Consider the following 72,089-nt stretch of genomic DNA (forward strand, 5'->3'; position numbering starts at 1 on the left):
GTTGGGGCCTCCCCTCTACCCAACTGCACCTTCTTTTAGATCACGGACTGAACTGGATTCAGTGTGTGTAATGTGTCATACAGTGCTATTAGCAGTACCCATTAGCAGCGTTAGCCTCGTAGCTCCAGTGTGCTTTAATAAATACTCTCTGAGTAAATGGCCACCCAGCCCGACCTGCTGGAAGACTGCCCGCTGAGGTCCCCTCCACCTGCGTCAGACCAGCTGCCACCTACCAGTCCGACCATCAGGCCCCCCACCCACCACCACCCATACCAGACCAGCGGCTCACCCTCCTACCACTGCTACCTGTTTAATGATCATGTTCAAACCTAAATGGACTCTTAACTATCTGCACTATTAATATCACCACTATTAACTATCTGCTGTATCTGGTTCGGTCACTTTTATCAATAATTAATAAATAGTTCTGATCAGAGGAGGACGGGTCGGGTCCCCCTTGTGAGTCTTGGTTCCTCCCAAGGTTTCTTCCTCCAGATCTGAGGGAGGTTCTCCTTGCCACTGTCGCTATTGGCTGCTCACTGGGGGTCTTTGATCTTTCATGTCTTCTTTTATTATGTATTATGTATTTATTAGGTACCCAAACTGCTTTTGGTATTTGTCAGTTCTTAAAGCAACAGTTTAACGAAAAAGGACATGTTTAGTGTCTGACACACTGGAGCTACGAGGCTAACGCTGCTAATGGGTACTGCTAATAGCACTGAATGACACATTATTATCTATAAACATAAAGTTTCTTTATCTAGAACCGTGGTGCTGGATACACTGACACACATTCATCTTAGTTTGGAGTTTTTTTTCGCGTTCCCATACCTAGCATGGCCCTGGTTTCCCATTGAGAGAGTGTGTGTGTGTGTGGTTTAAATGGGCCCCCAGAGTAGTGGGTGGGCTGCATGTCCACATCGGTCAGTAAAATGGATCAGTGTTTGGACCTAGAGCTGTGACAGTTTTTGGACATTGCGGTGGAAATGCTTATTGCTGATTTGTGGATTTTGTGATGTCACAAAATCAACAAATTTACCGTGCACATAAAAGCCCATTCAGCCTAGCGCACTTTAGCCCAGTCCATTCGTCTGGAGGTGATGAATCGACACATTTACCGTTTCATGAGCTTTGACTCAGGCTTTTTCCAGTGGGCGGGGGTTATGTAAATGTTGGGTACTTATATGATAGATATATATATATATATATGTATATGTGTGTATATATGTATATGTATGTATGTACATGTATAAATATGTGTATAAATATATGTAAATGGGGTACTTACTTATGTACCCTAATATATACCCCAATATATAAGTTGAGACTGTGATGTAACAGTTTCAGGGTTTTGGAATTGGCCCGTTTGCTGCTCTGTTCTGGTTCTGCTGGATGTTCTTCTGAAGGAGGAACAGCAGGATTTGAGCTTCACGGTTCGTCCCTTCCATCTACCGAACTCTTGTTTTTCAACTTAGGGAATATGACATATTTTCAAGGAACATGACAATATACACTATGTGTCCAAATGTTTGTGGACACCCCTTCTAATGAATGCATTCAGCTACTTTAGGTGGCACTTATTGCTGACACAGATGTGCAAATGAATGCATTTACACACACACACAGCTTGTCTAGTCTCTGTAGAGAAGTACTGCCAATAGAATAGGACTCTCTGGGGCAGATTAACATTGATGAACCTACTGGAACCGTGCTGCCTAATGCCATCCAAATGCTTTGAGCATGCATTGAGGAGCTGTGGAGCAGTGGAGAACTGTGTTCTCTGGAGTGATGGTGGTGGTGGAGCTCCATCCAGTACTTTTGGGATGAGTTGGGGAGTAAGGGACGGTGAGGTGGGGTGGTGATCATCATTATCCAACATCTTGACCTCACATATGCTTTTGTGGCTGAATGCTGTCAAATCTTCACAGCAATGCTCTAGTAGCAATCTGGCAATACCTGGACAAAAGCAGGATGTACTTTTTTTAAATACCCTTAATTTTAGAAGAAACAATGAATGAACAAGTGTCCCAATACTTTTGTCAATTTAGTGATTAAAAGCGTTTTGCTCTCTTCTCTCTTCAGGCTTCACCGGAAGGATCCAGAAACAGGCCCCGTCCAACAAGCGACGCGATGACCGACGTGATGAGCATGCGGGGTGCGACGACCCATGACGAGACAGAGACCATCAGTGACACAGAACAAAACGACACCACAGACCTCAACGACACAGACAAGCTGGATGACACAGCAGAGATGGACGACACGGGCTGCGAGGAGGCCGAAATGAACGGCGTCGCAAATTTACCTGAGGAGACCAAATCAACAGCGTCCAAGGAGCAGACGAGCGCGACGGCCAAAACCAGAAAGCGCGAGAGGCCTCAGAAGAGCACAGACGCTAGCATCACCACGGTGGAGAACATGTTCGACGTGGGCAACCTGGCTGATGACTTAGAAGAAAAGGATGTGGCCAATATGACAGATGTTGCACTGAAGCAAGAGGTATCAGCACCATCCCTCTGTATACAGTCAGTCATAGACGTCCCAGAAACTGACCCTGGATTTGATTGCATTCAGCAACAAAAGTGTTAGTGAAGTCCAGATAGCAGATACCAGGTTGGATGATGATCACTACCCCACCCTCATCCATAACTCCCCAACTCCAGCTCCACTGCTCCATACATGCTTTATACCCCTCTAGCCCACGCCTGGCATTAGGCAGCATGGTGCTGATAGCCTATTCTATTGGCAGCACTTCTCTACAGGGGGTAGACAAGCTGAATGTGTGCATTTGCACATCTGTGTCAGTAAAGGGTGCAACTTAACCCACTGAACCCCAGCTTTAATATTCAGTTATGAATCCTCATGCAGAAATGGTATTAATTTTTTGGTGACTGTTTAGCATATGTTGCCACATGGTGTGCCACAGGGTTCAATTTTGGGGCCTTTGAAATTGATGTCAATTATGATAAGTATTATAATAATGAGTGTAATAATGTTGTTATGAGAGTGACAGAAGTGTGAGGTAATATCCAGGGTCGTGGGGGTTAAAGTAGCTGAATGCATTCATTAGGATCATTAGGATCCAATCAGCCATAACATTAAAATCATTCATGTGAAGTAAGTAGCACTGATCGTCTGGTGCTAATGGCACCTGTCAAGGGGTTAATATATATATTAGACAGGGCCAACTTATGATGTTTAGACGACTAGACGTCAGAGCATCTCCAAACATCTCGCAGGTCTTGGTCCTTGGTCCTTAGTCCTCAACCAGTGAGCTATTGTTGGAAGCCCAAGGCTGACCGATAACGCGAAGGCCTGACGCGAAGGCAGGAGTTACTGAAGCACAAACTGCTGAAAACGTTCATTCTGGATGTACCTTGTGGAGTCCATGCCTCGATGGGTCCAACCTGTTTAGGTGGCTTGGGACGGACGGACCAGCACAATATTGGGAGGTGTTTTTAATACAGGTGGTATATATATATATATATAAATAGTCAGAAAGTTACCATCAAAAGGTCATGTTTAGGTCAGGTCATGAGTCCCAAAGGGTCAGAAAGGTCAAAAATAGTCATTTACATAATGTCATGGTGTCATTTCTAGTAAAAGAGGTGTTTATGAGTGTGTGTAAAGGTTCTAGGAGGAACCCTTACAATTCTATCGGGCCTTTACATTACACAAACCTTTAAAAGCTCACGAGCCTGGGCTCTGATTGGTCCAGTGGACTTAGGCGTTGCCACTGTGATTTGAGAATCGCTGAATGCTGTTTGCCATCAGCAGCCAGAGCCTGGGAGAGCACAACTGGCCTTGCTCTCTTGTAGGGGTGGTCACTTGATGGCCCTTCCTCCACACTGGTCTGATGCTGGTCAGCACAGGCGTCTGTTAGCTGTTGTATCACCTCCCCCCTTGGCTTCACACGTGTGGGAGGAGACATATGCCTCATAGTCTTCACCCTTCTAGTGTGGGGGGGGGGGATTCTTAGTGATAGGGGAAGTTCACAGTATTCACAAGCCTCTTTTTAGGAGATGGCTCTTCTCTCATTCGGTGGTCATTCATTCTCTCAGTCTGATGGACTCTCTCTGTGTCTTCTTGGTTGTTTTATTCCTATAGAAACTTCTCAAGTCCAGTAAACCTGTGCAGAGGAGCTATGTTCCTAAGACGGACAAAGGGGACGTCAAGAGCAAGTTCGAGGCCATGCAGAAGGTCAGAGAGGAGAGGAACCGGATGAGAAGCAATGAAGAGCAGAAGAAACGCAAGGAGCAGTACGTCAAAGAGAGAGAGCGGCTGCGCAAAAAAGAAATTGTCAGTACCTACACTCTTGACCTGACCACACATAGTAATGTCCAGCAACTCTGTCTGCTAAAAGATGGTCATGTGTTTAGACCAGGCGTATACTAACATGTGGCCAGCCAAGGGCCCACGTCCCTCATTTGTCTGGCATGCATGATACTGTTTCTACACTCTAACACTTCTGCCTTTTAAGGCCGACACATACACCGATCAGCCATAACATTAAAACCACTCGCAGCTGAAGTGAAGAGCATTGACAATGTGGTTCCAGTGGCTCCTAGTGGTCGAGGGGTGGATCTACATATTAGGCAGCGAGTGAACGGTCAGTTCTTGAAGGTGATGAAGGTGCAGAAGTAGGAGAAATGGACAAGTGTAGGAATCTGAGACACTCTAGATGTTCTAGATAATGACTGGACTGTCAGAACATCTCCAGAACATCATGTTCAGTCTTGTGGGCTTTTCCTAGCAAGCAGTGGTCAGTATCTACTGTACCACATGCCTTGGGGAAAGGGGCATAGCCACGGTGACCTAGCACTCAGCCCAATGCACCAACACCAACGAGACACACGTCTTAGCCCTATAAGGTTCTAAAGACAGCACTGAGAAGTGCACAATAAGTCCAGTGAGGTTCTCAATCGTGGCGCTCGTGTGAACCACGCCGAAGCCTGGGAGGGGTTGAACCCCTGTCCCTGCTTACTCACCACAACAGAACCCAACAGTGCTCCAAGGAACCAGTGAACCTCATGGGAACCCAAGGTCCCACCTCACAACTTACAGTAGTTAAAGGATCTGCTGCTAACGTTAACATCAGATACCACAGCAGGACACTTTTAGAGGTCTTGTGGAGCTCATGCCTCAACAGAGGCAGCAGGAGGGGGACCTACCTAATGCTAGACAGGTGGTTTTAATGTTTTGGCAGATCAGTGTACATGTAGATGAGCTCTGTTCTGTATTATGCTCCTTCTGTATTATGCAATCCAGCCTGAAACATGAATGGTCTGGGCTGAAGTGCGCTAGGCTGAAAGGGCTTATATATGCACGGTAAATTTGTTGATTTTATGACATCACAAAAAGTGGACGTTTCCACAAATCAGAAATAAGCATTTCCACAGCAATGTCCGAAAACTATCACAGCGCGTACAACAATAAGGGCAGCAGGAGCTAGGGCACACTCTAGGTTCAAACACTGATCCATTTTACTGACCAATGTGGACATGCAGCCCACCCACTACTCTGGGGGCCCATTTGAACCAATGACAGGTGACAAACACACACACACACACTCACACACACTCACACACTCTTTCAATGGGTCAGCAGGGCCATGCTAGTTAAGACAGTGTTAAAAAAAAAAAAAGTGAAACGCCCTGCAGACAAAGGCCCTGTCTTTTATGCCGGTCAGCCACGCCAGAGCCCTAATGATCCCTGGCCATGTCACAGAGGGATGGTCCAATCAGTATCCCCGCCGTGGGTCATATGTGCTGCTCTTACTGGGATTAAAAGCTGAAGGGCTGGCTGGGAGCAGCGTGCTTTCAGTGGTGGTGTCCGTGCAAAGCAGATGATCCCAGATAAAACCCTTCTAACCTCACAACGACTTGGTGTCTGATCCTCCGCAGATAAAAGAACTCCTCGCCTCCAGCGATGAGGAGGACGTGAAGCCGGCCAAGCCCGAGAAATCGTACGTCCCCAAGATTACAGGTGGGTCAGAGAGAGAGAGAGAGAGAGAGAGAGAGAGAGAGAGAGAGAGAGAGAGAGAGAATAAGGCCAGACTTTGGCACTTTGGACCAGGCGACCAGCTCAGCTGCAAAGCAACATCACCACTGCCCCCTTAATCCTGTTACCGGCACCAACTGTCCTGTTTTCTGTGGCGCATGCAGGAAGCGTGAAGGGGAAGTTTGCTGAGATGGAGAAGCAGAGGCAGGAGGAGCAGAGGAAAAGGACAGAAGAAGAGAGGAAGAAGCGTGTTGCACAGGAGGCCCTGGAGAAGGCCAAGATTCAGAAGGAGCTGGCCAAGAAGGCTGAGGAGGTGAGTGGGTATATATACTGTATATATATATAGTAGGAAAGCTCTGAACGGCTGAGCAATCTGGAGTAATGTAAGTGTAGTCATTCAGCTAATCCTCGGATACTACAGAGGGGAGTTATTTAAAGTTCTGCTCCAGAGCTTCGCCATATGTGCTGGGCGGCTTTAAAAACCTGGGACGGAGTGGAATGGAAGGGCAGTTCCAGTGCCCAACAGGGTCAAGCCAATGGCTGATTTGCAAAGCTCATTTGTGTTGTGATCCTTTTTTGACCAATGAGAAACAGGTTCCTTTCTAGTTTGCAGGCCTAGTTTTACTGGTTGATATACAGGTCCAAGAACCTGAAAGGTTCATTCCCAGCTGGAACCAAATAATAGTGTTATAATTCATAGTGGATACTGAATAATTCATAGTGGATACTGAATAATTCATAGTGGATACTGAATAATTCATAGTGGATACTAAATAATTCATAGTAGATACTGAATATTTCATAGCGGATACAGAATAATTCATAGGGAATACTGAATAATTCATAGTGGATACTGAATAATTCATAGTGGATACTAAATAATTCATAGTAGATACTGAATAATTCATAGTGGATACTGAATAATTCATAGGGAATACTGAATAATTCATAGTAGATACTAAATAATTCATAGTGGATACTGAATAATTCATAGTAGATACTGAATAATTCATAGTAAATACTGAATAATTCATAGTAGATACTGAATAATTCATAGTGGATACTGAATAATTCATAGTAGATACTGAATAATTCATAGTGAATACTGAATAATTCATAGTAGATACTGAATACTTCATAGTAGATACTGAATAATTCATAGTGGATACTGAATAATTCATAGTAGATACTGAATAATTCATAGTGGATACTGAATAATTCATAGTGGATACTGAATAATTCATAGTAGATACTGAATAATTCACAGTGGATACTGAATAACTCAGTGAATACTGAATAATTCACAGTGGATACTGAATAATTCATAGTGGATACTGAATAACTCATAGTAGATACTGAATAACTCATAGTGGATACTGAATAATTCATAAGGTTCATCCTGTCAACTGTGACAACATCTGTGGGCGTGTCTGGAGAAACTCACAATTGCGCAATGTCCTCTGTCGATGGCCCATGTTCAAACATGGGCTGGTTGGCTGGATAGACTCCTGAGCAGAACCACGTCAAGATCCAGAGCTGATTTGGTCAAAAAGAGCTATGTGAGAACTTCCTATATAAGCCTATAAGGCTTGTAATGCTTTTAAATGAATGGCAGGCTACTACTGAGCATCAGCCATCTGTGCTATCCTGTTAACACTGAATCATCCCCTGCAGAGGAGAAAGATTAACCCCTTCAGCGAAGGCCTGACATTGTTCCGTAATTGAGAGTTCAGGGGTATTTGGCACACAACAGCATTCTGTCAGCTGAGTGTTTACACATGTTTATAGCTGTGGTCAGCTACTCAACCATCACTACACCTCTTGTCAGGGTACGAAAGCTCAGGTCACTTTACTTAGGGAATGTTACTCTACAATATGCTGATGCAGGCGTTGTACTGAGTCCATCCAGCTCGTCTTAAAGCAGCATTATGTCGTTTTTTATCTTAAAATAACAGCATTAAAATCATTGCGATGCTCCACTGACCTGCTCAGCACGTCAGAAACCACACTATGCAACTTTGTGTTAGTGACCAGGACAACGCTGTCAGTACTGAAAATCACTCTACCGCCTCAGACCACATGCTTCTTCACCTTTCAGTGACGGTTCTGTATCTCTCAGTGTATCCAGAAATGCAAAAAAGCATGTTCTTCAGTGGCGGCTCAAAATGCAAATTACAGTGCATTTACATAGTGTCTATATTGGGAGACCAAATAATTCATAGCAAATACTGCATAATTCATTAGGGATACTGACATATTTAGAATAGATATGAAATACTAATAATTCATAATGGATACTGACTCATTTAGAATAGATATGGAATCACTTATAGTAGTTGCTGAATAATTCATGGTGGATACTGAATCATTTATAGTATTTACTAAATAACTCATTGTAGATACTGAATAATTCATAGTGGATACTGAATAATTCATAGTAGATACTAAATAATCCATGGTGGATACTGAATAACTCAAAGTGAATACTGAATAATTCATAGTGGATACTGAATAATTCATAGTAGATACTAAATAATCCATGGTGGATACTGAATAACTCAAAGTGAATACTGAATAATTCATAGAGGATACTGAATAATAGATAGTAGTTACTGAATAATTCATAGTGGATACTGAATAACTCATAGTGGATACTAAATAATTCATAGTAGATACTGAATAATTCATAGTGGATACTGAATAATATATAATAGTAGTTACTGAATAACTCATAGTGGATACTGAATAATTCATAGTGGATACTGAATAATAGATAGTTACTGAATAATTCATAGTGGATACTGAATAACTCATAGTGGATACTAAATAATTCATAGTAGATACTGAATAATTCATAGTGGATACTGAATAATATATAATAGTAGTTACTGAATAACTCATAGTGGATACTGAATAATTCATAGTGGATACTGAATAATAGATAGTAGTTCCTGAATAACTCATAGTGGATACTGAATAATTCATAGTGGATACTGAATAATTCATAGTGGATACTGAATAATAGATAGTTACTGAATCACTCATAGTGGATACTGAATCACTCATAGTGGATACTGACTCATTTAGAATAGATACTGAATCTATTCAAATCCAGTGCTATTTGCTAGCTAAGCTAACATTACATTTAGCTAACAGAAATCTGAGGTGATAGAGCTTGCTAGCATTCTTGATAGCCCTTAGCTATTTTCAAAAAGGCCAATGGTGTTGCATTGCAGGGTTACTAGATCATCTTTTCACATGTAATGCTGCCTTCAAATGTGGCCAAAAACCAAGTAACGAAGTGGTCAGTGTATAAGAAACAGTGCTGGAGCTGGGATGTGTGTTTGATATAGGCTATATACAGCAGCTCACAAGTCAGCTCGCATTCTTGTCTTAATAACTCCGCTATGCTGACATTTGTCTCCAAGAATCCTTAAACGTCTGCAAATACACCAGCTGGGGTTCTGGCACGACTCTGGAATCGTATTCCTGTGCAATGCTTGAAATAACTGTGATGCCACTCAAAGGCTGCTCATCCTGTGCTCTCCAGTGGGGGTCTAGGCTCACTGCATTGTTGGCCAAAGCCATGTTTGGTTGACAGCCAACATTAACACATTAGATTAGAATGTGGAAACGTCACTAAACCGTAAGAATGAGCCGTGATCAATTAAAAGATACTGAATCACTTGCAGTAGTTACTAAATAATTCATAGTGGATACTGAATCACTTAGAATAGACACTGAATCATTTATAGTAGTTACTGAATAATTCAAAGTGAATACTAAATCATTTAGAATAGATACTGAATCATTTATAGTAGTTACTGAATAATTCAAAGTGAATACTGAATCATTTAGAAAAGACACTGAATCATTTATAGTAGTTACTGAATAATTCATAGTGGATACTGAATCACTTAGAATAGATACTGAATCATTTATAGTAGTTACTGAATAATTCAAAGTGAATACTGAATCATTTAGAAACGACACTGAATCATTTATAGTAGTTACTGAATAATTCATAGTGGAAACAGAATCACTTAGAATAGACACTGAATCACTTATAGTAGTTACTGAATAATTCATAGTCAATACTGAATCACTTAGAATAGACACTGAATCATTTATAGTAGTTACTGAATAATTCAAAGTGAACACTAAATCATTTAGAATAGATACTGAATCATTTATAGTAGTTACTGAATAATTCAAAGTGAATACTGAATCATTTAGAAAAGACACTGAATCATTTATAGTAGTTACTGAATAATTCATAGTGGAAACAGAATCACTTAGAATAGACACTGAATCATTTATAGTAGTTACTGAATAATTCATAGTGGATACCAAATCATTTATAATAGCCACTGAATCATTTATTGTACTTACTGAATAATTCATAGTGGAAACTGAATCATTTAGAATTAATTCTGAATCATTTGTAGTAGTTACTAAATAATTGAAAGTGCATACTGAATCATTTGGAATAGACACTGAATCATTTATAGTACTTACTGAATAATTCATAGTAGAAACAGAATCATTTAGAATTGATACTGAATCATTTGTAGTAGTTATTGAATAATTCATAGTGGAAACTGAATAATTTAGAATTGAAACTGAATCATTTGTAGTAGTTCGTAAATAATTAATAGTGCATACTGAATCATTTAGAATAGACACTGAATCATTTATAGTACTTACTGAATAATTCATAGTGGAAACTGAATCATTTAGAATTGATACTGAATCATTTATAGTAGTTACTGAATAATTCATAGTGGAAACAGGATCATTCAGAATAGACACTGAATCATTTATAGTAGTTACTAAAATGAATCACTTAGAACACACATTTAAAATAGACACTGAATCTGGTTCAGTTATAATGTTCTAAACGCTCCCTCTTATAAAGCAGCTCTCTGCAGTGTCTGCCTCTGACAGAGCAGTAAAGCAGCAGCGGGTTGTAGAGCCCTGAATCGACAGGCAATAAAACTGCAAAGTGTCGAAAACATGTGACTGGCAACTGTTTCCCCACACTGTCTAAAATGGGCTGTGGCCCCTGAGCCACTTTTCCGACTGAATTAGTCGCTGCTATCTCGGACCAGCCCAGTGTGAAATGAGGCAGCTGAGCCAACGGAATGAGCCTTTCCTGTCAGACCTTATCTGCAGCCTGTCTGGGCCTGTCTTTGTCTATCAGAGTGAGAGAGTGTCCCAGTCACACAGTTAAACGACATCCAACATGGGTCAGTCCTGTGTATTTAAACAAGGTGTGTAAAAGTGTGGGTTTGGTATTTTTGAAATATGGAATAAATAATATTAGTAATATTTGATAGTAATTAATATTACTAATAACTGATATGAATTACTGAACAATCAGTGTAATCAATGTCAATGTGGTCATTTGTGCTTTTTGACCCTTTAAACAATACACTCTCAGAACGCACTGAACAGATTCACAGGTGGATACTAAATACCCCCAATACCCCCCAATTCATAGTTGTTATTTAATAATTCATTTTGAAAGTTCCATTGTTATTATTGAGTAGTAGATACTGAAGAATGCATAGTACATACTGAATAATTAGAATAGAATAGAATACTGAATAATTAGAATAGACACTGAATCATTTATAATAGACACTGAATCATTTATAATAGTTACTATAAAAAAATCATAGTGGATACTAAGTCATTTGGAATAGATACTGAATCATTTATAGTAGTTACTGAATAATTCATAGTGGATATTGGAGGGTTAATAGTACATATTCTGTATAATTCATGGTGGAATAGACATTTAATTATTTGTACTGGTTACTGGATAATTCATAATAAATCTGGTATAATTCATAAAGGGTACTGAAACATTTTTGATAAATTCTGAATCATTTAAAATAGTTACTGAATTTTAGTTTACTTTTTTTTTTACTAATTTTAGTAATAGTTACTAATTCAGAGTGGAGACTGAATAATTCATAGCAGATACTGTATAAAGGTAAATAATTTAAGATAATTCATAATAAATACTGAATCATTTACAATAGATACTGAATCACATATAGTAGTTACTGAAAAAAAGCATAGTAGATAATGAATAATTTTTTAGAAGTTACCAAATAATTCATAGTAGATACTGAATTAGTTAGAATAGATACTGAATCATTTACAGTAGTTACTAAATAATTCATAGTGAATAACTGATGGTTAATAGTAGATATTCTGTATCCAAATTATGATTTGTACTAGTTACTGGATTCAATAGAATTCATAGTCGATACTGCAGAATTCATATTGGATACTGAATCATTTATAATTGATTCTGAATAATTTAAGATGAATTCAGAGTGGATATTAAATAATCCATAGTAAACACTGAATAAATATAGTAGATACAGTATACGTCATGATACTGAATCATTTCTAATAGTTACTAAATCAATTATAATAGGTACTGAATCATTTAGAAGAGATACTGAATCAGTCATGATTACGTAGTTACTGAAACTTTCATAGTGGATACTGAATCATTTCTAGAAGTTACCAAATATTCATAGTGGATACTGAATCATTTGGAATAGATACTGATCCATTTATTGCAGCTACTAAATAATCCATTGTGAATCCTGAATAATAGATAATAGAGACTGGATAATTCATAGTGGCTACTGATTCATTTGGAATAGACAATTAATTATTTATAGTAGTTACCGAATAATTCATAGTGGCTACTTATTCATTTATAGTAGTTACAGAATATGACTAGTGTACTGTAATAACACATCACTGGTGCTTTGTTACTGAAATGACCTCAGGAAGGGGACGACAGCCTTCTGGTCAGAGTAGTGCCAGCCAAAGCACAGAAGCAACCCGGCAAGATCAAGATGAACTTTGAGGATTTGGAGAAGAGTCGAGAGGAGGAGCTCAAGAAAAGGACTGAGGAGGAGAAAAAGAAGAGATATGATGAGAACCGTCGCTCCTTCAGAGAGGCCAAGCGTCGCTCTGTCACCGTGAACCAGGTCAGCTTTAAACTCAGAGAAGGTCATGATAGCAGCACAGATATGGATTCAGACGCTGGTTATTAATATCATACTGGACATCTACTGGATCTAAACGCTACGGCTGTTCTGTATGATACAGCTCTGGACAAAAATAAAGAGACACTTCATTTGTTTTTCTTAAATTTGCATAGCCACGTGTCTGACAGCCGTTTTATTCCAGGGTTAGGGTTGGGGTTAGCTGAATTAGCTGAATCTACAGACTATGAATGCCATAAAGTCCCAACAGCAATGTGAAAGACTAGTGGAGAGCCGGCTGAGACATGAGAGCTGTGATTGGCCGTCGAGGTTATTTCACCATAGTGATTTCTGAATGCTCTCAGAGTTCAGATATTAGTACTGTGATTAAATCTGAATAATAACTTCTTTACATTATAATTATTATAATCATTTCTTTGCATTATTTGAGCCGCTGTTTTTGAGAAGTTGTCATTTCTACAAATAAATAAATAAATAAACAAATAAATAAATTGTAAATGTTTTTAGTTGGAATTGAGGGGAAATCTTGTCCATGGTTTATGAAATATAACGCTAATGTTAATTTCCCTTAAACACAATGACTATAAACAGTAAAACCAGAGAAACTGATCATGTAGGTGGTCTCTTAATTTTTTCCGGAGATGTACATCTTAACTTCTGAAACCCTGGATATCTGCCCACACTTCAGTTCTTCAAATGAACAAGTTTCATAGACCCTATGATAGAACCCTGTGGGACTCAATATAACAAAATATGCTAAACTGTTACCTGACATGATGTGCAAAGGACAAATAAATTAATTTGATTAATTTGAAATCTGAATAATCCCATTTAACCTTCGGTTGAAAAGACTGAAATGAGGTTGGCACACTCCAAAATACTCACCTGAAGTTATGGCCTGAACCGAGCGTTTAAGGAGTGCCCAGAAATGTCCAGAAACAGTGTGGTTGCTTCTGGTCATTCCATTATTTCAAATCCCTTAATACACAAACAGACTGCCTAGATGTTTTATCTGCATTGTTTTTATTTATATAACTAAAATTATATTTATATAATTTGGGTTGTGTAGGATGAGGATAGCCCGCAAAGAGAGAAGGAGCAGGTGACCCCGGGAAAGCTGCGGCTGACGTTTGAGGAGCAGGAGAAGGAGAGGCAGGAGCAGCAGAGGAAGCAGGCCGAGGAGGAGGCCAAGAGGAGGCTCCAGGAGGAGAAGAAAGCTTTTGAGGAGGCCAAGCTGGGGATGGTATTAATACCTAACATAAATGAATACATAATTAATACATAACTACAAAGACGTGCTTTAGTAATGTTAGTAACGCGCCTGTCACCTACCAGAGTGTTCTTCTCCAAAAGAGCGGATGAGGGTTGGAACCCAGCCTCCAGGAAGTGTAGGGAATAATGACTGCAGTGCAAGTTACAACATCTTAATTAGTGAGTAATTATCTCACTAATTATGGATTCTGCAACTTCTCCAGCTGCAGTGGAGCTTCCTAGTACTCCAGAACTGAAGTGTATTACTGTGCAGGGCGGAATATGCAAATTGGCTAATTGCACAGCAGTGAACTGTGTTTTGGTTGTACTGGGAGGGAGTTCAGTTGTAGTGGGAGGGGTTTCAGTGGCACTGGGAGGAGTTTTGGTTGTGGAGACCACCTGCTGAAGTGGTTCGAGTGATCGGATTGGTCTCTAAGATAAGATAAGATAAGATCCTTTATTAGTCCCAAAAGGGGAAACTCACAGTGTCACAGCAGCGAAGGGATAGCAAGACATTCAGATGCTAAAAGTAGATCAATTAGCAATATACACACAATATAAATAATAAACCTCTGAGAAAAACTAGATTATTGACAGATTATTGACAGATAATTACACATTGACCCTTAATTTCACATGAGGGAGGAGGCCGGAAATGGAAGAATAGTGCACATTGTATTTTTACATTGAGGGATCTCTATTCCCTGAATGTGTGTGTAGTTTAAGTGTGTGTGTATGTGGTCCCCTGGGAGCAGTGCTGGTCGTAGAGTCTCATGCATGGGGTGGGAGATGTTCTCCAGTATGGATGCCAGCTTGGCTGTCATCCTCCTGTCTCCCACCACCTGCACTGGGTCTAAGAGGCGTCCCAGGACAGAGCCGACCGGGGGGGGGGTTGGGTCATCACTTGCATTTATAAGTGGCTTGGCCTGATCCAGATACTTTTACCAGACGCTCGTCTCCAAGTACTTTACTGTTTACTCAGAAAATACCCTTAGGTAGCTTCCAAAAGATCCCTCTTAGATACCAGCTGAGTCTTGATGGGAAGTCTGGACCTCTTAACACTGAGGTGTATTACTCAGTAGCTACAGGGCCTTCTGTACAAACTGGAGGTTGGGCTATTCTCTGGTAATAGAAGTGTGTAATAACACTTTTGGCCCGCCGGCGGGACATTAAGGGCTTTTTAAGGGGTTAAAGGATGGCGGGTCACGCCGAGTCGTACTTGAAGCTCAATGGGCTTTTGGTACAGAACAGGTTTTAATCCTGATACACTGGAGAAGTAATTACAAGGTCTTAGACTCTATACTTCTCTGCTTGGATCTTCTCCTCTGGTGTGAAAGAAGAGTGAGAGGAGTGGTGTACAGTAAAGCAGCCCAGGAGCTGAACCAACACAACACCATCAGCCTAAACCCACCCAAGAGAGAAGAGAATCAGAAGATTAGTGTTGGGAAAGTAGATTCAGGGTCGGCCCAAGCCTTTATGGGGCCCTTTTTTTAGTCTTTTTTTTATTTGGGGGCCCTCCCCATACCACCACCTCAGCACCAGATGCTTCATCATTCCATGGGCTGTGTAAAACCATTTAATTTTGGCATTATTTAAAATATATATTTTTTATCATGATCTCTTGGAGCTCTTGGAGCCCCCCTGGTGGCACTGGGGCCCTAAGCGGCCACGTAATTCGAAGATGCCTTGGGCCGGCTCTGAGTAGATTTATACTCACTGATAAACTGTAGTAGAAGTGAAGTATTGTCAATAGCAAATACTCTTAACACACAAATCCATCAGGTCGCATCACGAGAAAGCTTTAAATCCAGGTCATCTTCATTCATCTCATCCATTAAAGTCCTACATGTGACAAATTAGCAGAGCAGTATGTTAAGGTGTAGCGGTCTGACTGTCTGTGGTTCAGTCATGGTCCATGGAATGTGATGGTGTCGTGGTTCTCCAGGCTCAGGACGATGAGGACGGGGACGGGGCGGCAGAAGACGAGAAGGAGGAGATCCGGCCTGGGAAACTGAAGCTCAGCTTTGAGGAACTTGAGCGACAGAGACTGGAGGAGGAGCACAAACGAGTGGAAGAAGAGAGGAAGAGACGCATCCTGGAGGAGAGGAAGGCCTTCGCAGAGGCTAGAAAGAGCATGGTCAGTTTAGACGCTGTGACTTCAAAATGTGCCATAACATTAAAACCACTGATGGGGCAGTGGCGGCTCAGCGGTTAGAGCTCTGGGATATTGATCACAGGGTTGTGGGTTTGAAACCCGGGCTCGGCAAGCTGCCCCTGTTGGGCCTTGAGCAAGGCCCTACACCCTTTCTGCTCCCAGGGCGCTGGAGTTGGCTGCCCACCGCTCCAGGTGTGTGTGTGTGTGTGCTCACTGCCCCTAGTTCACTAGTGTGTGTGTGTGTGTGTTCACCACCACGGATGGGTCAAATGTGGAGGACACATTTTGCTGTGGTGTACACCTTACCTTACCTTGGTGAAGTGAATCCCACTGATGATCTGGTTCTTGTGGATCTACATATTAGGCAGCAGGTAAACAGTGAGCTCTTAAAGGTGATGGAGGTGCTGAGGCAGGAAAACTGGACAAGCAGGTGCTCTTAATGTTATGGCTGGTTTGTGTACATGATCAATGGCTAAAGTGCATTAATAAGAACTGTACAGAACTGTAAAACCTCATGAACCCCTGTATTTGGATCTCATTTGGAAAGGCGGGCCTGGTCGCCTATCTGAGAGGCCATGGCCCTCGACGTGCCTGGGAGGGGTGCAGCTAATGCGTGGCTGGGCTGATAAATTTTGTTAAAGGTTTAGAATCGCAAAATCAGCCAGTAAACCAAATAAAAGTGTGTGTGTGTTGGAAATGACTAGAGCACTTTAGACCTTCTAGGCCTCCCAATCAAAAATCACACTGAATCGTTGCACCCCTATTAATATAAGCCGCTCTGGATGAGAGCATCTGATTATTGCCATGACTGTAAATGTAATCTCATCTGCCCCACACTGGAAATGTGTTAATTACTTAAATATAGACCATGCTGAGCCGACACGGCTTAACACCCAAATTAGCTTTAGCCACGCCAGCACTGAGAGCTGTGTTCATACTCTAATGTCTCTCACTTACTTTACATCTCTGAAATCCATTTAGTGGCTTTAAAGCATCAATCGGACCAACTGACCAGTCCACCAGCAACCAGTACAAATACTTAATTACTTTACTACAGTAGAAATGTTGGTTATCTAAACTTTACTGGAGTAATTATTTATTATTTATTTATACATTTTCACCCAATTATCTGAACTTTCTCCTCCTTACATTTTAAAAACAGCCTCGTTCCTCCTATTTCATTCCCCTTTGTTTTCATTCCGGCTCGTCATCAATAAAAACCCTCTCCAGATAAATCTCTCCATCCGGAAAGTGAGAGTCTGATCCTGATTGGATGAGAAGTATAAACACACACCATTCTGACTCCCTATTGGTTTATAAGAGATCCATCACACCTGCACACGTCCCGTCACTCTCCAGCAGATCACAGCAGACGTCTGTAGTCTAGTATGAAGACTGTGTCCGTGGCAGAGACTCAAGAGAGCTGCAGTGAAACGTCCCGACTGAGCCCCACATTTACATTCCAATAAAGCTTATTGATCACACGCCTCTGAAGTCTGACTTTCTGCAGCTTTACTAAACTTCTAGACAACGACTCCTCATATTCTCCTCCATGAAGCTCATGTTGATGCTCAGTAGAGCACAGAGACGCTCCTTTAATAGAGCTGATATTACTGAAATGCTTCATTTTCAATGGGCAGATCTGCAGCTGAAACAGGAGCCTAGTGCAGCCCAACATTTTTAACATCAACATTTTAATAGATCATTCTCCTCATTATGACTTTTAGAGAAATGGGGTTTTGGGGAAGGGGGGGGTAGTGCACTATAGACCCCTGTGGCGCGGCCTAAGCTTTCGGCCTTTATTTTCCTTCCATTACTTTTACTTTTCTACTTGAAGTCGTTCTGAAACCAGTACTTTTACACTTTTACTGGAGTAAAAAGCTTCAGTTGATACTTCAGCTTCTATAGAAGTCTTTTAAAACCCCGTATCTCCACTCACTTCTACCTGAGGAATGAATGTCAATACGTTCCAAAACTTTTGCCACCAGCTTTACCAAAATGTCAACCAGTGTGACCATCTTAAAGACCAGTTTGGTACATACAGTACCTTATGCTGGTCAAGAGCTAGTTTTCTTCTGGATGATCAGCTTTCCAACCACTTTGACCATCAAATACCAGCATAGACCATCTGAAACCAGTTTGAAAAAGCTGGTCTTGAACCCTCTCATTACCTTTTAACTAAAGTACTGTATTGTGTATCCCGTCTTGTCCCCGCTCTCAGGTTCTAGACGAAGATGATGATGGCCTGCTGGCTACGATGAGCGCAGATGCCGGTGCTACACCAGGAAAGCTGACCATCAGCTTTGAGGAGCTGGAGAGGCTGAGGCGCGAGGAAGAGCAGAAGAAGAAGGAGGAAGAGGCCAAGCGGCGTCTGGAGGAGGAGAAGAGGCTGTTCGCAGAGGCTCGGAAGAACATGGTACAGCGAGATGGTGCATGTGGACCCTATATGTGGTGTTTGCATGGATCAGGCCGGCTAGTGCTGCTCTAAACCGGTCTGTTACTCAGATATAAACTTAGGCTGAATCTACAACGGCTCCAAACGATGCTGCAACGTGACATATTGGATTTTACGAGTTGTTCATTTATTAGACACACCACTGTAGCCCTGGGTGCAATTTTACTTCCTCCACAAGGTGGCGATACTAGTAAGATCTGTGTATATATATATATATATATATATATATATATATATATATATATGGAAATGGCCTAGGTGGGTTCCAGGTGGGCATTGGCTTTGTGTGGGCTTCCCAAATGGGCCCCATTCTAATACCACGTGGGTCACCTCTAGGTCCAATGTGCAGTGTACATCCCAGATGGGCTCATGTTTAACCCCTCCTGGTATCACCACTAACCCTGGTGGGCATCCCAGTCCCCAGGTCCCAGAAGGGCTATACATTTAGGCCCCCACATGGGCATGTTATCTTGAATACACTGGACAATTTCACTTGCCCCTGGCAAGTTACTGCCTTACGCAATTGCCCGTGCCGACTATGTCCAGGAAACTCTACTGCGGTCGCCCATCTGTGGTGGTTCTTTTTCATTGATTGCTCGGGTCACTCACCCTCTATGGTAGGGGTAGGCAAAGGGGGGCATAGTTTTTGCTGATTTCCCTGCTCTTACACACCTACTAAACCTGTATAACTGTCTACACCATGCACCTATAGGCTAGTTGTTTCTGACAAATGGCCAGTGAGTGTATGTACAACCTGCAACTCATTATATTTCAAATGTGGAGCCGTTCTGGATTCAGGATAATTTGTAATGTGTCTTACGTCAGGGTTGCCCATCCCTCCTCCCAGAGATCCACTTGCACGATTTAGCTTGCTTTCAGATAATTTGAGGACACTAGGGGAAAAAATGAATGCTTGAATGGTTTATAGCACTGTTACAACTCACAGTAGCAGCAAAGTATAGCATAGCATAGCATAGCTTTGTTTTTAGTACTTTTAAAACATTTAAAATATTTTTTGTAATAATAGTAAATAGTAGTAAATAGAGTCTGGTTACTGGTTAGTGTCGCTGTCCCCTCGGTGTCCTCTCATTGAGGTGTGTGGTTAGCTAGCTGAAGAGATTGTAGCCAGTCTGCTCGGTTAGCTTTCAGCCTAGCACCTGCCTAGCACTCACTGCTCATGCGGTTCTAGTCAGCTCTAGTCTGAGGTAATCAGCCCAAAATGGTAAAAGCCTGAGACAGCTAGGGATATAGCCTAGCGCGGATACACGCTCGCTTCCCCAGCTTTAGCTTCCTCGCCCACTTTGACGGCCCCATCACAGGAAAAGCCGCAGTCGCGAGGCCTAGTTCCCGTCGCAACCAGTATTCCCATAGCTAGCAGAGTCTGGAGGTGATGAGCTGCTCTCCAGTATCAACACCACCATATGCTCTTGATAAAGTCCCTGTAGCACTTTTTCTAGTGGGAGGAGGTTTATGTAAATTTCGAGGGTGTAAACGTAATGAGTTAAGACTGTGATGTAACAGTTTTGAGGTTTTGGAATCGGGGCGATTGCTCTGCTCAAACAAAAATTTTTTTTACTGAAAGTGGAAATATTCTGGGGCATTATGGGAAATGTAGTGCCTGTAATGAATTTGCGTGGCATGCCCTGTAGTTCTGCTCAGCAATCCAGGATAGAATTGACTTTACCGCTGTGATTTGAGTGGGGCACAGCTACATTTTACTGGGCATGTAAATAGACCCTGTAAATTGGGCCTAATGACGCCCCCTGTGCAACAGTAAAGACTACAGTCACAAAAAAAAACATCATCCTTAACAAGCTGCTCATATTTATCAAACTCCTTCTATATCATGCAGCCCTATTTGTAGCTAATATCTACAGAATGGAGAGGGTAGACCTCCAGGAGAATGGGTGGGCATAGTTCTCTTCTTGCTGCTACTAACGGAGACCCTGGACACAATCATAACTTCTCATCAGAGTGTTGCTGCATGGTGAATGGATGCTCTGCTTGATAACTCACCATCTGAGCACACATGTTTAGAGCTAGCACCATCATTACTACTGTTTTAACACTGTAGGAAGATCCTTAATGCAGCAGATGACTAGACCATATCTACTCATGGTTGTGAACGTGTGCTCAAATGGCATTCCTGCAATGCTTCTGTTCTGCTTTCTCAAATTGTGTCTTCAAAGAGTCCGTCCCAGGATCAGGAAAATATGACCGCGTTGGGAGAAGGAGAAGTAAGGCACTTTTTCAAATGAGCATTGTTACACTGTGTAAATCAACATAATCAACATAACCTACAAATCAGGGCAATACAAAGACAGAAATTTAAAAAAAAGTGCTACTAAAATTTCAAAAGTTTGTGGACACCACCTCTAATCAATGCACTCAGCTACTTGAAGTTGCCCCTATTGCTGACACAGATGTACAAATGCACACACAAACACACACACAGCTCAGTCTGGTCATTGTCAAGCAGTACTGCCAATAGTACTCCAACAGGACTCTCTGGAGCAGATCAACACTGGTGAAGCTATTGGCTCCATGCTGCCTAATAATGCCAGGCGTGGGCTAGTAGAGGGGTATAAAGCCCCCCAGCATTGAGGAGCTGTGGAGCAGTGGAAGAGCTGTGTTCTCTAGAATGATGGAGCTGGAGCTTCATCCAGTACTTAAGTTGGGGATTTGGGGATGATGGAGGTGGCGTGGTGGTGATCATCATCCAACATCCTGACACCACTAACACTCTTGTAGCTGAATGCAATCAAATCCTCACAGCAATGCTCCTCCTCCAAAATGTATTAGAAAGTCTTCTTCTCTGGATAGTAGAGACAGTTACTCCAACAAAAGCAGGATCAGCTCTTTTTAATAGCCTTGATTTCAGAAGAAGCAGGTAAATGAGCAGGTGTCCCAATACTTTTGTCATATAGTGTATGGTTTGGTATATCAGTATAAAACAGGCACATGTGGTGCTCTAGTGTTTTAGATTATGCCTAATTCTGATGGATATGTTCTTTTCTGAGTATCTGGTTGTATTAAATGCTAATACTTTGCTTCTTCTCAGTTTCAAATCTGGTCATTAACACGTATCTCCTGATTCTCTTCTCTGGGTTTGAGTTGATTGGGGTGCTTTACAGTAGATGACCCCTTTCACTCAGCTGTGGAGCTGCAGAGTTGTATTTTACACCAGAAAAGCCTTAACATTAAAACCACTGACAGCTGAAGTCAATAGCTACCATTGATGATCTGGGTCCAGTAGATCTGGATCTACATGTTAGGCAGCAAATGAAGAAACAGTCAGTCCTTGAAAGTGATGAAGGTGTTGAAGCAGGAAAAATGGGCAGGAATAAGAATCTGACACTAACTGTGACCAAACTGTGATGTTCTAGACAACGACTGGGTCAGAACATCAGGCAGGTCTTGCAGTGGTCAGTACCCACCAAAAGCTGCTTATGCTTCTACCCTTCTAACCAAGAAAAATCCTAGAAGTTCTAGTTCAGGCTACTCTCTGGAGCTGCTAGCTGCATGTTTAGAAGTTCTGATAAGGCCTTCAGAACATGCTATTAGACAATTCAGGCAAACCAAGGTCAATCTGGGTCGTTTTAAAGGCATGACGATCTACAATAGCCGATAAATCTAATTTTAAACACAGTGTCTAATATATAATAATCAATAATAATAATGACGTGCTGGTGTGTCCTGTTGTGCCTGCAGGCCCTGGATGAGGACGAGGACGGCCTGGTGAGGACAGAGTCACAGGAAGCAATGCATCCTGGCAAGCTGGAGATCAACTTTGAGGAGATGATGAAGATGAAGGAGGAAGGCGAGAGGAGGAAGAAGGAGGAGGCACGGCGTGAAAAAATGGAGATGGAGAAGAAACAGTTTGAGCAGCTGCGTCAGGAGATGGGAGAGGTGAGAGCTCCAAAGATCTCAAAATGTCTGAATATGGTCCCAATTCACAGATGATGTTGCTATGCTTCCTAAAGCTCTTAACTCCTAAAACCCCTAAAGGTGCTGCAGAGGCTTCTTTTTAGGGATGTCTGATCCAGTGGATCCAGGCATATTTGAATGGATCGGGTCTTGGCTATTTTAATCCAAATCCGTGTTTGTTTTAACCACAATGTTCAGAGCGCCATCTGGTGTCCGCAAGGCGACATTAACGGCTATTATAGCTCCAGCCGGCTGCAGCAGCAGCAGCAGAGCGGACGTTCTCAGAAGGTAAATAAAGGAGTTGAGGTTCTGCAGTGTGGAGCTATTTTACAGTGGAACCTGAAAACAGACCATAATATCTGACCCTTTATAAAACTCTCTGAAATGCTCTCACTGTTTTACCAGCGGGAGAACCGGAGAACCGGCGCTCGCCTTTCTCTGTTCATAAACCAGAACCCATTCAGAACCTAAGAGGCTAACGCTAATGCTAACACACACAGCACATTCACCCACTATAAACCAGTTATTACACACCAGTAGACCAACAACAACCACAGATACCAGTCCAGAGTGTGTACCACTACACACACACTCACACACACAGGAAGTGATCAGACTGCAGTGTTGTAAAGGAGCTGGGAGCTGATTGGTCAGGGAGGAGATCAGACTGGATTATCAGATATTAAACACTATAAAACAGTGATTTTAAGAAAAGTCTGACTAAATTAAATCAGTCAGTCCAGAAAGTCTGATTATAGAATCTGATCCTGAAAATTAAGGATTTACTGATCAGATTAATCAGCAGGTCGTCTGATCTCAACTGTGGAGCTGGATTATTATTTATACACACAGAGATCAGATCAGATTAGATCGGTATCGGCTGATACTCAGCATTAAGAGACTCAGATTGGATCTGGGGGTAAATGACCTGATCGGGACGTCCCTAGTGATACCATAGAAGACCTGCTTTTGCAGGTTCTTCACGCTCACACATCTCTGTAGGTTCTCAGTGGAACCTAAAGTGGTTCTTCTATAGCATCGCACAAAGAACCCTTCGCAACACCCCAGCTGAGTCGAGCGTACTGCTGGGGTTGTCCAGCTGATGTTCTGCGTACTGTGTGCCTTTAGGAGGAGATCAACGAGACCACGGAGGTGGTGAGCACGGAGTACGAGGAGCTGACCAAGCTGAAGAGAACCGGCTCCATCCAGGCCAAGAACCTGAAGGTGAAGTTTGAGAAGATCAAGCAGCTCACCGAGGAGGAGATCCAGAAGAAGATCGAGGAGGAGCGGGCGAGAAGGAAAGCTATAGACGAGGAAATCAAGGAAAGAGAGGCCGAGCGCTGCTTGGAGGTAGGAGCCAGCGGGGTTTCTCGCTTACTGCTGAAATAAGAGAATAAGCGAAGTTCTGGCCTCTGAAACCGAGCCTAACGAACCTCGCAGCTCGCAGATCAAGGTCGTCTCATGTTAGGTGTTTGCGTGGATTGGCACCCAAAAGACGGGATGTGGTTTTATGCCCTGCAGGACGAGGACGAGGACAAAAAGAGCTCTGCTAAAGCGGAGGACGCTCCGTTTAGACAGAAAGTGGACATGCGTGCACGGTTCCAACAGATGGCCAAAGCTCGGGAGGAGGAGGAGAGGAGGAGGATCGAGGAGCAGAAGATGCAGAGGATGCAGTTCGAGCAGCAGGAGATCGACGCCGCTCTCCAAAAAGTAAACCTCTCGTGGGCCGCTTTGTTTAAGAGCTAATCGGCGGACTTCTTGGGACACCGCTGTTAATGCATGCCAGAGCTGCATGGGGTGTGCCTCTTTGCTTTGCCCGTTTTGTTGTCCCTCGGTCTGAAACCATAACCCCCCCAAAAAACGTGAACCGCTTTGTGGTGTGTGTTGTCAGAAAAGGGAGGACGACGAAGAGGAAGAGGGAAGCATCGTCAACGGCTCGGCGGCCTACGAGGATGAGGAAGACCAGGGCAGGTCGGGTGCCCCGTGGTTCAAGAAGCCCTTGAAGAACCAGTCGGTGGTGGACTCGGAGCCCGTCCGGTTCACGGTCAAGATCACGGGCGAGCCCAAGCCAGAGGTCACCTGGTGGTTCGAGGGCGAGATGCTGCTGGACTCTGAGGACTATCAGTACATAGAGAGGGGGGAGACGTACTGCCTCTACCTGCCCGAGACCTTCCCCGAGGACGAGGGGGAATACATGTGCAAGGCAGTGAACAGCCGGGGCACGGCCGCCAGCACCTGCATCCTCACCGTCGAAAGTAAGCAGCCGCAGCCGCAGTGCCCCGCTAACCTGCTGCATGCATGCAGGCCCGGTGTCGGGGGGGCAGTGAGTGGGGCATGGGCCTACCTATGGTGTTGCTACACCCTACTAACACTGAACACTGATATTCTGAAGGACAATTCCATTGAAGTTTTAGATTTTTGGCAGAATTCAATAGTTAGGATGTCAGCAGAGTCACTCAGGGTGGGTTTGGTGTGGAACTGGTGGGTTTGCCGGCGAATGGAAGCAGATGTCTGAAGCTGTAAAAGCTTCCACCTGAGAAACGTATATAACATATATATTTTAAAACCAATTATGGTGGAGGGATACATGTGGGGTGCTGTGAGGCAAATTTTTATTTATTTATTTTTTTACCACTATTTTATCATCATCAGTATTGTATAATTATATGTAGACCTCACAGACGGGTTTGGATAGTAAATAAAATAGCTTAATTATGTTAAATATATAAATATTAATATGGTTTTCTCTACAATGACCCACAATTTTACACCACACCCCCCTCTGAACGACTCCATTTACATCTCAACCACTGAATTATGAAGAATTTAAAAAATATTAATGGAATTTACCTTTACATATATATAAATATCATTATATATACTTATATATATAACCTTAATTAATGAGAGCACGTCTAAAAATTGAGCAAGGTTGGCCATAAATCCTCATTATATATCTAATATACAGTGCATATTTCCTTATGCCTATATATATATATATATATATATATATATATATATATATATATACATACAATTTCACACCACACCCACCTCTAAACAACTCTGTTTACAGAATTCAAAACCACTGAATTATGAAGAACACACACATACACACACACACATATATATATGTGTGTGTGTGTGTGTGTGTGTGTGTAAAGGTATATCCTATTAATTTTTTTTAATTCTTCATAATTCAGTGGTTGAGACACTGTATATATATATAGAGAACCTTAATAAATAAAGGTGCCTAGAAATTGAGCAAGATTGGCCATAAATCCCTTTGAGAAATAAACAGTGCATATATATATATATATACGATTTCTAGGCACCTGCTCTCATTTATTAAGGTTCTCTACATCAGGGGTTCTCAGTTCCAGTTGATGGAACCTGTTGTTCTGCATATTTTCACACCTAAATATAAAGGCCTTGCTGAGTTGGATCAGGTGTGGTGGAGCAGGCAGTAGCTGGAACCCTGCAGGGCAGTGGGTCCACAGGACTAGACCTGAGACCCCCTGTTCTCGGTGGCAGGTGGCCTTACGTGCACCAGCACACCAGACTGAGTGAGGTCATTCATATTCTAAGAAGAAATCAGACTACTGGACATTTCAGCCACACTTGCAAGAGCCCTTGCGCGGCTACTGCAGAGCTACACACTATGTGTCCAAAAGTATCCAGACACCTCTTCTTAATGGCTGAGTCCTCTGGAGCGGTGGGTGGAGCTCCAGCCAATACCTTCGGGATGAGTCGGAGTGGCAGAACCGAATCATCCAACATCTGACCCTGACCTCACTGATACTCTCACTCTCACAGTGTGCCTGAATGCAATCAAATCCTTCTCACAGCAATGTTCCAACACATCATGTAAAGCCTTTCCAGTGAGTAGAGGCTGTTACTGAACCCTTGATTTGGGAAGAAACTGCAGATAAGAAGGTGTCCACATACTTTTGGACATACGTTTTTGCATGGCTGTGCTGCCCACTTGCTTGCCCCCCTGACCTTTATGAGTGGCTTTGGCGGCCCAGCTCCTGCTTAGGTTAGTGGTGGCGCTGGTTCTGGTTCTGGTTCTGCTGCATGCCTGTTTCTCTTTACCTGCTACTAACACGGCGTTCGGACTGCATGACCTTCATCCTCTCCAGGCTGGTTCCTCTGCCTCAGGCTCATGATGCTCTACCTCTCTGTGTCTCTCTCTTTCTCTGTCTCTCTCTCTTTTCCAGCTGAGGACTACTGATGCGCTCCTTTTCCCCCTTCTGGAACTTTCCCTCGTCTTTTTCTGGTTTTCCTTTTGTAATAAGTTCATGTTTCACGGTAGGGCCAAACGAAAGAAACCTGTGGAGGAAGAGAGCTGCGTTTTTTCACCATTCCTCCCGAGGACGTAAACCCGGTGTTTACATACGAAACATGCACTCAGTGTCAGTAACTCTGCATTGGAAGTGTCTGGGATGAATCTGTGCCAAAGCAAACACACTGATCCCAACAGCTGATACACACACACACACACACACACACACACACACACTGCAAATGCATTTTCATTTAAATAAATAAATTAATAAATTAATTAGTTTTTTTTATGTTTTTGCATCACAGCAGCAGATTTTGAGCAAGAAGAGTTTTCTCAAAAATCAAACCATGAAGTCATTTATTAACCGTCAGCCTGAGCCTTAATATTTTATCTTAACATCTATTATTCAGAAAGTATTAATATATTAATATATATAAATATATAATAAAATACATCAACATATAAATATATTTATAAATTAATCATTTAAATCTGAAAATACTAAATGATTCAGTAATCAGAAAACAATATGGAGTATTCCGTAATTGATTAGTAAATATTATAATTGATTTAGTATTTGGTCTGGAACTACTAAATGATGTTCAGAAAATACTATAAAGTATTCAGTAATTGTTCTGAAATTACTATAAATTATTCAGTAATTGTTATAAAAGTATTTATAAGTGAATGAATACAAATAATTTCAGTAATTGTTCTGAAAATACTATAAAGTATTCAGTAATTGTTATGAAAGTATTAATAAATTAATAATATAAATAATTGTAGCAAATGTTCTGAAATTACTATAAATTATTCAGTAATTGTTATGAAAATATTTCTAAATGAATACTATAAATAATTTTAGTAATTGTTCTGAAAATACTTTAAATTGTTCAAAATTATTCTGTACTTATTCTGAAAATACTAAAGTGCTCAGTAATTGTTCTGAAAATACTACCAATTATTCGGTACTAGGTCTGGAAATACCTTAATCAGTGCTTGTTCAGAAAATATTATGAATTACTTTGTAATTGTTCTGAAAAATACTAAAGTATTCAGTAACTGTTGAGTAAATATTATAAATTATTCAGTACTTGGTCTGGAAATACTGAATGATTCAGTGCTTGTTCAGAAAATCCAATAAATTATTCAGTAATTGTTCTGAAATTACTATAAATTATTCAGTTATTGTTGTAAAAGTACTTATAACTGCATCATATAAATGATTTTAGTAATGGTTTTGAAAATACCATCAATTTGTTGAACAAATATTCAGAAAATCTTATGAATTATTCAGTAATTGTTCTAAAAATACTAAATTATTCACTATTCTGGGAAAAATAAGGCGTATTCAGTAATTGTTCAGAAAATACTTCCAATTATTCCGTACTTGGTCTGGAAATACTAAAAGTATTCAGTAATTATTCAGAAAATACTATACAGTTTAAAGTAATTGTTCACAAAATACTATCAAGTATTCAGTAATTGTTCTGAAAATACTACAAAATATTGGTATTGGAGATGGTATTTGGTGCTATATAGAACCACCTACAAAAGGTTTCCACCAATGCGATGAGCCTTTCAACCAGGTAAAGAACCGACCATTCTAATCCAAATGTTTGTTTTTTTTAGTTGTCCTGGGTCTAGATAGAACAACTGCCTTTACTAAAGAACCTTTGAAGAACCTTTGAAGAACTTCAAAGTGTTTGATTTCTGACTGAACTTTTCTTTGTTGACGGTGCAGGAGCTGCATTTCAGTTTAACTCAGATCTTTTTTTTTTCACTTATGATTAAAATGTTCACGTTTTTCTGATCCCCGTGTTTTTCTGTTGAAGCGAAGAGCTTTGTGAGTAGTCTCTGATCACTCTTTCTGAGCTGAGGTTTGCATAAAAAGTGACTTTAGGATAGGAGAAATATTTGTGATATGTAAACTTATAATAAAACAAATAAAAACTCAACCGCTGTGTGTCTTTGAGGTTCATTGATGCTCATGGAGGTCCCACCTCACAACTGCTATCATCTGAAAGTGGCCAGATATAACCGGACAGCTTCAGAGGTCTTGTGGGGTCCATGCCCCATGCAAGTTGGCACTGTTTTGATGGCACGAGGGGGACCTACACGATGTTAGGCAGGTGGTTCTAATGTTATGGCTTCTTAAATTCTTTCTAATCTAGCTAGCTATATAACTGAAGCTGAAGTCTCTGACCTCAGTCAAACCCTCCCCAGTAGAATAGTGACCGGTGCTGCAGGAAAGGCACGGTGTCCAAACACTTGTGGACATGTGGTGTGGTGCTTAGTTTTTAGGAGCCTCTCCTATATGCAGAGATCGCCACCGACCCATTTCAGCCACACGGTGGCGCTGCTGTCGCATCAAAGGCATCGTTGTCTGGCTTTTCAACCAGTAAATGAGGGCTAATCGCACAGCGCCTGGCGTCTGCACAGGCATCTATACTAATAATCACACTTCCTGTTTACATTTGTATGTTTTCCATGGTTACTATGGTGATTAAGACCTCACTTTGCAACTGTCCAATCAGCGAGCAATCAGCGAGCACGACCAGCCAATCCTGGCGCAGGAGGCGGACTTGGCGGAAAATGGGCGCGTCTCAAATCGCACATTACTCCCTGAAGTGCACTACACTATTTTCCACGTCCAAATTATGCAGTTACAGTCGCACGGACTGTGTCAGAATATAAATATGTTATGATATGTGATATATTAAACGTATAATCTTTGTATTTGTATGCAGAAAGATACGCTATTTTCGTAGCTGTTTAGTGCACTACATAGCTAGGGAATAGTGAGCAATGTGAGATTCCGCCTGCGGCCCCTCAAGCCGGTAAGTGTAGACCCTAAGTAAGACCCTAAACAGCTAGCAGACTCGCTAAAATCTATTTTTTTATATAATATTAATATATTAATTAACCAAAGCCTCGCGGACACGAATTTATTAATGATAATTATGTAAAAATGAAGGTTAGCTAGCAGAGGTGTTGCACGCACGCTATCTACGTTTGCTAGACAGCTAGCACTAGCTCAGCTAACCAAGCCCCCTTATCGGCGGTGGTCTTCAGCTGCTTGGTGGCGGTCAGCCAGGTCAGTCATTATGGGGAAAGATGTGGAGGAGGTCGCAGCGTCGCTTGTACGGGAATATCTCAGTCGAAAGGTGGGTGACCCCGAAATAGAGCCAGCTACACTATCAGTCCAAAAGTTTGTGGACACCCCTTCTCAGTTAATGCCTGGATATGTGCATAGATGTGCAAATGCACACACACACACACACACACACACAGCTGGAGAGAAGCACTGCCAACGACCCTATTGGGACCATGCTGCCTAATAATGCCAGGCATGGGCTAGTAGAGGGGTATAAAGCCCCCCAGCATTGAGGAGCTGTGGATCAGTGGAAGAACTGATGGTGATGGTGATGGTGGTGGTGGTGGTGGTGGAGCTCTATCCAGTACTTTTGGATGGGATGAGTTGGGGATGATGAGGTGGTGGTGGTGGTGGTGGTGGTGATCATCATCCAACATCCTGACCTCACTAACGCTGCTATTGTTGCTGATTGCAATCAATCAAATCCTCACAGCAATGCTCCTCCTCCAAAATCTAGTAGAAAGTCATCTTCTCTGGACAGTAGAGACAGTCACTCCAACAGAAGCAGGATCAGCTCTTTTAATATCCTTGATTCCAGAAGAAGCAGTGAATGAATAGGTGTCCCAATACTTTTGTCCAAACGGTGGCCGCTATTATAAAGAAGATAGCAGTGCATGGCTATGGCTGATTAACTAATCTCTTAAATCTCTTAAGTCATTTCCATGAACATGTGTGTGCAGTAATATTAATAATTATCTTCAAAAATGATCAAATAATTTCCAGAATTTCTAATTCCTAAAGCATCTCAGACATTTCAGAATAATGAGAAATCATCTCAGAATATCAGGAAGATCTCAAAGTAATGAGTATCTCTCTAATATCTCTTAGTAATTAAAATATGTAAATAATAAATATGTGCTGGATTATATTTTTCCAATTTCCATATATATATTTTATTATTATTTATATGATTCAAATATTTATTTGACCTTCTGATCAATTATTTATGGAAAATAAATAACACTTTTATTTATTTTGTGTCATATTTCAACACAGAGTTAAACTCAAGTAATAATTATAATTGATATTTTTAATATTTATCGTTTATAATAGTAATTATAAATCACATTTTCTGGAATTTTAAAAATTGGTGGAATTCCCCTTTCTTTTAAAGGAACAGTTCACAGGAAAGTCTTTTACCCTTACTCTAAACGCAGTCGATCAACCAGGCTGGAAGTAGGATTGCTCCTAGGCTATGAGGCTAAACTCAATCTTAACTCTTCAGGGCTTGAAGAAGACGATAGCCTGTATGGACGAGGAGCTTCCAAGAACGAGTTTGAGCATCAACAACCGATCAGATCTGCGCAGAATCCTCCACTTGGAGAGTCTTTATAAAAGGAATAAGGTGAGAGCTGGACTGCAGCGCTGCTCTGGGCTCTTCACAGCAGAAGGAAGGTGTTGAGGCTCTGATTACGTTCATTCTCTTGCCTGTGTTTCGTTCAGTCTGAGGAGCACCCTCTGAAATCCATGCTGGAGATCGTGGTGCAGGAGCGGATGAGAAAGAGTGGAGACGCAAAGAGAAGCTCCGTCATGGACAGCAGGACTCGGCTGTCCGGAGCGCCTGCCTCGGCCTTCGCTGAGGATGACGATGGAGCTCGTGTGTGGAGAGGTCCAGATCTCACGGATCAACACAGGGCCAGTTTGAGGTACACCAGAACCACGAACACCACGGATGCACCAGAATAGATGTTTTTGGGAATCACATCAGCACAGTCATATTAATAACATTTACACCAATCAGCCATAACATTAGTACCACCTACCTTCTTGTTTCTACGCTCCCTGTCCACTATCTCAGCTCCACTGACCATAGAGAAGCAGTGTGTAGCTCTATAATCCAGACTGTGTTATCAGTCTCCTCTCACCCTGTTTGTTCTTCAATGGTCAGGACCCCACAGGACTGACCACCACTGAGCTGACTGTGGTAGTATTTGGGTGGTGGGTCAGTCGTTTTCAGCACTGCAGTGACACTGACTGACTGACCTAGTGGTGGTGGTGGGGAGTGTGTTAGTGGTGTGTGTTGCAGCAGTGCTGCTGGAGTGCTTAAACACTGTGTCTGTCTGTCCACTTACTGTCCACACTCTATTAGACACTCCTACCAAATTGGTCAGAGACGGACTATTCTCAGTCCAGCAACACTGCTGTGTCCGATCCACTCATACCTCCAACCCAACACACACTACTGACACACTCGCCACCACCACCACTAGGTCAGTCATTCAGTGTCACTGCAGTGCTGAGAATGACTGACCCACCACCCAAATGCTACTACAGTCAGCTCAGTGGTGGTCAGTCCTGTGGGGTCCTGACCATTGAAGAACAAACAGGGTGAGAGGAGGAGGCTGATATCAGAGTCTGCAGAGAAACAGATGGAGAACTACAGTCTGGACTTATAAAGCTACACACTGTTCCAGTATGGGAAGTGGAGCTGATGGAATGGACAGTGAGTGTCATGGCTGACCGGTGTAATTCAGGGGTAGCTGATGTGGTCTAATGTGTTATGTTTCCCTAATTGATCTGCAGTGTATCTGAGAGCAGCAGTGCCGTATCACAGCCTATAGCACCGGTGTCAGCAAACGAGACTCCTCCACCAAAGAGTGAGAGAGGCGTGTCCTCCTCAGGCCAGGACGGTCTCTTGCCGGCGGGTAAAGTGTGGTCAAGTTCTGTGAGAAAGAGTGAAGATGTGGATGGCCAGGGGAACAGGACCAGCAGAATGAGGAGAGGCATCCTGGCAGGCCCCATCACTACCTCGACCCAGGTTTGTCTTTATGTCTGAAGCCACTGGTAGACTGCATTGAGTCGTACACGATATGGACAAAAGTTTTGGGACACCTGCTTATTCAATGTTTCTTTTGAAATCAACTCCTCAAACCCAACAGAGCTTCCAGGCTTGTAGTGCTCACTCCTGGTCTTATAACTTACAAATGTGATAGATAATGAATAATGTCCAAATGTTTGTGGACACCTCTTCGAATGAAGGCATTCAGCTACTCTTAAGTTGCACCCATCGCTGACACAGCTTGTCTAGTCCCTGTAGAGAAGTACTGTCAAAAGATTAGGACTCTCTGGAGCAGATCAACACTGATAAACCTCCTCTAAAATCAAGTAGAAAGTCTTCTTCTCTAGACAGTACAGACAGTTACTCCAACAAAAGCTGGATCCACTCTTTCTAATACCCTTGATTTCAGAAGAAGCAGTGAACGAGCAGGTGTCCCAATACTTTTGTCCCTATACTGTGGCTAGGATAGAATAAGTCACCCGGACTATTCTTGGCCCCTTTAATTAAAAATAATAAAAATGAATTTGGTGTCTTCTCATAGGAGAACAGCAGGAGACGTCCTGCCCGAAAAGCAGCAGGATCTTTGTGCCTCTTAACCAAGCCTGACGACGACTCTGACAGAGCGAACTGGATGAGCCAGAGCTCCAGCGTGGAGCCTGACGGGATCGACCCTTCTGAGACCGATAGCAGCGGGTCTGTCAGTTCGCACAGACCGAGTATGAATAATGACGGGTCTGATGGGCTGCAGAGAGTTAAGTCACACAAGTAAGTTGCACTTCCTCTGTGTTTTCATTGTCTTTAAACGAGGTGGAGTGCATGAACAGCGCGCTGTGATTCCGCCCATCAGTCCAGATAAATAAATGTTGGGATATTTATTGCCTAGGACGTTATGCCATGGCTTTTATGTACTTGTGCGTGTTCTGAGCTGAGGTTTTGCTGTTTCCTCCACAGGAACAAATCAGCGCGCAGTCCAAGAGTTGATGGTCTCCACATGGAGGGAATGGTTTTGGGTAGTGCATCTATAATGTTCTACAGACTGCAATTCATACCGTGGGCCTCAGCCAACGGAACTGCAAAATAACATCTGTAATATAGCTTTGAGATTGTGCTCCTCAATGCTCTGTGTTTAGGGTATCAAAGGATGAGAGCACAGACAGCCTCCGTCCTCTTTTTGGACCCCAGTCATGTCCATGCATGTAGTGTAGTGTAATGTATGTGTGCAGTTCTGCCCTTTTTAAGTAAAATATCGGGTCACGATCTCCTCGTCTTGTCTTGCTTTGCAGACGACATAGATGATGATGATGATGATGAGGAGGACCTGCGGGGTCTTTCAGCAGGGCCGGTCCTTCGCTCTTCACCACCTCAGCTCAATTTGGACAAACATCCCATGGACCAGCAAACAGCTACCGTAAGCTTGGCATCCTTAAAAATAGCATTTACACGATATGGACTAAAGTATTGGGACACCAGCTACTTCATTGTTTCATTCTAAGTTTATCCTGCTTTTGTTGGAGTAACTGTGCTTAGCATTGCTGTGAGGATTTGATTGATTGCATTCAGCCACAAGAGCATAAGTGAGGTCAGGATGTTGGATGATCATACCCAACTCCCCAGTACTGGATGGCCAACAGTTCTTCCACTGCTCCACAGCTCAGTGCTGCTGGGGGGCTTTATACCCCTCTATAGCCCACGCCTGGCATTAGGCAGCATGGTCCCAATAGGTTCTGATGTTGAGTCCTGTTCTAGTGGAGAAACTTCTGGACAGGGACTATATAAGCTGTGGGTGAGCATTTGCACATCTGTGTCAGCAATGGGTAAAGCTTAAAGTGGCTAAATGCATTCGTTAGAAGGGGTGTCCACAAATATTTGGACATAATGGGGGGAATACTAAATAAAGGCTAATGGTCTTCGCTTTGCCAGCTGCCTATGAATGCAATCTTTTAGGCTCTCTAAATCGAAACCCGTCTCGTCTTATTCTTTACGGTTGTAAAATGACCTGCTTTTATTATTTCAGGCCCTGAAGGAGATCATATTCGGCTCTCCTGTTATGTGCTTTAGCGAGGAGTGGAAACGCCAGAGTTTCACCTTTTCGAACACACCTGATCTGAGATACGGGATTGTGCAGAAGAAGGTATTTCCTCCGTCTGAAAGCAGGGGTAGACTCCACTGACAGTAGGAATAGGTTCGATAACATTTTCAATTTTCAAAGTTTCAAACACTCAAGTGAGTCAGATTTCCTTCTCCTCTGACATTTTCCTACATTCATGCCCATAAATGCTCATGGCAATATTGGGCTTTCAGAGGTTTCTTAGTACCAGTTCCATAAAAAGCCCCAAAGCATGCTTGGGGCCAATGAATGCTTCAGCACTCCATACCCTACACCACATTCGTGATGCGCACTTCCCCGAACCCCCCCCTTATGGTTGCCCAGACCGCAGCTGTGATTAGTCCGCTTGGTAGCGTCGTATTTCCGCCCTGACCAGCACTTTTAAATTCAGTTGGACGAACATGGATCATGGACTGTGCGAACGCTGAGAGCAAACATACCCGCATTGGCACTCTGCAGTGCCAGTCCTTCACTCTTCACCTCAGCTCAATTTGAACAAACAGCCCATGGACCAGCAAACAGCTAGTGTAAGCTCAGCATCATTAAAAATAGTAGAAAAGTTACACTATATGGACTAAAGTATTGGGACACCTGCTGCATGGACTCTCCTCTCCTCTGGCGGCATGTGCTCCAACTCCAGCATAATTCGCTCAGTTTCAGTCAACACAGTTGCCTCGCCGCAGCAGCATAACCCAGCCTTTACCAGTTGGTTCAGTGTTTTTGAGCTTACATACCTCACCCTTATTCCTCCAAACCTCTGTGTCTCATCTGACCATAAAACTTCCCTCCAGAAGGCTTTTTACTTTTGTCTCTCGTGTTTTGGCTGCAAACGTTTGTCCAGCTTGAAGGTTTTGATTTTGGCGCAGTGGCTTCTTACTCTCTCAGTCCAACGATGATGGAAAACCTGCTTGACTCGTGTTACAGCAGCTTATACTGCATGACAGGCCAGTTCTTGGGTTGTTTCTGACCATCTGACCCAAACCAAAGTTAGTTTTATGCTTCTGCTGAAGTGTAAAGGGTAGTTATTCTGAAAATTACAGTTTCTGTTCTATTAAAGTTAAATAAGTACTTGGAAATGTGGCAGAGTGAAGGTAGAAGATGAACAGCTGGAGTCAATTCTTTGAATCCACGACATTAACAAGACAAGACAATACACACACGGTGGACAGTGAGCACACCTGCCCGGAGTGGTGGGCAGCCATTGCTCAAGGGCCCAACAGTGGCAGCTTGCCAAGCCTGGGTACCTGGGTATCGAACCCACAGCCCTATTATCAATAGCTTAATCAGAGCTCTAACCACTAGCCACCACTGCCCCTAACAGCTCTCTGGTAGCTTCTGCATCTCATTTCTCACTTACTACTCGTCCCCCTGGCTGCAACGCTCCCTACAACCCTAACTGAGGCTTGTCTTTCTTGCCCTTCATCTCACAATCTTTATTAATCAAGCAATGCTGGACATTCGTGGCACCAGGACCTGGTTAAAAAAAACAAAAAACGTATTGTCAACCCCTCTGGTCATACTTTTGCTACCTTCAACGTCACTCCAGGGGTTTCACAAGGATCAGTCCTTGGACCTCTCTTGTTTCCGGAGGAATTCTGGGTTACCATGCATGTCTGAATGGGGCTTAATAGTGAATTGCTGTTTGAAAGATGTGCTCAGGTCTAAAACAACAAAAACCAACAAAAAAATGAACGCCATTAACAGCAACCCTGACTTCTCCACCTGTAGGAAGATGGAGATTTCATGCTGGTAAAGAACAATCCTCCACTTTTACGGTGGCATTGCGTAGAATTGTTCTGAGCAAAACTTTAGCAAATAGAAATTGTGTTTATTTATTGAAGATTATGTCTAATTTAATACATTAGCAAAAATTATGTTTTTGCCTCGCTTTATGAATACATTATTTTCTTTAAAAAGTCCTGGGACAAGAGTGTGTGTAAACGAATATGCTGTTTGACCAGGGTGGGCCGTGCGGAGTGCTCGCTGCTGTCCAGGCCACTGTTCTCCAGAAACTTCTGTTTGAAAGAAGCAGCAGTGACTCGACGTCCGAGTAAGTGCTGTCAAGCATCAATCATCTTCCATCTTCATGTCATTTGGCCCTTCTTACGTCATTCGGATGAAATTTTCTGCTTCTGCAATATTGAGTTATTTCACTGTTGTTTGGATTTTATCGGATTGGCATTCATAAACGGGCCAATGTTTATGACGAAGGCATATTTCCAGTTCGTAAAATTGTATTTCACCAATTGATAACCGTCACAGGAGGATATGGGTTTAAATCACATTATTAAATTTCACCAGGAGGCTGCGGGTTTCAGACGCTGTGAGGACGAAGTGTCTGGCCGAAGCCGTGGCTGAAATCCTTTGGAGAGCCGGAGGCAGGAAGAAAGCCACTGTTGCTGTGTAAGCACATGAATAATTTACTGAGTCTGAACGACTGCTCAGCTAAAGAAGAAAACGACCGTCTTACCCGCATGTGGTCTCTCTCTACAGAAACTCGGGCCGGAGTCTGTTCACACCAGTGGGCCGCTACAGGTCCGAGGGGGTTCTGGAGACGGTAAAAATGATTCTCTTCTATCAGCATCAACCTTTCAGGCCTTATTGAAGCTGCTTGCGTCTGCTGTTAAAGCCCGTTCACCATAAGGTTGGACGCTGTGTGGTCACCACAGTTGTACGGAGTGATATCTGAGCTACAGTAGCCTTTCTGTCAGCTCCAACCAGTCTGACCACTCTCTCATTGACCTCCGCCATTCTGAGAAGCTCTAGACACTGTCTGGCTGAAAATCCCAGGAGATCAGAAGTTCTAGAAAGTCACTGATATCATATCTGTCCTACATTCTGATGGTTGATGATTTGAACATTAGCTGAAGCTGCTGAAGCATTTCCAGCCACGTGATTGGCTGATTGGATAATTGCATTAATGGATTGGTGTACAGGCTATCTGAGCACCTGGGGAGCAATTGGGGGTTACATGTCTTGCTCAAGCCATGGATGGCAGTCTTACCAGATGTAAACACCCCCGAGATCGGATTGAGATCGGATTGAGATCGGATTGAGATCGGATTGAGATCAGATCATGATCGGATCATGATGGGATCGAGATCAGATCGAGATTGGCTTACTCAAACCACATTGAGAGGTGATCAGAGACCGGTCTCGTCTGCATTTAATACAAGTGTAAACGGGATGATGTTTACAGGAAGTTAAACAGGAAATGATGTAGGTGTTGGTGGGATTTTTACACAGGGAGGTAACATTGGATCTCATCTGGTCACGTCAGGGACGCATTTTAATGACAAGTGTAAAAGGGATCCAGATCCAGTCCGGATACAAAACGCATGTTGATGCCAGCGGTAAATGGGCCTTTGGGGATCAAACCAACGACCTTCTGATCCCAAGCTCAATTCGCTATCCTTTAATGTAGTGAAATCTATCAGACTGTGTCTTACACGCTGGTGCTCCCTGGAGAGGTAAGGGCCTTTCTCAACTTGGTGGACCTGGGTATCGAACACACAACCCTGTGATCTAGAAATCAGAGCTCTAACCACTGAGCCACCACTTCCTGTTAGCCACAGCAGCTTTAACGCCGTTCTGACCCCATTGGTGGTCTCTTTTCTCTTACAGATCACCTGCGTCAGTGTTGAGGGTTTAGATGATCTCCAGCTGCTGCTCCGACAGAACATTCAGCAGGTAAGTTCTACGCTGAACATCTGATCTTGAGTTTGGCTGATCTCTGATCTGTGAATAAGTCATCTCCTAGACATGTGCAGAGTGACTCTCTTTATGGACTGTTTCCTATTTCCTGAGCTGATTGTTAAAGCAGAGCTATTGTTTGTTTCTTTGTACTCCGTTCAGTTTGAGTCAGGTCCCTTCGGCTGCGTCCTGCTCATCGTCTCCGCCATCCTCTCCAGAACGGTTCAGATGTAACGCTCCATTACATTCAGACAGACTCCAGCTCCTAGAATAGACCCATTTTTAGCTTGAGACCGTTGAGTAATTTCTTCCTCCTTTTGTGCTGCAGGGTAAGAGGGGATATGGACGTGCCCACCTCCACGCTCATCGGCGCACATGGCTACTGCACACAGGTTAGCGCCTGAAGGTTACGTAGGTAGTTTGGTTCTTCTTAGAACCGCTGAACCGACTAATAAACGGGAAGGAAAAGAACCTGCTGAATGAACTCGGTTAACCTGGCAAAGCACCTCCAGCAGAGGGTGCTCATGAGTTCCGTAAGCATGTTTGGTACGCCTGCCCATTTCGTGTTTCTACTGAAATCAAGGGTGTTAAAAAGAGCTGATCCTTCTTTTTGTTGGAGTAACTGTCTCTACTGTCCAGGGAAGAAGACTTTCTACTAGATTTTGGTGCAGCATCGTTGTGAGGATTTGATTGCTTTCAGCAACAAGACTATTAGTGGAGTCATTTTATTAGATAATCGCCACCACACACAGAGAACACACTTCCACAGCTTTACAGCTCAATGCTATATGATATTATATATACGTATGTGTATATATATATATATATATATATATATATATATACACAAAAGAAAATTGTGTTTTCCCAGGGGTTTAAAAGCAAATAAAAACAAATCAATTGTATAAGACATAAGTAAACACATCAATATAAGGTAAATAAAATGTAAAAAAATATGTATAATTAATAAGTGTTAATAATTGCATTAGACATGCAAAAGATATGTCTAAAAGACATTCTTTTTCCAGACATTAAAAAACAGTAGAGCGACTCTCCAAACGCTTTGTCTTTAATTCTGTGCAATTTTATCGTCTTGGGTTACTGACGCATGTCAGACTAAACCTGCTCATCTGTTCTAAAGAAACTGGAAAGCGCTCGTCCTCAAGCAGAGAATTCCTGTGTAGTGTGTTTTCGGTCTTGAGGTCAGGGCGGTGCATACATAGGAAGTGTGCTGACACTGTGCAGGGACGTAAGAGGCAGCTGAGAAGGATCATAATGAAGGCCTGGTTATCATGCCGCTTAATGGCCCAGCCACATAGCCCTGAGGTCCCACAGGCTGGAGCAGTTGCTTTGGAGTTTTTACAGAAGCAGTGAAACGAGTCCAGACGTCAATCTGTTTGTAACTCCAACTCTCCTCTGGTCCTTATCTTGTCCTTATTAAATCTCTCTCTCTATTTAATGTCTCTCTGTTCGTACACAGACCCTGTTTTATACACCATATGTCCAAATATTTGTGGACACTCACTAATTTTAAGTTGCTCCAATTGCTGACACATGTGCAAATGCACATGCACACACAGCTTGTCTAGTCCCTGCAGAAAAATATTGGCAATAGAATAGGACTCTCTGGAGCAGATACATCAACATGAGCCTATTGTCTCCATGCTGCCTAATGTCAGGTGTGGGTTAGCAGAGGTTTATAATAAAGCCCCCCAGCATTGAGGAGCTGTGGAGCAGTAGAAGAACTGTGTTCTCTGGAATGATGGTGGTGGAGCTCCATCCAGTACTTTTGGGATGAGTTTGGGATGATTAGGTGGTGTGGTGATCATCCAACATCCTGACCTCACTAACTAACACTCTTGTGGCTGAATGCATTTATTTAAATCCTCAAAATAGCAATGTAACAATATCTAGTAGAAACCCTTTTTTCCTGGACAGTAGAGACGGTTACTCCAACAAAAGCAGGATCAGTTCTTTTTAATACCCTTAATTTCTGAAAAAAACACAAAACATTAAATAACATTAAATACTTTTGTCCAAAAAAAAAGCAGCGGCCCTATAAACCAGTAATGTAGGTAATAAGTGTGGTAATATATATATATTATATTATATATTATATATTTATATATACATATAAACTTAAATGTTTCTAGGAAATGTTGTACGTATACAGATTTACATTGATTCTAGAGACAAGTAATGACCATATATACACAGGAAGCTGCTGTTGGAATGTAAACACTAAGGATGCCTTGATTAGGGATGTCCCGATCCGATCCAGTGGATCAGGATCAGGGCTGATCCCAGCATATTGTAATGGATCGGGTATCGGCTATTTTAATCCTGATCCAGCTCAGAGTCTTTTATTTTAACCACAATGTTCAGAGCGCAGTCTGCCGACCTCAAGCCTCCATTAACGGCTATTATAGCTCCAGCTGGCTGCAGCAGCAGTGGTGTGGACGTTCTCAGAGGGTAAATAAAGTAGTGGAGGTTCTGCAGTGTGGAGCTATTTTACAGTGGAACCTGAAAACAGACCATAATATCTGACCCTTTATAAAACTCTCACTGAAACGCTCCGTTTTACCAGCGGGAGAACCGCAGAACCGGCGCTCGCCTTTCTCTGTTTATAAACCAGCACTGAAGAACCCGTTCAGATCCGAGTGGAGGCTAACGCTAATGCTAACACACACTCTCGCTATAGAAACCCCAATCACACACACAGCACATTCACCCACTATAAACCAGTTATCACACACCAGTAGACCAACAACCACCACAGATACCAGTCCAGAGTGTGTACCACTACACACACACTTACACACACACACAGGAAGTGATCAGACTGCAGTGTTGTAAAGGAGCTGGGAGCTGATTGGTTAGGGAGGAGATCAGACTGGATTATCAGATATTAAACACTATAAAACAGTGATTTTAAGAAAAGTCTGACTAAACTAAATCAGTCAGTCCAGAAAGTCTGATTATAGAATCTGATCCTGAAAATAAAGGATTTTAATGAAGTCGTTAATCAGCAGCTCGTCTGATCTCAACTGTGGAGCTGGATTATTATTTATACACACACAGATCAGATTAGATTAGATTGGTATCGACTGATGCTCAGCATTAAGAGACTCAGATTGGATCTGGGGGTAAAATGACCTGATCGGGACGTCCCTAGTAAGCATGGATAAATGGGATGTGATGATATGCAGTGTCTTATTTGTCTTCTTTCTTTCCATGAAGGAACTGGTGAACCTGCTGCTTTGTGGACGGGCAGTTTCAAACGTCTTCAATGATGAACTGAAGCTGGACTCGGGCAATGGCAACTTCACCCTTCTGAAGGGGGTCAGGGAGCGATGTAATGTTGGCCTGCTGTCTCTGTTTGAGCACTATAATATATGTAAGGTAGGGATCCTGTGCTGAGGAGCTGTGCAGTGTTTTCCATTCCATACAAACACCAAAAGCTGCATGTTAAGACTGGTTCCCTGCCTTCGTCCTCCTCCAGGTGGGCTCTCACCTGAAGACCCCCAGGTTTCCGCTGTGGGTGGTGTGCAGCGAGAGCCATTTCAGCGTGCTCTTCTCGCTGTGCGAGGACCTGATGTCCAGCCGGTGGAGCACCAGAGAGTTTGACCTGTATTACTATGACGGTCTGGCCAATCAGCAAGAACCCATCAGATTAACAGTCTGTGAGTTTGACCTGCTGTATACACTGATGAGCCATAACATTAAAACCACCTGTAAATATTATGTATTAACATATTAACAAAACAAAAACAGCTCTGACCTGTTGACTCCACAAGACCTCTGAAGATGACCTGTGGTATCTGGACATCTTCAGACGTTAGCAGCAGATCCTTTAAGTCCTGTAAGTTGTGAGGAGGGACCTCCATGAGCGTCAGTGAGCCTTATGACTCTTTTGACGGTTCCCTGCATCTCATTTCTTGAAACACTTTTGGTAGACCAGTACTGACCACTGCATTCCAGGAACACCCTACAAGACCTGCCTGATGTTCTGGAGATGTTCTGCCCCGGTCATTGTCTAGAACATCACAGTTTGGTTCTTTGGTTCACTTCACATTAGTGATTTTAATGTTATGGCTGATTGGCATGTCTGTTTTCTAAAATGACCTTGACTGGAGATGCTGATGCGTGCAGAAAAATGACTGCCAATCTGTATCTGCTGAGATCTGGTGGTCAGACAGTCAGACGGATGTAGTGTAGACTGGACCTGCCAGGATTGCACAGCAAGGTTTCACACACTGTAAATCAGAATACTGGCCAGAAAGATGATGATACTTCTTTTACAACATCTGTGATTGGTCAGGATGCTCATAGCATACAAATCAGATATTCAGTGCTTGGTTAAATTTGCACAATGCGCTCTTCTGTGATCTCAGGATTATGAACCCAATACCGCTCTCTGTCTCTCAGATCCAGCCTCTGCTGTAAAGGCCTCTAACTCTGAGGATACAGACCTGGACCTCACACCTCCGCTAGAGCTCTGCATCAGGACCAGGTCAGTCTGCTTCCTTCTGGACACGGATTGAATTTGCCAATATGTACAACAAAGATTTACGAACTCATTTGTCCCGTCGCCCCCCGCCCCACCTAACATCCCATAAATTCTGTCTTTACCTTGTTCACATGTCAACAGCAAGTGTTCAGCCCTCCACCGCCCCATCACCTCCCTCTTAACCCGGTCATCTATCATTCCTGTTTCCACACATCAGAGGAGGGACTGAATTCCACCCCATTCCACGCCAGCCCAAAACTCCTCAGAGTCCCTCCCCTCTGTTTCAGTCTTCTCCCAAATCATCATAAGCTGAAGGCAGGGTCCGAACTAGCCGCAGATGTTTGACCATGTTTATAATAGAGATGTGTGAGTGAAGAACCTTTACATCAAGTGGAAGTTCTTCCCACTCATATATCTCAGATGTGGTTCTTTATGGAATCACCCAAAGAACAGCATTCCGGGGTTAAATCTGGGGATGGCTGATTAATATTTGATAGAAAATGTTTTTATTTAGTATATGGTTTAGTTCAGGAGGTACGTAGGAAAATATCAACATATCAAAGTATTGCGATATGTGTAGCAAAAAACACAGTATTGATTATTAATGAATAATTTCGATGTAAATATTGGTGGCAGTGGTTCATTTTGTGTTGTTTGAACACTGACCACTAGATGGCAGTGTTGTACCTTCAGATCCCACTGTTCAGATTTTTTCTTTTCTTTTATTCATATTTTATGCAGATGATGTTGTGTTTTTAATAAATATTTGATTGAAAAAAAATCCCAATATATCACAGCATACTGAATCATGAGAATCCCATATCATATTGTCAGGTCCTTGCCAATACATTTACATTTACATTTAAGGCATTTAGCAGACGCTCTTATCCAGAGCCACTTACAAAAGTGCTTTGCTATTTACCCAAAAAAAACCTCCGCTAGTTTAAATAGACTAAAAATTCAAAGCTCCTCTAATCTTAGACTCTACTAAACACAAGTCAATATGGAGACCATAATACTCTTCTCTTCGCCTGAGTACTCTCAGAAGAGGAGGGTCTTCAGTCTGGGTTTGAGGACAGCGAGCGTTGGACTCTGCTGTTCGGACACCCAGGGGAAGTTCGTTCCACCACTTCAGTGCAGGACAGAAAAAGGTCTGGACGCTCGTCTTCCGTGGACCTTAAAGGATGGCGGGTCGAGGCGAGCCGTACTTGAAGCTGGAAGAGCTCTTAGTGCAGATCGGCTTTAGACCAACGCCATCAAGTATCAATTGCCAATACACATCCCTAGTCTTGCCAGGAAACGTACTGTTTAATTTCTCACTAAATTAAGCTAGTATTAAACTGGATTCACAGCTGCAAACAGGATTGATGCATGCATATTATATATATATATATATATATATATATATATATATATATATATATATATATATATATATATATATATCTCAGACAGCAGAAATGAACACAAATGATTTTAAGAATCATCTGATGAATATCTGGCAACCCAAGGGCAGATAGGTAAGTTAGTGAAGGAGCAGAGCGGTGCAAAGCCAGAGTGAAGCCACATCCTGACCATTCTTAACTTAAGAAGTGGGAATTTGCATGTATAATGGATCAGCAGTGGCATCTTTTAATTAAGAGTGCTTTTACACAAACAGTATTTTATCTGGCAACCATGATGACAAGAAATGATCATGTTCTGCCTTTAGCAGAGATTTTAAAAAGTGTGGGACCCGTTGGGGTGGATATCGAGGCCCAGGCAGCTTCAATAGTACTGAAAACTTCTCGTAATGAACGTAAACACCAGTGATGATATTTTCCTGTATAATTTTTCGTGACGACGCGTGTGTGTGTGTGTGTGTGTGTGTGTGTGTTTTCTTACCAGATGGGCAGATGCAGTCGTGAGCTGGAACGAAAGCGAGCCGATTCTTTGATTCTTTCCACTGAACAGAATAACGGTCATTAATCCACAGAGACGATGAAGACGACGCTGCTGCTGCTGCCGAGGCTGAAGCTGATCATGGACTAACTGCTAGATACTCCAGATCCAGATTAACTGACTGTTTGGGTTCAGAAATCCATTATTATGTAGTACTCCTTTGATGTGAGCTGCTGTTTCTTGCCTTCACCTTTTACTCTTGGCCTTATGTATTAATTTTGCTACTTTTGAGTTTACAGTATTTTACAGTATTCATGTTTAACCTCTTATTGATTAAAGAGGTGCTTTATTGTACTCAAGTCTTCTGGAGTTGCTTTCCTAGCGCTGTGCTGGATGCGTATTCCCCTTTCACTGTTCGTATTCTGTCTCTTTGGGGTACTCCATAGAGTGGAATTTCAGTGAAGTGAGGAGACTGTCCAGCAGGAGATAAGGTACAGCCTGTTGCTGTTGGACCACATTGGTGTACGTCATCAGGCCAACAGATATGAAACATGACTCTCTGAGTGCGTTACAGTAAATTCCTATATAGAAAAACACCCATTCTATTAAGTACATTTCAGCTACTTCAAGATGCACCTATTGTTGACACAGATGTGCAAATGCACACACACCGGTTGTCTAGTTCCTGTAGAGAAGTACTGCCAATAGAATAGGACTCTCTGGAGCAAATCAACATCATGACCCTATTGGCACCATGCTGCCTGATGCCAGGCGTGGGCTAGTAGAGGGGTATAAAGCCCCCCAGCATTGAGCTGTGGAGCAGTGGAAGAACTGTGTTCTCTGGAATGATGTGCTCCAGGTAATACTTCCAATGTTTGGGATTATTGGGATTATTATTCCTGCTTATTTTTAATATATTTTAATATGTAGTAATTAATAACAATAATAATAATTAAGTACATAATAATTATTCAGTACTTAGTACAGTACAGTACTCAGTACCTAATTATTCAATCAGTAGTAATTGTTCAGTACTTACTACTGTAATGCATCCTAATATTCATTACTTTTTAGCTACTCAGTACCTACTAATTATTCAGTGCTCAACAATTACTCGGTACTACTACTACTCAGTACTTACTACTGTAATGCATCCTAATATTCATTACTTTTTAACTACTCAGTACCTACTAATTATTCAATCAGTAGTAATTGTTCAGTACTTATTTAGTACATACGAATTATTTAGTACTTTAATTACTCAGTACCCGTTAATGATTCAATCGGTAGTAATTGTTCAGTGCTTACTACTGTAGTACGTCCTAATATTTAGTGCTTTTTAATTATTCAGTACCCACTAACAATTTAATCAGTAGTAATTGTTCAGTACTTACTTATTTAGTAGCTACTAATTATTCAGTACCTAGCAATAACTCAGTACCTTCTAATTATTAAATTAGTACTAATTGTTCAGTACTTACTAATGTAGTACCTACTAATTATTTAGTACTTAGTAAGTACTCAGTACCTAATTAGTAGTCAGTAGTAATTGTTCAATGCTTATTTAGTACTTCCTGATTATTTAGTACTTTAATTACTTAGTACTAATTGTACCTACTAATGATTCAATCGGTAGTTACTCAGTACCTTCTAATTATTTAATTAGTACGTATTGTTCAGTACTTGCTAATTTAGTACCTACTAATTATTCAGTACATAGAAATTTCTCAGTGCCTAATAATTATTCTGTAAGTAGTTCAATCCTTCAGTAATTATTCAGTAGCTGTTAATTACTCTGATTCCTGCTCAGGGGAGTCTTGGCGAGCTGAGAGACCTGATCTGATGAGGTAGAGGAGGGGTAGAGTGTGTCCTCAGTGTTATCGTGAGTGGATCTCCTGACAGTGTCTCCCAATCGATTTAGAAGAGGCCATCTGGTGTTTTATTTTTAGAAGTTCAATAATGGAACAATTTCCACCCACTCGCAGTGACATCACACACGCCGGCCTCACGTCCGCACTGTCTCGTGGCTGAATGACCTCACAGACATTATTTACAACATTTACCAAAGCCACAGTCTGAGGTGCTGTCTCCTGACATTCCTGGGCTGGACACTGAAAGACGGGCTTCAGGATTCGAGGGGTTCTAGAATTACATCAAATATCTCCCACATCAATGACTTCGCATTATAATTACAGACTGAAACAGGTGCCTAGGCATACACTATATGGACAAAAGTATTGGGACACCTGCTCATTCATTGTTTCTTCTGAAATCAAGAGTATTAAAAAGAGTTGATCCTGCTTTTTTTGGAGTAACTGTCTCTACTCTCCAGGGAAAAAGACTTTCTACTAGATTCTGGAGGAGCATTGCTGTGAGGATTTGATTGATTGCATTCAGCTACAAGAGAGTTAGTGAGGCCAGGATGTTAAATGGATAATCACCACCACCCCACCTCACCATCCCCAACTCATCCCAAAAGTATTGGTTGGAGCTCCACCACCATCATTCCAGAGAACACAGCTCTTCCACTGCTCCACAGCTCCTCAATGCTGGGGGGCTTTATATCCCTCTAGCCCACACCTGCCATTAGGCAGCATGGAGCCAATAGCTTCATTTTGATTTATCTGCTCCAGAGAGTCCTATTCTATTGGCAGTACTTCTCTACAGGGGCTATACACGCTGTGTGTGCATTTGCACACCTTGGTTCAGCAATGGGTGCCACTTAAAGTAGCTGAATGTATTTATTAGAAGGGGTGTCCACAAACTTTTGTCTGTCGTGCTGGTTAGCCCTCTCAGATCCTTGGTATTTAAAGCAATGTTATGCCAATAGGGTCATGATGTTTATTATCTGCTCCAGAGAGTCCTATTCTATGGTCTTTATGCCACAAACAAAATGGTCATTTCCTGCTCTTGAGCTCCTCCTACAGTTTGGGAGGTGTCATTTAAGCTTTACCAGAGTTACATGGTGCAGTTTCTGACGTGTTAACCCCGGAGTAGCAAAGATAGCGGTGCTACTCTCCCTTTTACACGTCAGTGGAGCATCAGTGTGATTTTAAAGCTGCTATTTTAGGCTTGGAAATGTTACATAGTGCTGCTTTAACTGGTTTAAGTGAGACCCCAGAGTAAAGGGTGGGTGGGCTGCGTGTATCCAAGCCAGTCAGTGTGAACCTGTGAGCTACTGTGCTCGTCTATCGCTGTCCAAAAGAAGCTCCTACTGCCTTTATTGTTGGATGCACTCTAAAAAAATGTCTAAATACACACTGAACACCGTTCTCGTCGCCATGGAAACGACTAATACTGTTTTGTTTCATCCGATGATCAAAAAAAGACCACTTTAGTCTTAAATCTCATGTTTTTGTAAAAAAAAAAGAAAACATCTTCCCGATGTTCAGCTCTGGGTGGTGCGCGACGGTGTGCATGCACTCTTCTGTCACGCTTCTGAGTTTCATGCTGGTCTTGGCTCGAGAGTGATGACGTCATCAACCTCCCGTAGACTGCTTGATGTGGTAAAGGAAGTGGTAAAGGCTTAAGTCATGCTTCTGCTTCCAGGCTGAGCCTTTTGAGCGGAACAGCGTGGAGGAGGAGAGGAATATCCCCGCCAGCAAGTCAGGATTAGAGAGAGAGGACCTGGCAACCCAACAAGAAGACAAGTGTAATTTTTATTTTGTGTATCTGTCCTTATACTACATCTCAAAAGTTTGGAATCACTTGTAAAAAAAAAAAAATATATATATATATATTATATATATATAAATAAATAATACACAGTATCAAACAATGTGAATTAAAATATTATATCAAATAAACTAGACTTCAAATGATTGTTTATTCAATATTCTGACTTGTAAACATCAAATCAGATAAATCCTATTCTCTAATCTTCCGTCACTTTTTGTCTGGTTTTTGTCCTCAATATTAGATCACTTATGATCAATTCTGGCCATTAATGTGACCATAACCGCATTCCTGATGCTCCAGCTGTGTCATTTACAGCTGTGTTTCTGCTTCTTATGCTGCTAATATTACACAGGGCTTAGAAAGTGCTGTCTGGAGTCCTGGCTTGCTGACCTCCTGCTGACCCTGCAGACAAACCACTGAGTTCAAGCTTTTTTTGATCCCTAAAATGTGCAGCAATCAGGGCCACGGGGCCAGATTTCCCCCGCCCCTGCATTGCCCCCTGTTGGCTCATATATAGGCTCACACTTCCGTGTCTCACTCTTACTGTAGTTCTGTAGTTCTGTAGCTGTATTGTCACATATTGAGATTAATAACAACAGTAAGTCTAGGGTTAATCATCCACCTTCAAGAACTCTCCGCCACCACCATCATTCCAGAGAACACAGCTCTTCCACTGCTCCACAGCTCCTCAATGCTGGGGGGCTTTATAGCCCTCTAGCCCACACCTGCCATTAGGCCGCATGGTGCCAATAGGTTCATTTTGATTTATCTGAATCCTATTCTTTTGGCAGTACTTCTCTACAGGGACTAGACAAGCAGTGTGTCAGCAATGGGTGCCACTTAAAGTAGCTGAATGCATTTATTAGAAGGGGTGTCCACAAACTTTTGTCTCTCTTAGTGCTGGTTAGCCCTCTCAGATCCTTGGTATTTGTCTTCTTTAAAGCAGTGTTATGCGAGAATGGGCATTTCTTGCTCTTGAGCGCCACCTACAGCTGGGAGGACATGCTGTACACATGCAGTGTGACCCAGTTCTGGAGCAGATGCTAGGCTAACATTGCTAACAAACACTAGCTATAAACTGCCACCAGTTCCGCCTAGCATCTCCCATTGTAAACTGAAAAAGGTGCTAAACTAAACATGTTGTAGCTGATTGGCTGAATCTGGGGTGAGTGAGAAATCAAGAACTGCTCCTTTAATCACCAAATTAAAGCAGTTCACGACTGGACAATCCTGGACAATCAGTAACTATGAGGACTGAATTTAAGGGGTGAAGCAAAGAAAAAGGGTCGGTTCCACTGATTCCAAGATCTGGAGGAGCTCCGAAATACGGGTTCAGAGACAAATATTTTTGGGGGGCGTGTTTACAGAGATGAGATTGGTGACAGTCTAATTCCAGTGTTTGCTAGCATCATTAGCCTAGCATCTCCAATTGTAAACTAAAAAAGGTGCACTTTGGAAACTAACCATGTCGTAGCTGATTGGATGAATTTGGGGTGAGTGAGCAATCAAGATCATTTATTTTTTATATTTTACTAAATTAAAGGAGTTCAACTGGACATATCCATCTTGGCTGATTTCTTAGAGGTCAAGAGGTCAAGACATTTTCTCAAGATGTGAAAATAAGCAGTGAAGTCAGATTAGAAATGTTTATTTGAATGAAATAGGTCAATTCCATAGGCTTGGATAATCCACAGGTGTAAATATTAATACATAATTAATATAATAATAATAATAATAATACGTGATTAATTGACGTCAGCCATGAGTCTCGCAGGTGAAATCGTCTGCTGGGCCTGATCTCCTTTGAAATTTCTCTGAAGCTTTTTTTTTTTTTCCTGAATGGAGTGATGGAGATGAGTGTTAGTCATAAATTGGCTCTCACAGCTCCCCCCAAACCCCCCAGACTATGATACATAAACCACGGGGCCGCTCGAACCAGATCCAGGGTCTTTCAAAAACAGACATATGTGGGTTTAAAACGACACCTCCATAAATATGGAATTAGCTATAAATACCTCTGGTTTGTTCACCCCGGCCCCGCGGGATCATCAAATGGGATTAAAATTTGCAGACTTCTTGTCTTCGGGGCCGAATTATGGCGCATGTCATGTTCTAACATATTTTAAGTCAAAGGCTTTCATCCTTTTCCTGAAACACAGCAGAACGTCGAAGTGGGTTTGTTCTCTTAGCTTCTGCTCTGGCTTTCTTTCGGCTCCACACACATTCACACACACACACACACACACACACACACACATATACACACACAGACAGCGACATGAGGGAAGGGGAGGTGAAGGGGTCGTACTCTCACTACTGCATTGTTTGCACTGATTGCTCACAGTGTTGATTTTCTACTAGTGCTCTGTATGAAGGATAAATACGCCGGCTTGTTTAGTGTCTCTGACTCTAAATCTGATCAATCTGATCAAAAATATTAAATACAATTATCTAATATCGATTACCCAGCGCTCCTCACAAGACTGTGTGATATCGGGCTGGGGGTGGGGCACTGCAGTACATCCCATTCCTTGGCCTGGTCCACCCTGTGTGCAAAAAGGGTGCTGTTAGGTGAGAACCCTTGTTGGAGGATCTTTTCTGAGCTAGTGTGCAGTGAGGCTTTTAACCCTGTAAGTCTTACAGTTTATTCATCAGTAACAATAAGGCCTGAATTTGAGGTCTGATGCAAAGTAACCACCTTTAAATGAAAGCTCAATCCTCAGCGTAGGTCAAAAGTTAGGGTGTAAACAGCATCACGGCGAAGTCACAGCGAGACGGTGGAGGAACACATGCAGGTTGTGTATTTGAAAATGGATTTGTTCAGTTTGTCGTCACTATTTGACCGTTTATTCTTCCTCATTCCAGGTCAGTGCAGACAGGTGTAAGTTCCCTGGTGGGGTTGGATGGTTCATGAATAAAATGACCGTATTTGTGTTGTAGTCATAGATACACCTGGCTCCTCTGTAAAAAAATAAATTAATAATTCATACTAAATACTCAATAATTCATAACAGATACTGAATAATTTGTAGTCGGTATTGATTGATTCATAGTGGATACTGAAACGTTAGTGAATACTGATTAATTCAAAGTCAATATTGATTGTTTTATTGTAGATACTAAACAATTCATAGTGGATACTGAATAATAAAACTGAATACCTGGTAGTGGATTAATAATAATTCTTAGTGGATACTGAATAATTCATAGTCAATTTTGATTGATTCATACTGGGTTCTGAACAATTCATAGTGGATACTGAATAATTTGTAGCGGATCATGAATAATTTGTAGTGGATACTGAATAATTCATAGTCAATATTAATTGATTTATAGTGGATACTGAACAGTTTATAGTGGATATTGAATAATTCATAGTGGATAGTGAATAATTCATAGTCAATATTGATTGATTCATATTTGATACTGAATAATTCATAGTTAATATTGATTGATTTATAGTGGATACTGAATAAGTTATATTGAATACTGGAAAATTCATAGTGGATACTGAATAATTCACAGCAGACACAAATTAATTGTTGGTAGATACTGTATAATTTATAGTGCATAGTAAATAATTCATAGTTTATATTAACTGATTCACATTGGATACTAAATACATCATAGTGGATTCAAATTGATTCATAGTAGATACTAAATAATTTTTAGTGGATACTGAATAATTCATAGTGGATATGAACCACTGAACCACTCTGGGAATTGTCCTTTCATATTACCTAAAATCTTTACCATTGAAAAGTAATTAGTGCATATTCAACACTTACAGACACTTTCAGTTTATTATTAGCTGGATCTTATAATAATAATAATAATAATAATAATAATAGTAATTAATACAGACAATACTATAAAAAAAATGTGTCTTCCTGTGTTTAAAACATAAAAAAGTCATAGCAATCATAACTCACTGCCCCTCAGTTGCCCCTCAGACTGGTCAGTGCATGAGATTATTCAGCAGATACTATGGGACTAATATGTACAGAGTGAAACACTACAGCGTAGGCCCACATCCAGACTCATGCAGTCTATGGAGCTAAAAATAGAAAGCAGAAATCTGAAGAAAGCAGGCAAGCGGGTGACGGCAGCTTGCTTGTGTGTTCCGGCTGCTGGTTTTGTAAGTCAGCTGCGTGCTCTCTGGTGAGTCGTTGAAAAGGTAATCATGAAAACCACGGCTGGAGATAGTGTTGGACACAAACCCTCCAATAAATCCATTTCAGCAGCCTCCGCGGGTCAGCTGTGAGGAATCCCGAGCCGACTGGGGGTCGACCTGCCTCTGCAGGGCTTTAGCGTCCGGCCGGCCGGCTGCCTGTAACTGGAGGATTGTGCGTTTTGTGTGTAATTGTGTTAGCACCCTCCCACACCTTCTCCCCTGAGTGTCTTCTGTCTGTTCCTTTAATCTCCGCTGTTTGTCTGCTTGCTAAGTGATACCCTGCTCAGAGTGAGATCGAGTGTTCATGGCCAGCAGGAGGGAAGGAGACTCCATGGGGCCCTCGGTGGACCCTGCCTTATTTATAGCCCTGTAATGTGTTTAGGCTGTTTACTGAGGGGCCCAGACACCTGCCATTTGGGCTGCATAATTATCCTACACTATAGTGATGTATTGTTGCTTTCACACGTAGACTGATGGATGTTGGGTCGTTTGCCAGGCAGAGCTGCGTTTAGAGTCACCCGGGGACCGGTTTGGGCCTGCAGTCGGTCTAAACCGTACTGTAAAAAACTGCAAACATGTCAAAGGCAAAAGATAAAAGATAAAAATGATGAATGTGGATGGAAAAGATTCAGAGGGTGTAAATAGCTTAAGGGTGTATGAGGGTTTATTCTTTAGGTTCTTTATCTCCTTAAACTACAGAATGGACTCATTCATTTCAGTATTAGATCCTTAATAATTATGAATAATTCATAATGGATATCAAATAATTTATTGTAGATACTGAATGATCCATAGTAATCAGAAAATAATACAAATATAGTAAATAATCCATTGTAATTATGACATAATTCAAAGTGGATGTTGAAAAATTCATTGAAGATACTGAATAATTTACAGTGGACACTAAATCATTTTTAGTAGCGACTGAAAGATGTATTAAGATAAGATAGTAAGATAAGATAGTCCTTTATTAGTCCTGCAGTGGGGAAATTCCCAATATTGTATACTGAATAATGCATAAAATCAATCAATAAATATAAAATCAATAAATAAATAATTCGTAGAGGCTAGTATGTACTCCATTGTAATTACTGAATAATTCACAGTGGATACTAAATTATTCTTGGTAGTTAGTGAATAATTTATAATGGATGCTGAATAATTTGTAGTAGATAATGAATAATCCATAGTGGGTACTGGATAATTCATAGTAGATATTTCATTTGATAGTAAATAATTAATAATAGATAGTAAATCATTTATAGTGAATACTAAATAATGCATAATACATACTGAATAATTCATTGTAGTTATTGAACAAATCAGTAGATATTGAATTATTTATGGTGCAACTAAATAATTCATAGTAGATATGATATAGTTTATAGTGGAAACTAAATAATTCATAGTAGATATGATATAGTTTATAGTGGAAACTGAATAATTTATATTAGATATGAAATAATTCATAGTGGATACTGAAAAATTTATAGTAGATATGAAATAATTCATAGTGGATACTGAATAATTTATAGTAGATATGAAATAATTCATAGTGGATACTCAATAATTTCAAATAGATATGAAATAATTGATAGTGGATATTGAATAATTTATAGTAGATATAAAATAATTCATAGTGGAAACTGAATAATGTAAGTCTTAAGCCTATAGATTTTAGGTGGCTAAATGTGTGTGGCAGACAATCAGGTATGGCATGCTGGGCATGTAAGATAAAGCCTTGGTTACTGGTTGTGGACGGCTGTGGTAATCCATTTAGAGCCCGAGTTTCATTCACAACCGCTCGGCCGCGCTGACCACAGAGAGTATGGCTGTGTGGCTGATAGAGGGGATCCTGTCTGGCCCAGGCAAAGTGTTCCTCAGATGATCCCAATCATTTTGAGGAGTCTTCAGAGACGCTCTGGCGTGAGAAAGCCGTCGCTGTGTGTTTTCTGGCACGGCTTTCTGCTTGTTTTAGACCCAGTGCTTTGAGGCCAGTGCTATTCTTACGGACAGAGGGAGCTACGAGTGTTTACAGCACAGATTAAACAACAATTAAAGTCTCCCCAAGGCCGTGGGCCCTCTCCGGGCCACACTGTGACCCTTCACCTCAGGGAAACGTTGTACGGACAGCTTAATCACTGCTGTGCTGCTGTGCTCCCATGTTTTACTCATAGTATTAAAAAAGATTAGTAGTTTAGCAGAATACTATGAGAAGATATGAGCATCCTGAAGACTGTTTATTTCATCTTCAGATGACACAGTTCATGTCCCTAATAGCGCTATTCTTTATTTTCAGACGCTCTCAAGCTCATATTGCCATATTCAATCACGAAAACAGGCCTTATCGCAGGAAAACATCCAAACATCCCAGCCATGTTCCTGATTTGGACAGAGGGGGGAAAGAATCAAGATAAGCATCTGCACTCAGATTCTTTCACAGGCTCTCCCTAAGCGCTCTGGCAAATTCTTAAATCATCAAATTAGTTTGCTCGAAAAGCTCAAATGTGCATTAATAGTTTAATCCTTACCTAAATAAACCGCAATTAGAGTCTGCATGCAATCAGAACACACCCAGAGCTTTTGGCTGCGGCCTCTGCAGTTTGATCAATGAGTGGTGTAATGTGGCGAGGCAGGGAGGTTCGGCGAGGGCTGGTGTGTTTTGATGAAAGGCCCAGGCCCACTGCGAACATCAGTATCAGAGGTATGGGCCCATCAGCTGCTCTACACACAGGGTTTGGAAACATGACCTTTTCTGTTTTCCAGAGATTGTGAGGAGATACGGATTTAGTGCTCGGAACCGATTGCCAACTATTAAGAAATCCGCTCCAGCTCCGGTCCAGACGGAGGAAACCAACATGATGGGATACATCAATGTTTTAATTGCAGACAACCTGTGAGCAATGAGCTACACAGTTGACACTGTGGAAGTCCAGCGCTGAACCAACATCTAGAGTGGTCATTTGTGTCCAGCTGAACTTCTCACATGATAAAAAAACAAAGTGGGTGTAGAGTAGGTGTTAATTACTTTATCACTCGACTTGTTGGACTAATCTGTTTGTCCATGAGATTGAGATAAAAACCCCATACCTCTCCAGACTGGACTCAGACTGGACTCAGACTGGACTCAAGCACTCTATATTTCCCTCTGTAATTTACCCAACCCGCTGATTAGTACTCTCCCCCTATCGCATGAGGTGCTCCCGACACTGGGAGGCTGAGGACTGACACATATGCCTGCTGCCGATGCAACATCACCTGCCAACCAACCTGGCACCTGGCTAGCAGGCGCCTGTGCCAGCCAGCATCACACTGATGTGATGCGGGGAGAGAGAGAGAGAGAGAGAGAGAGAGAGAGAGAGAGAGAGAAAGAGAGAGAGAGAGAGACAGAGAGAGAGAGAGATAGAGAGAAAGAGAGAGAAAGAGAGAGAGAGAGAGAGAGAGAGAGAGAGAGAGAGAGAGAGAGAGAGATCTCCAATTCAGAAATGTTAGTTAACGTGTCACCATACACTATGTCCAAATGTTTGTGGACACCCCTTCTAATAGATGCATTCAGCTACTTTATGCTGCACCCTTTGGTGACACTGGTGTGCAAATGCACACACACACACACACACACACACACATAGCTTGTCTAGCCCCAGTAGAGAAGTACTGCCAATAGAATAGACCAACATGAACCTATTGGCACCATGCCTAAACCTTTTGGAGTTAGGGATGATGAGATGGGGTGGTGATCATCCAACATCCTGACTTCACTGAAGTTCTTGCTGCTGAATGCAATCAAATTCTCACAGCAATGATCCTCCTCCCAAAATCTAGTAGAAAGCCTTCTTCTCTGAACTGTAGAGACAGTTAAAGCAGGATCAACTCTTTTTAATACCCTTTTTGTCAGACAAAGCAATAAATGAGCAGGTGTCCCAATACTTATGTCAATGTAGTGCATGTACTTTGGATAAATATTGGAGATATTCCCATTCTGTGTTGATTATATTGGAAACCTGTGAAAACCATCACCCTCCTGCAAACGCTGAAGACCTTCAGCAAGGTCTTTCCCTTGTTGATTCCTTGTGTTTTCTTTCTCTGGAAGGACGTCAGCAGGGCAGAAACCCCGGCAGCATTGCACCACTGCATCACTGCCTGGTTTGGGACCTGCACAGTCTCTGACCGCAAGACCCTCCAACATATTGTGAGGACAGCTGAGAGGATCATCAGAGTCTCTCTCTTCCCTCTGTCATGGACATTTACACTGCCCGCTGCATCCGCAAAGCAACCAGCATTGTGGATGACTCCACCCACCCTTCACACAGACTGTTCTCCCTCCTGCCATCAGGAAGAAGGTACCGCAGCATCCGGTCCAACACGACCAGACTCTGCAATAGCTTCTTCCCACAAGCCATCAGACTTCTCAACTCCAGAGACTGAACCCAGACAGTATGGGAAGCATTTTGCACTAATAACTTTACTACCTCACTGGACTCAATATTCATTACTCACTGCATAATTTGCACACTACCCCTAATTATTTATTATACTGTACTGTGTTGTGTTGTCTGTCTGCACTTGTGTTCTGTATGCACTGTGTCTATGTTGCACCATGGTCCTGGAGGAACATTGTTTCGTTTCACTGTGTACTCTGTATGTAGCTGAAATGACAATAAAAGCCCACTTGACTTGACCACGAGGGCCTAGCTCCACATCCTAGCCGAGGGGAGGGGGGATAAAGACGTGAAGGAAACGTCTGTAAATCCCCCATTTAAAACACCATAAAACTGGTCTTCAGCGGCTTAACTCATTAAACCGATGTGCTTGAATGTTCTTTTTTTATTCTTTCAAAACATCAGAGCAATATTTCCATCCTTCTTAAGTGTCCTCCAATGATTTGAAGTCACTTGGATCATGGAAATGACAAACATGACAAGGAGCTCGGACACAAGTGGGCACAGGAGGTTCACATTCACATTCACAAAGCAAAGCAAAGCAAAGCAAAGCAAAGCTTGTCACTGTTAAAAAATGTAGACGTCCCTCAAGGAACTTTTAGGAGGTTCTTCAGTTTGAAACTGTGATAAATCTCTAAAGGTGCTTTAAGGAACTTTCAAGGAACCTTGATCTTCTAAAAAACCTTTCTGAAGGTTTCTCAAAGAACTTTAGAGGTTCAAACTGAAGAATCTTCAAAGGTTCCTCAAAGACCTTTAGAGGTTCAAACTAAAGAACCTTTGAAGGTTAATCAAAGAACTTTAGAGGTTCTAACTGAAGAACCTTCAAAGGGTTGCTCAAAGAACTTTAGAGGTTCAAACTGAAAAACCTTCAAAGGTTCCTCAAAGAACTTTAGAGGTTTAAACTAAAGAACCTTCAAAGGTTCAAACTGAAGAACCTTCAAAGGTTCCTCAAAGAACTTTAGAGGATCAAACTAAAGAACCTTCAAATGTTCCTCAAAGAACTTTAGAGGTTCAAACTGAAGAACCTTCAAAGGTTCCTCAAAGAACTTTAGAGGTTCTAACAGAAGAACATTCAAAGGTTCCTCAAAGAACTTTAGAGGTTCTAATGGAAGAACCTTCAGAGGTTCCTCAAAGAACTTTAGAGGTTCAAACTGAAGAATTTTCAAAGGTTCCTCAAAGAACTTCTACGTTTAACAGTGTGAGATGAAATCAGAGGAACAAACAGCTGCAAAATATCTGTAGAGAACGATGAGTTGGTGAAACACACACACACACACACACACACACACACACATATGCATATATTGAAATATATTATTCTGTAATCAGGATGGAATATTTACATATCATTGAAATAAATAGTTCATGTTAAATATATATATCGATCATATTCTCCTCAGGATGCAGATTATAAAAAGCAAAGCTGAACTCTATTTTGAAAGCATTTTAATATCAACACAAATTATGATAAATATATTTTAATCATACAATTACATTGCTACAGTGAATGGAAACATAAAGACTGGTAACTGCTGTGATTTGGAAGGCACTTCCTTGGAAAAAAAAATATTCACTCCAGAGTTTTTGGAGCTCCTTCTTCTGTAAGTTCAGGACCTAAAAGAGACACAAGAAGAAGAAAGACACGGATTATCTGAGCAGTCAATTACTTTTGTTCATGCACTGCATTCAGAGATTCATCATCACAACAATCCTCAAGGCCTGTTTTTGTCCGGCGGCGACGCACGACTGCCCGGACGTGGTCTCCATGGACACGCTTTAAAAAAAGTGTGGCGCATTAAAAGTTTAAAATTAGTTTCCGACACCGCTAGCTGTCATACGGGGACATAATGAGCTTTGAGACACTTCGTTGCTGATTCGCCTGTAATTACTGACTTAACTTGTCAACGGGCAATTGAGCACTTTCTAACGGGTTCCTGGGAAAACTAGGAAGAATAGCGGGAACAATGGCGTCAGGTTAAGCACTGTTCTTCACCACTCCTTCATTTGTCAATCAAGTCGTATTCTTCTGATTCTAAATAGAGGGACCTGTGATCCCTGACGCTGCTGATGTCACAACACAGACTGAAAACATTTCCTGTTAAAGCCTGAGCAGCGTCACACAATTACTAAATTAAAGAGCTGAAACTGTACCATAGTGAAAGTATGGTACTGTATCCCAATCTAGCTCAATTAAAGAGCTGAAACTGTACTATAGTGAAAGTATGGTACTGTATCCCAATCTAACTCAGTTAAAAGAGCTGAAACTGTACTATAGTGAAAGTATGGTACTGTATCCCAATCTAACTCAATTAAAGAGCTGAAACTGTACTATAGTGAAAGCATGGTACTGTATCCCAATCTAACTCAATTAAAAGAGCTGAAACTGTACTATAGTGAAAGCATGGTACTGTATCCCAATCTAACTCAATTAAAAGAGATGAAACTGTACTATAGTGAAAGTATGGTACTGTATCCCAATCTAACTCAATTAAAAGAGCTGAAACTGTACTATAGTGAATGTTATGGTACTGTATCTTAATCTAACTCAATTAAAGAGCTTAAACTGTACTATAGTGAAAGCATGGTACTGTATCCCAATCTAACTCAATTAAAAGAGCTGAAACTGTACTATAGTGAAAGTATGGTACTGTATCCCAATCTAACTCAATTAAAAGAGCTGAAACTGTACTATAGTGAAAGTATGGTACTGTATCCCAATCTAACTCAATTAAAGAGCTGAAACTGTACTATAGTGAAAGTATGGTACTGTATCCCAATCTAACTCAGTTAAAAGAGCTGAAACTGTACTATAGTGAAAGTATGGTACTGTATCCCAATCTAACTCAATTAAAGAGCTGAAACTGTACTATAGTGAAAGTATGGTACTGTATCTTAATCTAACTCAATTAAAGAGCTGAAACTGTACTATAGTGAAAGCATGGTACTGTATCCCAATCTAACTCAATTAAAAGAGCTGAAACTGTACTATAGTGAAAGCATGGTACTGTATCCCAATCTAACTCAATTAAAAGAGATGAAACTGTACTATAGTGAAAGTATGGTACTGTATCCCAATCTAACTCAATTAAAAGAGCTGAAACTGTACTATAGTGAATGTTATGGTACTGTATCTTAATCTAACTCAATTAAAGAGCTTAAACTGTACTATAGTGAAAGCATGGTACTGTATCCCAATCTAACTCAATTAAAAGAGCTGAAACTGTACTATAGTGAAAGTATGGTACTGTATCCCAATCTAACTCAATTAAAAGAGCTGAAACTGTACTATAGTGAAAGTATGGTACTGTATCCCAATCTAACTCAATTAAAAGAGCTGAAACTGTACTATAGTGGAAGTATGGTACTGTATCCCAATCTAACTCAATTAAAAGAGCTGAAACTGTACTATAGTGAAAGCATGGTACTGTATCCCAATCTAACTCAATTAAAAGAGCTGAAACTGTACTATAGTGAAAGTATGGTACTGTATCCCAATCTAACTCAATTAAAAGAGCTGAAACTGTACTATAGTGAAAGTATGGTACTGTATCCCAATCTAACTCAATTAAAAGAGCTGAAACTGTACTATAGTGAAAGTATGGTACTGTATCCCAATCTAACTCAATTAAAAGAGCTGAAACTGTACTATAGTGAAAGCATGGTACTGTATCCCAATCTAACTCAATTAAAAGAGCTGAAACTGTACTATAGTGAAAGCATGGTACTGTATCCCAATCTAACTCAATTAAAAGAGCTGAAACTGTACTATAGTGAAAGTATGGTACTGTATCCCAATCTAACTCAATTAAAAGAGCTGAAACTGTACTATAGTGAAAGTATGGTACTGTATCCCAATCTAACTCAATTAAAAGAGCTGAAACTGTACTATAGTGAAAGCATGGTACTGTATCTCAATCTAACTCAATTAAAATAGCTGAAACTGTACTATAATGAAAGTATGGTACTGTATACTAACGTGAGGGTAGTAGGGACTTAAATACCTTTAAAACATGCAGCTACATTAGTACTTTAGCATACCCTCATTTACCAAGACCAGTAAATAACCTTAATAGTCTATATGACAAAATCATCTCCTTTCAGTCTTTACTTCCATCACAGAATAGAAATACACCAATAAAATCAAAGGTTTGCTTTCTTAAACCCCCCTATTTCACTGGACACTGCCTGGTCTGAGACACACACTGCATGTGACACTGATCTGATTCTTGTGATTATTATTTGGACATTTCAGAATATTTGGTCCACAGATTTGTGTAAATTATAAAAATATAATATAATATAATTGTATTATAATTATGAATGTATAATTATATTTTTGCTGTTTTATTTATTTATTTTATTTACTTTTTGACATCATTTGAATTAGATCAATAGAAATGCTTTGTTGCAATATTTTTACACTGATTTTCTATTGAAGCCTCCTATAAAGCTGCTGTTTTGGAGATATGGGGCTTTTGAATGACAGTGACTATTTACAATGGTGGGCAATTTTTTTTGGCTGGCTGGCTGTCTCTGTGTCTCTGTCTCTCTGTCTCTCTCTCTCTCTCGACTATTAATGACAGGGTTGTGGGTTCGATTCCCGGGCTCTACAAGCTGCCACTGTTGGGCCCTTGAGCAAGGCCCTTCACCCTCTCTGCTCCCCAGGTGCTGGAGTTGGCTGCCCATCGCTCTGGGGGTGTGTGTGCTCACTGCCCCTAGTTCACTAGTGTGTGTGTGTGTGTGTTCACAACCACAGATGGGTCAAATGCAGAGGAACGTTAGTGTAGTGTAGATGCAGGTACATACAGAGCAGTAATGGTGAAAAGGTGTAAAGAGAAGTAGAAGATCAAGGATTAAGCTTAGTCCTAGATCATACATAGCATTGAGGATGTGAGGAGACCTTCCACTGGAGGAAAACTACAGTCTTCTAGGCTCAATCCCTGTCTGACAAACAGACCCAACGTGTGTAAAGCTGTGAAATCTGCACAGCGAATTTGAGGCGAGTGATCTCAAATCAAAGGGAATTCCCACAATTTAGACATTTCACACAATTTAAAATCCCCTACACATCATTTCGGTCCATCTGTGCAGTAACGGAAGCTTACACCTCACCTATGAGCATGGTGCTACCTGCATGCCTACATCATCCCACAGCAGGTAGAATCATTCAGTAGGCACGCTGTTCTCTGTGAATATGGGCTAAAGGAAACTGGCCTAGCTGGAAACAGCAGCACTAGCCATGTTAAAGCCTAGTGTTGATCCATTTAATCCGTGTTCATGGAGAACAGTGAGTCACGCAGCGTCAGAAACCACACGAGCGAGTCTTGGTGTCCCTACATCCCTACAAACGATCACAACACGAGAAGAAAAATGAAGCAGCCGTTAAGCACAAACGGGTTCTCATATGTTAGTAATCTGGTAGTTAAGGGAAAGCACTGCTGTGGAGGCCAGTTTCAAGGCCGCCCCCCCCCCTCCCTCGACATAAAGGAGTTCGATCTGCCTGTCTCCACCTCGGACACAGGAAACGAACCAGGTGGCTGTGATTACACATGGTGTTGCACCCTGAGCTCTCACAGAACGCAAGCTAACCTATCAAGTTACCCTGATTTGGCGCCATCAAAAGTACAGTTTGGGCACCGTGTTTGAACAGGAACAGGAAATGCAGATGAACAAACAACTCGTTTAGATGCATACTGAAGATATTTTCCTGCACATTTTAGACAAATTAGATGATTTGAATTTAGTAAATCATAACATATAATTATAATAACCTGTAATCTTACGTACATATGCATGAAGATATGAAGATAGGCCCACACACATACCCAAATCATACACATCAAATATTTTGATATTATTTAGGTTTTTTATTTAGGTCTTTTTATTATATTTAGAATCCTAGAATATTGTCAAATTGTGAAATTGTATATATTGTATTTATTGTCAGCCGCCGCCCACATGCCCAAATAAGGACTTCCTCCCCATTTGTGTTCATGTTTGGTTCTTTGTGTCAATTCAGGTTGATTGGGTTCATGAGTTACACCTGGGACTGGGGGATATTTAAGGAGCCTCCACACCACCATTGGGACCTCGAGGTTTCACGAGAGGTTCCCCGCACTGCAGAAGTGTGTTGAGGCCAGCTTCTGCTCAGAGTTCACGTTCGGGAGCATGTCACCCTGCTATCCACGTTTTTGCTCGCTCACGGCCAGGATTTACTGGCAACCCACGTCTCAGCTAGGCGACCCATGCTCACGGCAGGGCGCTGCGGTTCCAGGTTTGGTCTGCCTAGCCATTCTTGCTCAGTAGCTGGTCTCCCAGCTCAACCCCCAGTCCCAGGTTCGTTTTTGGTTGGCCCTCTTATTTGCCACGTTCAGGTTTTGGTTGATCACTGTGGTTCATGGTTTGCTGCTTATTTCCCTCAATTGCCCCCTTTTTTTTGTTTATCCCCTTGTGTTAATAAATCTGCTTGCTTTGACTCCATCTCTGTGAGTGTTCGTCCCATCTTGGTCTGGCCTAGCACACCATGACATTTATAAAAGCCTATATGGGCCTGTAAGCCCAGTATGTTATACTATTTTTGTTCTTATGAGTATTTTAAATTGTGTAGATAAATGTAACTAATCTTAAACTAACACCAAGCTGGTTTGTTTCATGTCCTTTTTGTTACATTTACTATTGTAGAACTCTACTCTGTACTGTATTCTTTAACTTTCTTAATAAAAAATCTGAATCAGAAATACTTTATTGATCCCAGGAGGGAAATTACAGTTGCTACAGTTGCAACCGTTCGTGCAAGAATAAACACTCTATAAATAAACATTATATAAAACAAAAATACATTTAGAAAAAAGAGAAAAATTGTATGAATTATAAATATTTAGGAAAGTAGCATATTGGCAATAACTGTGATAATGAATATGGAATGTTATTGCACACATTAAATTGAAAGACCATATTATTATTATTATTATTATTATTATTATTACACTTGGTCTACATTTGCATTGAAGGCCTTTAGCAGACGTTCTTCTCCAGAGCGACTCACAGCAGAGCTTCACTCAGAAAATAAATACCCTTATCTAGTAAAGTATCAGCTAGAATCCAGAAGCTCCTCTAATCTTAGACTCTACTAAACACAAGTCAATATGGAGACCATAATACTCTTCTCTTCGCCTGAGTACTCTCAGAAGAGGAGGGTCTTCAGTCTGGGTTTGAGGACACAGAGCGCTGGACTCTGCTGTTTAGACACCCAGGGGAAGTTCGTTCCACCACTTCAGTGCAGGACAGGACACATTTTTACACATCTGATTACATATATTTGTAGATTTACAGTGTAGATGCAGGTACATATAGAGCAATTATGGACAGAAGTTAAAGATCAATGATCCAGGATAAAGCCTAGTCCTAGACTACAAGGCATTGAGAAAGTGTGGAAATTTGCCAATGGAAGAAAATAGTCCCCAACTAGGTCAGAACACACCACTCCAGACCTGGTCTACATCAGCGTACACACCTGTACTCCTCCATTTACTCCATTCTGTTTTCTGTGTAATCGTTAGACTACATATTTATTTATTCTTATTTATTAGTACAGTGACTTAGCTCACACTAATCACCCTGACCCTGTCTGTGCACCCTTGTTTATTGTGCTTGCTCTATTGTTCCATGTCCCTTCTGCACCGGAGACTGAGCCTGACTGAGCGTTTGCCTGTATTAGCATAATGACAATAAAGGTTAATTGAATTAAATTGATTTGACTAGCATTTATGTTTTCCCAATATGTTAAATTCAGTAAATCAACAGTAATTATGTATTACAATATGCAGAATTATACTGTTGGTATAGGACGCCTACAACAAAAAATGTTTACCAAAGGTGCCAAAACTTCTGCACACTTCTCACTACCCGGCTTTAAAGTGTCTGTCAGATAAAGAACAGTGGTCGGCGCCATGCCCTGATGTCCGTTTCAGGGCTGTCCACCTAGTTCACAAACGAAAAAGCCTTAAACTTCATATACGCTATATGAAGACAAAAGTATTGGGACACCCACTTAATCACAGAATTCAGGTGTTTGATTCAGTCCCATTCAGCCACAGGTGTATAAAATCCAGCCTCTAGTCCTGCAGTCGGCCTTTCTTCCACACATCAGTGAAAGAACGGGAGGTTCTGAAGAGCTCACTGAACTCCAGCGTGGTTCTGTATGTAATAGGAGACACCTCTGCACCAACAACTACAAGTCAGCTGGTGAAATTTAGACCTTCCCTCCTAGATCTTCCTCCATCAGCTGTGAGTGGTGTTATTATTGAACAGTGGAAGAGTTTAGGAGGAACAGCTCACAGAGAGCAGCTCAGCCACCGAGTGTCTGTCAGACCACGTAAAGTTACAGAGCGGGGTCAGGGCCGAGTGCTGAGCTCAGAGCAGAGTGCAGAAAAGCCTCCAACTGACTCAGTAACTGCAGCAGAGCTCCAGACCTGCTACTGCTGGTAGAGCTTAGAGCAAAGGAGGACCAGCTCCAGATTAATAAAGCCTATGGGTTTAGAATGGGGGGTTATAAAAGCTCCTGTAGGTGAAATGTGGAGGTATCCCACATTATTCATTATGTACATTATATGTACAGTGGTGGTGAATGGACCCAGGGGTCTCCATGACTGTCACACAAATATAGCCACTTTATTTACTCTCCAAACCCACCAGTAAACCCACATGTGTCTTCTTACATATGTCAGCTTTATATAACCAAATCCAATCCAATCCAAATGGTTTCTTTGGGGACTATTTTGCCTCGGACTGACCTGCATGTATCCCTCCGCCATGAGCACATTTAAAGCCCATGTTAGCCCCAAACTCTTCTCAGAACTCTGGTAGAACAGTGTCTCAGGCATCAGGCAGCGTCTTCATCACCATTAGGTGAAGAACTTTCTGTGAGGAGATTTTATTAGAGCTTCAGACGTCTGCTTCCCTTCACCTCCACTGTAGAACTCCAGTTTCAACCATTTCAACCAGGTATAATCAGTGCATTTAAGCTGATCCAAGCTGATCCAAGCAGAGAATTCATTAAACATGCTACTTACATGTGGTTTTTATGGCTGTGCGCACAAGGGACTCATTGCTAGCCTTGTCAGCAATCTTGCACATCTTTTGTAGTCTGGGAAGACAAAAAAAACCCCAAAAAAACATCACCAAATTGTGAATAATTTCTCAGATTGATTCCCTTTCTTTGCATCACAAAGGTAGTCCTACCGAATACTACAGAACAATAAACCATATTCAGTTACTTCAATCTATTATCAGGTTATTAACACGTCGACTGACTTTAATGAAGCAAAGCCAAATAACGGTTCAGACTGAAGAACTGAAATCACCAACTCAACCTTTTCCATTTTGAACAGTGCATCATCTTCAGTTAACCCCTTAAACAGCCTTCCAGTGGGCCGAATTATTGCACACTTTAATCTCCAGAGAATAAACCCAGCAGCTTGTACAGAAGTCCCTGTAGGTACTGAGTAATACACCATAGTGTGTCATAAGCCTTGCTATGCTTTTTAAGACTTGAGGATTTATGTGGGTTTAGGAACCAAAAGCAGCTGTAATTCACTTTTACATAACCATTATTCAACTTCTCCTCCCCCCACTAAACAATCTGATAGTCTAATGTATTACTGTTATTGTAATTTTTAACTTTTACTGTTTAATTTTGTCTTGCACAATGTACTTTACACATGCACATGCACACAGTTGCAACCGTTTGTGTAAGAATAAACACTCTATAAGTAAACACTCTATAAATAAACACTCTACAAATAAACACTCTACAAATAAACACTCTATAAAAGAAAAATAAATTTAGAAAATTAACAAACAACTCGTTTGGATGCATACTGAAAATATTTTCCTCTACATTTTAGACAATTTAGATTATTTTCATTTAATAAATCATGACATATAATATGATTTTATACTGGAATTATATAACTGGAAATCAACAGGTACTTGAGCTCTGTACTGTCTTTTAACCTGTAATCTTACATACATATGCCTGAAGATAGGAAGATATGCCCACACACATACCCAAATCATACACAATAAATATTTTGATATTATTTGGGTTTGTTTCATGTCCTTTTTGTTATATTTACTATTGTAGAACAATGTAATGTATTTTTTACTGTCCAGTTGCGACCGTTCATGCAAGAATAAACACTATAAATAAACACTCTTGAGTCTTGTATATCAGTGTTCTCTTATTCTGTTTCTCTCTTTTTAGTTTGATATTTATAAGATTATGTCTGTAAATGGAAGAATTGCAAAGTAAGAATATCATTTTACAGTGTAATTGCTTGTTCTGCTGTGCATATGACAAACTCTTGAGTCTTGAATCTTGAATCTAATGCAAAAGTGTAAATTAGTTAAAAAGAATTACACTTGAATAAAAGTACATTACACACTAAAAATAAAGGTGCTACAAAAGGCCATAGAAGAACCACCTTTGGTTCCATAAAGAACCCTTTTTGTAATAGAGATGTGGCATTTAAATTGATGAAGAACCTTTTATATGTTGGTCTTTTAAAGGTTCCTCACACTCACACATCTCTACGACAAACATCTTTATGGTTCATTATGGATCCAAAAGTGGTTTGTCTATGGAACTGGAAATTGTGTCAAAAATGTGCAGAAAACTCTACACACTACAAACACACACTACACTCTACACACTACAAAAAATAAAGGCGCTCGAATGGTTCTTTGAGCAATTCAGAATCAAAATTCCGATTCTGAATCACTCAAAGAAACATTTGAAGCACCTTTTTTTCTGCACATTTTCGACACAACTTCCAATTATTTACTGAATTTAACCCACTGGAAAAAAAGTGCTTTACTTTACTTTTGCACATGCTTTTGCAATATGTTTAATTAACTAAATTAACAGTAATTATGCTTTAGAATGTGCAGAAGTGTGTCTCTGTAGTGGGTGTGGCTCATTTGCACTTTTTACCAGGGGTGCCCAAACTTTTGCACAATATATGTACATGCAATTTAGCTTCCTATTCCTGTATTATATCAAAAAAGCAAGCTGTATAACATGAATAGCATGAAGGGGTGGGGCTAAACCGCCACAGGCTGAATCAGTGGATATACCGTATGCAAATGCATTGTTTTTTATGACATCACAAAAACAATCAGGACGTATATGGGCTCCACGGACTTTATGGACACGTGAAACACCAGCAAAGGAATATTCAGGTCATGGAAATGATGAAGGCCCTTTAAAATTCCCAGATTTGAGTGGCCACTCATGCCACTGTGAGGGCGATTGGGTGAATGTGAGCCGAGGTGGGATGGTCACTGCAAATGGGCTTGTTTCTCTCCACCAGTAATACACTTGATGGACTCAAATGGACTAAAGTGGAGTCATGCTCTGAATGGTTCCACTTATAAAGGTCTCTGGGAGGCTGAAGCTTCCTGTTTCAAACACCATTATTCATTCTCTCTCTCTCTCTCTCTCTCTCTCTCTCTCTCTCTTTCTCTCTCTCTCTCTCTCTCTCTCTCTCTCTCTTTCTTTCTCTCTCTCTCTCTCTCTCTCACTCATATCTATCCTGTCTTTCGTTTGCGCTCTCTCGTGGCACATTTCATTCAGACAGTTAGACGAAAATGAGATGCAAAATGAATCTTGCACAAGTTACACAGCACTGTCCAACCCAAGATTCCTTGATGCTCATGGAGGCCTCACTTCACCTCACAACATACAGGACTTAAAGGATCTGCTGCTAACATTAGTCTTGGTGCCAGAGACCACAGGAGGACACTGTCAGAGGCCTCATGGAGAGCTGTTTTGGAGGCACGAGGGGATCAATCCTGTATACACTTTCATACTTTGAAAATGATCAGATGATCAGAACATGGTTGGAGAGGATTATTCTGGAGGAATCTGTCTTATTTAAACCTCAGGCGTTTAGTCTGGTCTGCTCTTGATGGTTGAAGTGAGAGGTGAAGAAGATCACCATCATAACCCGGATCCAGAGAGCTTTCTAAGGCCTTCAAAAAAGAAGGGTATATCAGAGGGTGCTTGAGAAAAATGAGAGCATCTGTCTAAAAATTAAAGCAGAAGCGGACCATGCAACATGACAATGACCCAAAACACTGGTCTAATAATTGAGGTTATTTCATCCAGACGGGGAAACACTAGCTTTTAGAGCATAGGGTGTACTAACTTTTTCCTCACAAGAAAACTGAATTTCAGTTCAATTCAATTTTATTTATATAGCTTCCGAGCCTCTTTTGAGAAAGCTAGTGGCAACAGTGGCAAGGAAAAACTCCCTTGAGGACAAAACCTTGAGAGAAACCAAGACTCAAAAGGGGAACCCGTCCTCCTCAGGTTGACACCAGATCATAATTAAAAGCAAAACAGGAATAAAAACAACAAAAAACCTAAACTGAATTAAGAAAAGAATGGTCAATGTGGCGTCAAGCCGAACAAGGTGAAAATGTGAGTGAGGTGAAAAAGTCCTGCAGGTAAACAGTCAGAAGCAGAGTCCTTTAGTGAGGTCAGAATGAATCAATGTCAGGCCCCAGGGCAGGACAGCGGGCAGCAGGGTAGTAGAGAGCCAGGTTGGAATAATTTCTATTAATTCAGTTTAAAAATGATGTTTAAAGACATTTCTGCAGTTGTGTGAGTTTAGTTAGATTGTCCAGATGTTTACGTATGTTCAAAAACAGTGCTTTTAATGGGGTGTCCTAATAGCTGACTGAGCTTTACTGAGCTTTACTGAGCGTATACCCTGAGCTTTCTTCTAATTTCACGGTTTGGTCCATCCATCATCATGTACATTTTTGTACAGGAACATTGAGTCACAGAAGCTAATAAGATATCTGGGGAAGCTCCAAAGATCCCAGCTGTTTCTGTGAAGATTCGCCCTTCTAAGACTTTCACAAGAGTTCTCCGCGGACGCCCGGGAATCACCCAAGAGGGCTGCGTGGACGCAGTCCGGACGATGTGACTGGAAGTGTTCTACGAAAACTAACAGAAACAAAGACAACACATGACATGACAACACAAAAACGATCCACTGGACCCTTATTCGGGACAGCTGCACCTGAAAAAAACCCCAAAAACAACGATTCCTCCATACAGAAATATGATTCAATTACAGGGAGAATCCACCCATTTCTCAACATTTCTGCACAATTCAGTGGCTGAGGTGTAAACATCCACAATGCCAACACACCAATCAGCCATAACATTAAAACCACTGGCAGGTGAAGTGAAGAACATTGATGAGCTGATCTGGTTCCAGTGGCTCCTGTCGAGGGGTGGATCTACATGGCAGTGAGTGTCAAGAACAGTCAGTCAGATGTTGCAGGAAAAATGAGCAAGATGAAGAATCTGAGACACCTTGACAAGAACCAAACTGTGATGTTCTAGACAATAACTGGGTCAGAACATCTCCAAAACATCAAGCAGGCCCTGTGGGGTGTCCCTGGTTCCTGGTCCGAAGAGGTCAGTAGCCTATCTGCAAAAAGTTCTCCTACACTGATAAAAGTATATGATCCTTGAGGTAGTTTTGGAGGTTCTTCAGTTGGAAACTGTGGAAGAACCTCATAAAAAGGACTTTGAGAATTTACTTTTCCTTGAAGGTTCCTCCACAGTTTCAAATTGAAGAACCTCAAAAAATTCCCAAAAGATCTCAGACTTTTAACAGTGTAGGAAGGGCAACAGGGTCATGGGTTCCTAAGACACATTGATACTCATAGAGGTCCCTACTCTCAACTTACAGGACACCTTCAGAGGTCTTGTGGAGTCCATGCTCTGATGGGTTAGAGTCTTGGTGTTTTGGTGGCATGAGGGGATCTATCTATATTAATACACAATATTAGGCAGGAGGTTTTAATGTTATGGCAGATATAGTCTTTAAATGTAATGTAGTGCCTCGGGCATCAGGCAGTGTGTTTCGTCAAATGTAATTTGATGGAATACGTTCTATGAGGAATCGTTTTAGAGGTATTAGGCTCTTTGGACCACTGGTTTCATTCACCCCCACTGAGAACAGTTCTGATTTGGTAAGCATCTCTAGAGCTTTATTATCTAGAACCATTTAATTATGCAGAAACCAGTGCAAATTGGTGGAATTCCCCATTAAACAAGACACAATACCTAAGACGGTTTGAGTGCTGATGAATCCTGACATCCCAACAAGGCCAATCACTTGTTCTTTCTCGCTCATTTTTATAGAAATTGAGGTACGCTCCGGATCTGGTCCTCATGAGCCACAGCACTGCACAGTGTAGTGTTCTCCCCACCCTGCCACACCTGACCCAGCTCAGCAGCTCGTTATCCCACTCCCTGAGCTAAAACAGGTGTGTTTCACAGGGGAAAACTCTAAAGCGTGGAGCGCTGCGGCCTTCCTGAGCCAACTCTCCATCCTGTTGCTGTGTGTGATCGGAGCAGCTGGAAGCAGCGTCCCCCGGGGAAGACCTTTCCCATTTCCCCCTGTTCTTCATTTTCTCTTTAATGAATTTTATTCTGACACACGGACTTCATCTCTGTCCTTGTTTTGGCG

At 41.5% G+C, this 72,089-nt stretch overlaps 3 protein-coding genes across 4 annotated transcripts in view; 2 read left to right on the forward strand and 1 right to left on the reverse strand.

The window, feature by feature from the left end:
- The first annotated feature begins 2,130 nt into the window (after positions 1–2,130).
- On the forward strand, positions 2,131–27,276 carry nexn (nexilin (F actin binding protein)). Its single transcript, XM_072680762.1, has 14 exons — positions 2,131–2,499; positions 4,108–4,299; positions 5,904–5,985; positions 6,165–6,313; positions 12,819–13,022; positions 14,110–14,283; positions 16,237–16,428; positions 18,668–18,862; positions 21,091–21,138; positions 22,613–22,810; positions 23,957–24,178; positions 24,350–24,538; positions 24,720–25,083; positions 27,049–27,276. Exons 1-14 carry the CDS (start codon positions 2,131–2,133, stop codon positions 27,060–27,062), a joined length of 2,592 nt encoding a protein of 863 aa, XP_072536863.1. The 3' UTR covers positions 27,063–27,276.
- A 2,633-nt stretch (positions 27,277–29,909) lies between these two features.
- On the forward strand, positions 29,910–45,597 carry mindy4 (MINDY lysine 48 deubiquitinase 4). The gene is made up of 18 exons (XM_072680763.1): positions 29,910–30,283; positions 31,499–31,618; positions 31,717–31,919; positions 32,797–33,031; positions 33,594–33,817; positions 34,004–34,062; positions 34,336–34,460; positions 35,067–35,183; positions 37,121–37,209; positions 37,461–37,562; positions 37,653–37,716; positions 38,784–38,849; positions 39,015–39,082; positions 39,181–39,244; positions 42,093–42,254; positions 42,355–42,535; positions 43,281–43,365; positions 45,250–45,597. The coding sequence occupies exons 1-18, from the start codon at positions 30,224–30,226 to the stop codon at positions 45,296–45,298; spliced, it is 2,073 nt and encodes a 690-aa protein (XP_072536864.1). The 5' UTR covers positions 29,910–30,223; the 3' UTR covers positions 45,299–45,597.
- A 13,439-nt stretch (positions 45,598–59,036) lies between these two features.
- alkal1 (ALK and LTK ligand 1) overlaps positions 59,037–72,089 on the reverse strand; it is a 41,564-nt gene continuing 28,511 nt past the window's right edge. For both annotated transcript variants that reach the window (XM_072680765.1, XM_072680764.1), the window contains exons 5-6: positions 66,606–66,679; positions 59,037–59,148 (exon numbers count right to left, since the gene is read on the reverse strand). In XM_072680765.1, the coding sequence (XP_072536866.1) occupies positions 66,615–66,679 (65 nt within the window). In that variant the 3' untranslated portion in view covers positions 59,037–59,148; positions 66,606–66,614. The remainder of the gene's footprint in view (positions 59,149–66,605; positions 66,680–72,089) is intronic.

This window comes from Salminus brasiliensis, chromosome 6 (genome assembly GCF_030463535.1).
Source record: "Salminus brasiliensis chromosome 6, fSalBra1.hap2, whole genome shotgun sequence".
Lineage (NCBI taxonomy): Eukaryota > Metazoa > Chordata > Actinopteri > Characiformes > Bryconidae > Salminus > Salminus brasiliensis.

What these genes read in the sequence shown, in the direction of transcription:
- mindy4 (XM_072680763.1), top strand. Translation starts at nt 30,224, where the DNA reads ATGGGGAAAGATGTGGAGGAGGTCGCAGCGTCGCTTGTACGGGAATAT. An exon ending in CAGAGAGTTAAGTCACACAA is followed by an intron (nt 33,818 to 34,003) that starts GTAAGTTGCACT and finishes TTTCCTCCACAG; the next exon opens with GAACAAATCAGCGCGCAGTC. An exon ending in TCCGACAGAACATTCAGCAG is followed by an intron (nt 38,850 to 39,014) that starts GTAAGTTCTACG and finishes TACTCCGTTCAG; the next exon opens with TTTGAGTCAGGTCCCTTCGG.
- nexn (XM_072680762.1), top strand. Translation starts at nt 2,131, where the DNA reads ATGACCGACGTGATGAGCATGCGGGGTGCGACGACCCATGACGAGACA. An exon ending in GCTCTGTCACCGTGAACCAG is followed by an intron (nt 13,023 to 14,109) that starts GTCAGCTTTAAA and finishes TGGGTTGTGTAG; the next exon opens with GATGAGGATAGCCCGCAAAG. An exon ending in TCGACGCCGCTCTCCAAAAA is followed by an intron (nt 24,539 to 24,719) that starts GTAAACCTCTCG and finishes GTGTGTTGTCAG; the next exon opens with AAAAGGGAGGACGACGAAGA.